We start from the raw sequence: 72,089 nt of genomic DNA on the forward strand, positions 1-72,089 counted from the left end.
CAACGATGACACGATTGAGTGGAAATCTTCCCCTTTTATCCTTTTAAAACTGATCTCTTCTCATGACTTGACATCACCCAGAACACCTTTACTTGTAAAAGAGTTCTACAATTGCAAAGGATCATTCTAGATTCTTTAGCGTGTTAAGACTAGGAAGAATTTTTTCTAGCCTTAATAGCTACTAGTCAAACACTTAGCGAACCAAGGATTGTTTCGACATATTTAAAACATTACTGAAAGATTCTCTATCCTTAGAGAACCTCGCAGAATAAGTCTCGGATTTATTTCCTTGACTACTTTGATCATCGTCTATTCTAGACTCGATCAAAGTGGAGGCTAACTGTAGACATCTACTTTTGGCCTCCTGTTCAACAGGAAGTGCAATGACAATAAAGAAAACCATCTTCGTGTTGGATCAAAGTGAAAAATACTTATGAATAACTGGTTAAGCCACAAAACACAAAAGACTAGCCCAAATTAAAGAAAAAGCCAAAACAAAGGTCCAAATAACTAAACCTGGTCATAATTAGGCTTAAGCCCGTGCTTAAACCCTAATAATGACGGATTTAGGAGCGCCTAGGTTAAATCTTAGTGTTATCGCTTAAAAAGCCGCGCGCATCTCAAAGAGTCGCGTTGGGCTACCGCGCGCAACTAATTCAGTTGTGCGAGACACCTACCGCAACCTCCAGATTTGCGCTGCGAAAGATTCAGAATTATTCATAATTATACAGAAAATATAAAATTAAATCTTACCATAAACCCGCGCGCAAGACAATTAGTCGCGCTGCACATAGCAGCGCAACTCAATCACTTGTGCAAGGGTGCCGCGCGCGACACCTTCTGCGGCAGAATGCTCGAAACCCTAAACCTAATCATTCCCTATAAATACGAGCTTAAACCGAGGCTTAAACAAATAGAAATTAACCAAAAACTCTGGCGAAATAATTTGTGAACTTGTGTAACCTAGCCCTCTTGTCCTAAACACTCACCCTTTCGATATCTTGTTACTACGGTGGAGGTTCCCCAACAAGAAGGAGTCCATAACGGAAATCTAGCAAAGAGAAGTGGTAAATTCCTGAGCACTTAGTTAAATCACCTTTATTTTCTTGTTTAAAAGGACTTTAATTAATTAATTAGTGTTGTTTGATCACCTTTAAAATAATTAATTAATCAATTCCACATAGTATCTTGCGTTAAATAAAGATTCAAATTGAATTAAATAGTTGTTGGTTGGTTGATCACTTAAGCCAAGGCGAATCTTGTTTATTTTCTTGTCCTTTTCAGAATTTAATTAAATAAGAATGACGACATTACGATGTAATTCCTACGTGAATTAATGCTTGTAAATAAAATCAACTAACATAGTTTTAGGTATCACGTAGCATATATTGTTTGGTGATGAAATTGTAAAAAAGGAAGAGCTAATAGAGGCCGCACTAGGGCTAAATAACGATTCCCCTCTAAAAGAAACGTTATTTTAGTACCCTCGCTCCCGAACTCATTTCTGGTTTATAGACCAATTTGGGCATGGGTAAACTTAAGATTCATGCTAATTATTCCATGAACTCCACATGGAAGAAAGGCATGAACTAAAACTCATTGGCGACTCCTACTTGTTTCTTACAAAAAAAAAGCGTAATGATAGAATCAATTCTAATTCAAGGTTCCCCAAACAGTCAGGAATTCAAATCCTAATACACCCTAACAAGTGTAAAGTCCTAGGCTTTTAAGTGGCCAAGGGCATTTAAGGAGAGTACCCTTTACGATGGGATTACCCTCCTTACACTAATTATTCAGTAAGTTCAAGTGATCGGAATGCCTAGGTGGAGGCCGCTTCCAATCAGTAACATTAATGTATAATTAATATTGCAGCTTAATCTTGACTGAAACCTTCGGGTCACACCCAAGCAACTAAAGATCTGACACGAAGAATTAATCCGAAAGGAATTAAAAAGTCACTCCAGTATTACGAACAAAGACGTCGGATTCCGAGCTTAGAGCGTGATGGGTGTCATAAATGGCACCCATCTGATGAGAATTTAGGTTGTTTTCACCTTCTTTTCATGGCTTTCATGCTTAATAAATGCTTAGTTTTATGCATTTGGTCTTGGTTTTACCTTTCCTCTCTTATTTTGTAGCTTTTATGCATTTTGTTGGTTTTTCTACTCTTTTCTCCTTCATTTGCTATATTTTTTTGGTTATAGGTATTGTACGAGGTTCGGGTCTTGATATTGGTGAATTACTAAGGTGGGAGATGCTTTTGCAGCAAGCTCATGGCAATTGGAAAGCTCAAGATGTAAGGAAGTGGATTCTCCAAGTTCTAGCTCTTGCGCTCTCAAGTCGTGCTCTCATGAAGATGGGATGTTGAACCCACAATCAAGTTCTTTTGGGACTGGCTCTCTTAGTGTTCATCGTCATTATGTTGTGCGTTCATTCGAAGACCTTAGCGAACGCACGAAGCCACGGGAAGAACCCAAGAAACCCAAAAAAGCACGGGCGCGCACTATTGCTGCGCAGGCGCTCCTCTGCGGGTTTTGGCTTCGCTCTTCTTTGTTTTGCGCCTCTTATAAATACCCTTTTGAACCTAATTTTTACAGCAAGTTTTTCATTTTAGATTTAGATCATATTCTTAGCTTAATTGAGAGCTTCTCTCTCTAGTTCTAGGGTTAGTTTAGGGGTAGATTTTAGAGAGAGAAAGTCAGGAATTTCAAAGGTGACAATTGTGTTGAAGATCTTCTCTATTATCAATGAGCATTCTTAACTCTATCTCATTTCATTGCTTTGTTTGATTTCATATTTGTTGGTTTGATTTTGATGTTTGATTGTTGATTAGTGTAGTTGTTCTTCATATATTTTTTATTCTTGATTTATTTAGTTGTTAGTTGATTAGATGATGATGTTAGAGTAGTTGTTTTCTAGGAATTGGGTGAAACTTGTATGATTGATTGATTGTGCTTAATTTGGGGATTGTGTTGATTAATTATTGAGATTAAAGTGATTAATGGAAGTTTGCATGTCTGTAATTCGATTTGGCCTTGAGAATTATGCTAAATTGCATTTTAGTTTCTAATGATACGGACTATTGATTTAGGAATTGCAGTTGTCGATTGAGCTTGATTAGTGATGCTCCTAGTTAGAGTCTCTCATAGTTGGCGCTAGTTTGACCTCTAGGAGATAGCTTGTTGACTCTTTTGATTAAGCTTGCCATTAGTCTTCACAACCATTGATTTGCATATTGTTCCCGAGTTGCTACAATTGTTATGATTACTTGTTGATCCTCGTTCCTAGTGTTTATTTGTTTGGTTCTTCATTTTGTTAGTTGGTTATAGTGTTTACCTTTTATCCTTAGACTTCGACCTAGCTTAGGCGCATAATTGAGAGCGCTTGAACATAACCGTTCCTTTGGGTTCGACCCTTGACTTGCCTCTATACTTGTATATAGGTTTCTTAAGTGTTTACAGATTTAGTTTGACCGAGGGAGGATTAGTTTCAACGACCTAGTTCCACCCCTCGTCAAAATGGCACCGTTGTTGGGGAACGGTGTCTATGTTTGAGTGTTTTTGATTGCTTGATTATAGGTCTTTGTATATACTTTTCTTTTATTTTATTATTGTTTGTTTTGTGAAAAAAAAAATGGCATGTCTATCTTTTCCTCAATTTGACAATGAGCTTTTTTGTGAATATTTCAATAGAATTGAGGGATTTCTTGACTATAATCGTTGGTTAATGATCATGTGCATGTGTGTGATTAATTAAAGAGTAGCTAACTTTGATTGTTGCACTAGATTGCATTGTAAGTTCACATTGATACGCACCATTGATTTGTGGCTTGCATTTACACGGTTGAGGTGTCTTGTGATGTTTTCTAGCTAGAGTTTATCATAGTTGACGCTAGTTAGACCTCTAGGAGAATAGCTTGATATGCTCTTTTGGTTGCATGATTGATTTTCCCTCACATTGCTTGACTTAGTCAATTTAACCTCCCAATTAGTTGAATCTGTTATGATTACATGTGGATCCTAGCCCTAGTGTTTATTACATTTGATTTCTTCTCATTTATTAGTCGTCTTTGTCCTAGCATAACATTCACACCCAATCATTACATTTCGGAATAGCTTGACCATAGACAATAGATAATCGCCCACCATTCCTTTGGGTTCGACCCTCAACTTACCATTATAATTGTGTAGGGGTGTGTTGAGTGTTTACAAATATTGTTTGGCCTCGGGTAGTGGTTAGTTTCAACGACCTAGCTTCAACCCGCGCCACAGGCCTGCTGCGCGGGCGCGCACTGTTGCTGCGCGGGCGCTCCTCTGCGGGTTTTTGCTTCGCTCTTCTTCGTTTCGCGCCTCTTATAATACCCTTTTGAACCCAATTTTTGCAGCAAGTTTTTCATTTTAGATTTAGATCATATTCTTAGCTTAATTGCGAGCTTCTCTTTCTAGTTCTAGGGTTAGTTTAGGAGTAGATTTTAGAGAGAGAAAGTGAGGAATTTTAATGATGATTGAGAGATTGAATATTCAATGGTGACAATTGTGTTGAAGATCAGATCTTCTCTATTATCAATGAGCATTTTTAACTCTATCTCATTTTATTGCGTTGTTTGATTTCATATTTGTTGGTTTGATTTTGATGTTTAATTGTTGATTAGTGTAGTTGTTCTTCATATATTGTTGATTCTTGATTTCTTTAGTTGTTAGTTGATTAGATGATGATGTTAGAGTAGTTGTTTGCTAGGAATTGGGTGAAACTTGTATGATTCATTGATAGTGCTTAATTTGGGGATTGTGTTGATTAATTGTTGAGATTAAAGTGATTAATGGAAGTTTTCATGTGTGTAATTCGATTAGGCCTTGAGAATTATGCTAGATTGCATTGTAGTTTCTAATGATAAGGACCATTGATTTAGGAATTGCAATTGTCGATTGAGCTTGATTAGTGATGCTCCTTGTTAGAGTCTCTCGTAGTTGGCTCTAGTTTGACCTCTAGGAGATAGCTTGTTGACTCTTTTGATTGAGCCTTCCATTAGTCTTCATAACATGGATTTGCATATTGTTCCCGAGTTGCTACAATTGTCATGATTACTTGTTGATCCTCGTTCCTAGTGTTTATTTGTTTGGTTCTGCTTTTTGTTAGTTGGTTATAGTGTTTACCTTTTATCCTTAGACTTCGACCTAGCTTAGGCGCATAATTGAGAGCGCTTGAACATTACCGTTCCTTTGGGTTCGACCCTTGACTTGCCTCTATACTTGTATATAAGTTTGTTAAGTATTTACAAATTTAGTTTGACCGAGGGAGGATTAGTTTCAACGACCTAGTTCCACCCCTCGTCAAAGCGTCGGAACCGACTCTTAAAATTCAAGCCAAAATTTAGGAATTGGTGAGGCGGGAGAATGATTCAAGTAACAAGTAAAAACCCTAGCCGCGTGAAAGGCTGGGGAAGCGCGCCAAATAGAAGTGCGCCACGTGGCAGCACCATGTGGAAGCACAAGTTGACAGCCACCAAGTGGCAGCGCGCCACGTTCGAAGCGCCATGTGGCAAGGGCCGTGGACCCGGGTGATGGGTCATGGATGCGGTCCAAAAGGTGGCGGCCTAACCGAACCCATCTTGGGGCTCAAGTTTGGGTGCCACATGGTTAGCTCACAATGGATGAAAGTTACCTTGGGGAGTGTGAGAACGGTGCTCGAGGCTAATGTTGTTGCTAGGCAGTTGAGGCTGGTGGTTTTTGTGTTATTTGGTGGTAGTTAGGGTGGAAGGTGGTTGATGGTGAGAGGTGCAAGGGCTGCTGGGTAGTGGTAAGGTGGCCATTGCGGTGGTGAGATGGAGTTAATGTTGCGGTGAATTGGATTGTTCAGTGGATAATTGAGGTGGTTGGTTTGGTTGCTGCTGTTCGAATTGGAGTAGCTTCTAGGTGCGGTCGGAGAAGTGAGAAGGTGCGGGCTATTATCTACGAAGTGGTGGCTAAATTGGTAGGTACTGTATGGGAGAGATGTGGTCTGGTTATGATCATGTGAGGTGGTGAGATTGTGCTTAGTAGGGATGTGCGTGCTGCTGTTGGGGTTTAAGTGAGAAGAGGGAACAGGGGAGGTTGGCTTGCTTCCTTGCGGCTACTGCTTGGTGTAGGGGTTGGCTTGGTGTGGTGAAAGATAAGGTTTTGACGGGGTGTAGGATAAGCTGACAGCATAGTAGCAACATAGGCATTGTTTCCTTTCTTAAATCGGCGCTCGAACTCACTTGACATGAAGCCCGAACACCTACACACAAAACCGAGGAAGGATTGGGACAAAGAATAAAATAAAATAAAATGGAAATAAATAAAATAAAATAAAATAGAAAATAAGAGAAATAAAATTAAAACTAATAAATTTAGAAAAAATAAAAAATAATAATCCTACCTTTGCTATTTCTTCTCAAAACAATCCCACCATTTCAAAATCTGGAAACAATCCCACCTTTACCCTCCATCTGCTCAAAACGATCCTCTTGTTTTGTAGTAGTGATTGATGAACAAATTTAATTTTGGGGTTTTTAATTATAATTATAATTTCAAATTTTGATTTATAATTATATATTTCTTTAAAAAAAATGTATAACTACGTTCGTTTCATATTTTTGGCAACTTTTGCCAAAAATGGATGCTCCACATTAATTTCAAGTAATACATACATACATTATGGACATTAAAAGTAATTCAAAATGAAAATAAAAATATTAAATATAGGCCAATCAAATTTTTCCACATCAACAAATTATGGTGCTTTTTTTAAAGAATGATATTGTATTATTTTCAATATTTTGCCACATAATTAGCTTAATTGAGAGTTTCTTTCTCTAGATCTGAGGTTAGATTAGGAGTAGTTTTAGAGAGAGAAAGTGAGAAAAATCAAAGAGAGATTTTAAATGTTCAAGATTCAAGGGTGACAACTGTATTGAAAATCTTTGATCCATAATCAATTAATGAACATTTCTCTCTCTCCACTTATTTCCTTTCTTTAATTTCATGTTGATTGAGTTTTATTGTTTAATACTTTATTTGATTAGTGTAGTTCTTCAATTTTGGTTAATTCATGCTTTTAATTGCTTGTTGGGTTAAATGACGATGATTAGAGAGTAGATCCTCTTGCTAGGGTTTGGGTAAAGCATGCTTGATTGACTATTGAGATTGATTTGGGAATTTAGGTTAATTAATTGTTTAGATTAAATTGATTAATGGATGTTTGCATGTTGTTTAGTTTAATTGGAGAAGGAGAGAGTAATGTTTTTACCAAGTGAGTGCATTTGGGGGTAGGGATTCCCTTACTCTCCCCTCTACTCCCAAGTGTCTAACCCGCAAATACTAAACCTAAAAAACCATGAGTATTAAAATATGGTTAGGGTCCTTCTTAACTTTGAAAATTAAAATCTTAGAATAATTAACACATTCAAACTAGAAACATATACCATTGTACTAGTTTAACTTTCTTTATGTATATCTAACAACATATTTCATAATAAAATTTATTTTAAATGCGTTAGTTAAAAACTTAGAGTAAAAAATAGTACTCCCTCCATTTATAAATATTTGTTTCATTTTTCTATGCCGAAATTTTTGGAGAAATTGGAAAAAGTAATGAATATGACGGTGGTAGGGTTAGTGGATGGTGTTTTGGGGTTTTCCTGATCCCTCGGGAGAGTTACGTCACTAAGCCTAGAATCGTCTGTCTGTACCTGCAAAACAACGGAGACTGCGGGTGGTAGGAGCTCCACCTCCGACGATCAAATAAGTAAATGTCGAAGAATATAAAAAGGTGCGAAAAAGGTAAAAGTAAGATCTTCTTGAATTCCGAGATCAGGTGTTTACTCTGATGTGAGTGAATTTAGGTGTTCGAAATAAATGAACGTGTCCCAAAATTGAGGGAGATCTCCCTATTTATAGGATCATTAGAACATGTGCCCCGCTTTGCGGCCTTCTTGGGAATTGGGTCCTGAATAGGGGTGTTCAAAACTACTAGACCTGATTAACCCGACCCGTTGACCCGCCGACCCGGTGTAAAATAGTCGGGTAATTTTTTAAAAAAAAATTAATTTATCGGGTCGAGTACCCAACCCGAAAAATATGTGTAACTCTCGGGTCGGGTCTAGGCAGGTATGTGTAGCTGGTGGATACCCAAAAAAACCCGAAGGCTTTTTTGTTATTTTTTTTTTATTTTTTCAGGAATCTTCCATAGGTGTTCATAGGTTTATTGGCTTTCATTTTTCCTCTTGTGTTGCAGCCGTTTACTCTCTCTCCTCCCTCATTTCTCCCCTCTCTCTCTCTCTCTCTCTCTCTATCTATCTTTCTCTGGTTTTCCTCTATTCTCTATATTCATCTTAGGTTCTTCCATTTCTTTCTCTCAACCTTGCCTGTGCTAGTAATATTTACTCCTTGAATTCGTGACTTGTGGTTTAAAGAAGAGAGAGAAAGTGTTGCGTTCTTCATCTTCTTCAAGGATTTTAACCAAGAACATCAGAAACATCGATAATTCAAATCCTAGAAGACGTGGATTCCTATTTCAATTCAGTGCAGCAGATTCTTCAATGGATCTTCTTATTCACACTATCGATTTATCCATTCAGCTTCAGAAATTTGGGCCACTTCAAATTAGCGCTTCACTTGAAATTAATTGTTGCATTTCGTTAATTATGATCTGCATTTTGCAGTACCAATGGCCTTCATTATTTTCTTATTTGTATGTATTATTAATGTGATATTATTCCTCCACTAATTTCTTATTCATTTGTTATGTACAATTGGGAAAAAAAAAAAAAATAAATAAAAAAATCCCGTAAATCCTTTAGTTTTTGTTCAATTATTTAATGCCTTGATGCCAATAGCAATTTGTAATTATAAGGAATATTTTCATTACTTAATTTCTAATTGTGAACTTTTGGCAGCTCTTGATTATCATTTATCACAATTTTGGCAGTAATATTATCATGACTTATTTAGGTACCCTATGACCCGACCCGAGAAAATCGGGTACCCAAAACCCGAGTACTCGGATTTTTCAGGTCAGGTCATGGGCCGAATTTTAAACTACCCGAAGATCTGGGTACCAAGGTTTTCGGGTACCCGAAAAAGCGAGTACCCGGATCTGAACCCCCCTAGTCCTGAATGCCACCACTTCCTTTGCTGATTAGGGAGGCCAAGTTGGAGCTATCCTAATTTGACACGTGTCTCTTTCTGATTGGACCACATGATAGGGATATTTTTACCCAAAATAGATGGTAAATTGAAGAAGAGGGAATCTAAAGGTAATAAAATATAGGGAAATTCTCATTGGTACACCCGTGGTTTTGACTTTTCCCATTGATACACTCCAAAAAAAATTCTTCCCATCAGTACACCCAAGGTTTAGTCTTTTTCCCAACCGTGACTAACACCGTTAAAAACTATTTCATTAAGTTAAAATAATTAAGGAAAAGACTATAATACCCCTTTTAAATATCTAATGTCTCGATTTGCGTGCCGAAAATTATTCGGTTAAAGTTTTGGAAGTCATGTTAGTCTTTAAAGATCTAAACCTCGAAATTAGCAAAAAAAAATAGCGCAGATGTCTCATGTGCGTGTCAAAAATGTCTCGGTTTGCGTGCCATTACTTTTTTGTGATAGTAATTGTTCGGTTAATGTTTTAGGGATCATTTTGATCCTTTTAGGATCTAAATCGAACTCGAAAGTGTAAAAAAAATTAACGAAAATGTCTCGTTTTGCGTGTCATGACAAAACAAAAAAGAAATATCATGACGTGCAAAAATGAGATATTTTTGTTGATTTTTTGACAATTTCGAGTTCGATTTAGATCCATAAAGGGTCAAAATGACTCCTAATACTTTAATCGAACAATTATTATCACAAAAAAGTAATGACACTCAAATCGAGACATTTTTTGACACGCATATGAGACATTTGTGGTTATTTTTTTTGCTAATTTCGAGATTAATTTGGATCCTTAATGACTAGGACTCCCAAAAATTTAACTGAACAATTTTCGACACGCAAATCAAGACATAAGATATTTAAAAGGGGTATTATAGTCTTTTCCTAATTATTTTAACTTAATGAAATACTTTTTAACGGTGTTAGTCACGGTTGGAAAAAAGACTAAATCATGGGTGTACCGATGGAAAGGCAAAAATTGTGTTGTGCATCAATGGGAAAATCAAAACCACGGGTGTACCAATGGGAATTTCCCTTAAAATATAATTATATTGGATGCCACTAGTTGAGAGAAATGAATTAAAAATTATAAAAGTTTTCCAAATAAAGGAGAAAAAAAAAACCTAAAATAAAAAGTAAAGCAGGCATTTAAAAACGAATGGAGTATAAAAAGTGAAATGAGGTCATCAAATACTCAAACATGTCAAAATCTAGACGGAGAGAATAACCTATAAGTTCACTATAGGTTTTTATAAGGGTTCACACAATTGAACAAGGTTTAGGTCCAAAGTTCAGTCTGATCTCTAAGTCTTAAATTATCAAATTCTTAAAGACAGCCTTAGTTAAGATAGTTAACACAGACAAGCATATAATGAGACAATAACCCTTAAACACGAAATAAGAGCAATAGAATTTACAAAAGCACTTCAAGTCTTCAATTGCAAATACCTGGCCTCTTTTCTCCTTTTTATAAATGAAGATTGACAAATTACATTACAATTACATTTTTTTTTTTTTCGTTAGGTGAAGTGAAAAGGATATAACCAAAAGTTCACGGATCAACCACCATAAAAATTGCCGATAATGCCCACCACCTTTCACACTCTGTTGCACGGTGATTTGCATCCAAAAAAAATTACACAAGCAATCGTGAAAACTCCACCCATTTACTCCAGAACAAATTTTCCTTCAAATGATTTATCCAGAGATTTTAACCCAATTCCAGAAATGAGGAGACTACTATGCAGTTATTCCGACTCATCCTCGTCAGGTAAAATAGGAGTAAGTAATGAGTATTTCACGCGAAGTGAGATTTTACCCTTTTCAACAACGAGTTTTGCACCAGAAACAACCCAATAGCCTGGAGTGTCTTGTGGTCCTCTTGTCATTTCTGTGGTGTCAACAAATCTCAGAAGTTTGGGTGCTTGAACTGGAACAGGAGGACCACCAGGATAAACAGCAGAATTGATATTCACATCAGCTGGCTGTGGCAGTGGTTTTGCCACAGTCGTGAAGTGTTGGCTAATTAAGGTTGATATGAGCCCTGACTTGCGGCCCAAACCTGGTGATCCATCCCACTCTGAGTTTTTTACTGGTGTGGCTCCCAGAACTGTGGAGAAACGGAGTCTAAGAAAGAGTACCTTTTTGAACCCATAATCACCAACTTGCAGCTGGGCTCCAGTTACAATTGAAAGATCTTCATCAGACTCAACCGGTGCTGTGCATACATGAGAAAAATTCTTCCATCCAACTTTCTCATAAAATCTCCGGTCATATTGTTCTTGCAAAAAATTTCCGGCAGAATCATTCTTCAATTGAAAAATCTTAGGAAGAGATGACAAATGCTGCAGGTGGATAGCCACACGATTGCTTTTCCTACCTTCAAGATAAAGCCGTAGGCCAGTCACGGGCCTCTTACCTACATCAACCTGCAACCAAATTCAGAAGCAAGACAAATTAAGATACACCTGCTTCCAAGGGAGCAAATTTCATAACACCTTGCTGAAGACTACAATTAAATAGTCCTGTTTTTAAGTGCATGTTTGCCAAGGCAAATCTTTGACCATTAATATCTTTATTAAATATTACTAAACTAAAATTTAATAATTATTTAAAACACTCATTGAGATAAATCATACAAGATCCCACACAATTATGTTTATCTTATTTGTTGGATATAATTTAAAGTTCCCTCAAATTGTGAATAGTTGCAAGATTCGAAACAAGTATGAAGTATATAAGACAGAAACAGAGTCTTATAGAATGCTTATATACGAGTGACAAAAGCTGGGTTTTGAACTTTTGATAATCAATAATCAAATACTAGATTCATTTGAACATAAAATTACATAAAATCAACTTATTATAGTTTTACTAATACACATTTAAAGATAGAAGTGGTCAAACTTGTTTTTAGGAGAATGAATAAGCAATTGATGCAAACAAAAAGGACGGGTGGAGTATAATATTAAATACTTAGTATCCTATCTTCTTAACATGAAATATTTGTTCGGTGCGTATTTGAATTGATGGTGAACCTTCGGTGATCCACAATTTATTTTAAGATCCTGTATCAAACTTGTTTGTTGATAAGTAAATTTTAGCTACCTCACCAGGTTTGTAAATGCAAAATTAAATAACCCTGATGGTTAAACAGCTATAACGCAAAGAATGTCTGCTTTCAAATCGCATAAAGATGAGGACTAAACGGTCAAGAAAAAGTACCGGTGTGGTATTCACATAAAGCTTTGGGCCCATGAAACTGAACTGTAAAGAAGCATAGTTTTGTTGCCGGCGTTGAGGACCCAAGGGAAGTTCACTGAACACAGGTGCCCATGTTCTTGGTAGTTGAAACTCCAGAAATTGATGAAGCTCTTCAAGCGGTGGTTTGTCTGCAAAAATACCAAACAAATTTAAAACAAAAAAAAAAAACTTTAACAACTTCATGAGCGACTGATATGATAAGCCTTGGTCTGCCCATCGGCAAATGGCAACCAACACAAGGTTAGATAGGTTTCTAATGGTATAATTTAACTTGGATTAAGCAAAGCATGATCTTCAACTGACCACATAAATTAACTTAAAAGTCATTTTTTCAGTTCCCGAATAAACAATGTATCTCGTAGAGAGCATACATGAAGAATTTTTTGAATCAAGCCAATAGCAAGACAACCTTTTCTGAGAGCAAGCACTCCTCAATATTTTAATTAGGGAGGGGGGAGTTCAACCAACAGCTGCAATAGAATTATACCTGGACCAACAGACTCCAACACAAATGCCCAAAAATAAGTGCAGGTATCTAGTACATCTTCCTCCCTGAACCACTTTTCCTTTTTCCTTTATGTGTGCTCAATTTACTCTATATATATATTTTTTTTTTTTTTGGAGGGGTGGGGGGGGGGGGGGGGGGGGGGGGGGGGGGGGGGGGGGGGGGGGGGAGGGCGGTGTTGAGAGGATTTATAAGGAAGGAGGGAGCTCAACTCAGTATATTGTCTCCTCAGGCATTAGACACCTTGAGTGATTAACCTAGTTCCTTTCAATTTATTGCATTTAAAATAGACAAATAAGAAAGCAAATAGCCATTTGGTGCACCAACTAGTTAACACCATCAAAGTAAATAAACCAGCTGAATCACTTCCCAGGTAATGGAAAGCAAGGGTTACCCACCTTGATCTGCTTAGACTAGGGCAGTGTTTCCCCTTGACTTAGCCTTGACAGGGCAATGATTGGGTTGGAAAATCATTATCATATTACTTCACATAAATCTATTTCGAACAAGTCAACCAACAGCATTAAAGTGATAAGATAAAATGCTACATGAACTTACAGCGTAAGTAAAGATTTATTGCATGGCTTAAGAACCCGCTTCCAGGGACACCATTCAATAGAGATGTGATAGGGATAAAGGACATGGAAATCACATCTGGCTCAGATTGTACAGTTTGTAACCACTCATGATGAGGAACATTCCTATTATCATTTCCTCCTCTCCTCTTGCAGATGTTAGTAATATCCTGGAACAAATGAAAAAGGTTGAAGAAAAGATAAATAGTGGATATTTTAAGATGTTCCAATATCAAAAAAAAAAAAATGTTCTAATATCAAAGAAACTTAGACCATAATACCAAGGCACATTGCACTACACAAATACCTCCTTGTGTGAATATGAACAAGAAGGACTCATATCAGCAAATCTCAGACGTTGTTCCCGAACATCAAACTGCGGAGATAAGACTAATCAGTTAGATAACTTTTTTCCAGCCAAATTATCACTTGGCTCAAATAATGGAAGAAACACATCAAAATGCAACCAAACAATAAAACATTTTAAGATAGAGAAGAAAACCTTTCCATCCTGAAAAATATGACCAGAGTTCATGTCGTACTGCCCATTTGCATCTAAAAACCTTTTGTCGGCTATCTCCTTTAACTTTTTCTGCACTTCAGCAGGTTGAAGGTGTGATGAGTGCTGTTGCTTTACGCATACAACATCCTTTCCTCCCATCTTTACCCCAACAATAATGTGTGTCCCAAATATTTCAATGAACCTGAAGTAGTTCAGAAGCACAAGTCAAAGGCTGATATCATGGAGTAGCAGAACACATCTTGAATAATATCAGACTTATACCAAGGAATGATTTTTTAAAAATCTTGCATAATTTGAAATCATATAAGCCCTTCAACCCAAAAATAGATGTTACCAATTAAAAGGTGGCCTTCATAAGATAAGGCCTTGATGAAAGCATGCCATGGGGGAAAAAACAGCTTAATGTAGCCACTGTATTTAAACTAACATCTTTAAACAAGATATTGTCAAGTAGAAAAAGGAATAACAACTTTAGAGAGAGATCTGTTTGGGACACTGTTTCAAACCTTTTGGCTTTCTAATGAATCGGAAATGAAGGGTTGAACGTATCTCTTCGATTCATATAAGTTGAGGTAAGGTAACCTCAAAATAATTCAAATTGAAGCAATAGATATCCAACATGGGCCAATGTGACCATTGAATAAAAACCTCCAATACCCTTTTCAGATATCAAATCATGGAATAAAAATCACTTTCAAGATGCCTTGGTAGTGACATGGTTTACACAAGACTCAAATATCTTAATAAGTGGAGGGCAGAATTAACTTCGATATTAAGTTTCATCATTTAAAAGAAAAGATAAGCAAGCAAATGTTGTTTTTGATTTAATTAAACCTACATAGCTTACTAAAAACCTTTTATCAGAAAGCATAGCAAATGCCTTTCTTGAGACTAGTCACTAAATATAGTAAAAAAGTGTTCTTGATCAAACAATTAACTCAAAGCATCATCCTCCCATCAATCCAAAATCATGAGCATACAATCGTTACACCAAATAAGCTTGCTTTAGTATGACTAATAATGACTAAACCATGCTCAAAAAGGACAGTGCACTTGCAAACGGTGGCAAAACAGACTTTTGTCCTGTTTTTGTATTCACCTTTGATAAAGAAAATAAGGGGTTTTCTACAACATACCCTTGGGGTTTATCATAAAGCATCGTTGTACCCTAGATTTATTAGAAGCCTCTAAGGAACCCTTATGAATTTAAAAGTATAATTTTAACCCCGCTGGGATATCACTCTGTTGATTAATTTCATTTGTAAATGTCTTGCAATTTTCCATATCTGGGAACAAAACAATAAAACTAGAAAGGTTTCTTGTGTAGGTTGGGAAAATGAGTTTAGATAAGAAGTGAGAACTGAGTTTCTACCACTTTAAACATGGACTCTAGCATAATTAAGTGAAATTTATTTCATAAAATGAGACCCACTAACAAAATTTATTACTAGAGAGAGACACTTTCACACACACAAGGATAATAGACTTTTAGAAAAATATACAAGGGTACACCTTAGAAGAACCCATATATCAAACTATCAAAGGGTTGATATTTTATATAGGTACATCCCCACTATTATAATCATACAACTTCACATTAAGGCTAAATAATACTTCGTATAATTCGAAACCTAATTTGCATGTATAGGCCATATGGTTATTGGTAATAAATGATAATCACGAAAAAAAGAAAATTTATATTGAATTTTGCAAAGAAAGTACCATTGCTATTTGCTAATGTCCATGATCATGCAATTTGTCCCAAAATGAGTTTATCTTACAAAAAAACTGTAACCCTCAATATCACCCCTGTAGATAGTAATGAATTTTTATGAAGAAAACCTAAATGCATCATGGCCATTGTTATACATATCCACCGAACAAATCTCAAGTTCAATATCAAGCTAAAAATAAATTTCAATTGAAGTATTATTAGGTGAAAAGGATGCACCTATCAAACTAGAGATAATAGCATAATAAATGAACATGACTTTACCTTGCCAGTGCAGCAGGCTCCCATGACGAGGGGACAGCTTGTTTAACATGGTCACGCAATACTAGCTGACTTTTCTCTAAAGCAACAGTATACAGGGTAATGAAAACCCCATCAAAAGCCAATGTTTTTGTGTAGGCTGCATCCTTTTGCCAGCATCCCGAAAAGTCAAACATAGAATTGAAGAGGCCAGAGGGTATTTTACCTGTTAATGATATCTCTTGGTTGAACTGTTCAGACATCTGCCAAGATAACCCGAAAATATGAAAAATCTAAACAAGGCCATAATATACATAGCAAGTCATACTTTTTTTTCTAGCACACAAAAAGGAGGGGAGGGGAGGGGAGGAGAAACAAATCATCCATAAAGATATGATAACTGGTCAGCATACATATCAACAGCGACAACAGGCAATGATGCTACAAGTTGGCAACCAAAAATGATTAAATATTTAGACAGAAAAACAATTGACATTTGATGGCCTTTCAACCTCTAAACACAAGTCCCTATGTTTAGGATCAAAAAATGTATCAACTGACTTTTTTTTCCTCTTTTATGCTATAAGGTCTCCAATCTCATTCTTCTCAACCAGTTTCTTTAGCACTGTTTGAGCCTAAATACCATAGAAACCATATTGGGAAGCACTTATTTCTGAAATAACAGGGATATGTTCAGAGTTTCTGAATTGAAAAGGAGAGTTTGAAGATGATAAGCATGCTTCTTCAATATATCTAATACAAATAATACTCCCAACATGCAAACAGAAGGGAAATTCAATTTGAAGTACTCCATTGCACACCTACCTTATTTTGAAGTAATTACTTCAATGTGAATCACACGAGCTGTTAGAATAGAAGCCTTGAGTAAAATGTGTGATCAATAAATGTCTTAACATTGTAGCTTGTGTGGGTTCTTTAGAATTTTCTGTCACAATTGAAGGGGTCATTTGGTTAATTAAATTGGAATGGATTGGTATGGAGTCACATACTAATGGAGAAAGGATTCTACATTCCTTATTAATCTGAAGTTGTTTGGTGTATAAGTTCAGTTTCAAAATCTCATTAAATAAATGCACTTTGAATCTTAGGGGTTGAGGTGAGTATGAGATTCCAGGAGGATGGGGTAGAATTAAAACCCTCTTGGTAGAAGTTTCATAGCTAAAATGATTAACCAAACAATAAAATGAATAAAATGGACATAACTCCATTCAAAAAAGTCCAACCAAACAACCCCTAATATTTCCTCCATTCTTATTTAGTTGACCCATTTTGACACTTGACACTATTCCTAAACTAATAAACTCTAATTTGACTAAATTTGTGATTTATAGTTATGATAAAATAAAGCTAGGTGGGACTTTGTTAAAACGGTCTCGATTATATATTCATATTATCAACTTATTATAATAATATTTACTAGTTGATAATTAGAGATATTTATAAATGATGGTTGAGCATTGGCAAACTTGATAAAAGAATTGAGTTAACTAAAAAAGAATCGTGTAAGTATGTTATTAGGTTTGAACATTATGTATTATTTTTCAATTAAATGTTTATTTGAAGCTCCATCATAGTTATACATCCTTGTTTGATAGATAAACATATTTATTATAGCCTCTGTTTCATGTTTGTTTGACAATGCTAATTAAAATGAAATAACTAAATACAATACTAAGAATTACAATGAGTTGTTGCAAAAAACAAATATCATTCTTTTATGAGAAACAAAGCGAACATGAAACTCATGTATCTCAAAAACAGTGTTTGAAGAAAAGGCGTTGTGGCACAAGGGGTCATGCGCATTTTGTGGTCTAGGTGAGGGGATTTTGATGAGGCGCAACTAAGGCTCATGGAGGCGCACGGCTAATGCCAATGTATAAAAAAACACAAGGTGCACTCAACTGATAAGGGTTATGCAGCGCCTAGGTGCGCCTCTTTGAAGTGAGGCGCACTATATAAACAGTAAAGAAAATTTGGCAGAAAGCTTTCAGGTGCGCCTCATGTGCTCCACAGGGCGCTTTTGGTGCACCTCGCCTTAACGAAAACGCCTCGGCCAAGCCGAAAAAAAGCACTTACCCCCTATAGCCTTGCGCCACAGGCGTGCCTTTAAAACACGGGCTAAGGCACATGGGCGATTTGGAGGCCACTAAGGCGCACCAAGGCACAACTAAAGGCTCACAATAGTTTTATTATCTTGCTCATTATATGCGTCTCACTGCAACATACCACACCGAGTCACGCCTTAGGCACAGGGAACTTTGAAAAGCCTTGGTGTACTTAAAGCTTTTTTATAACCGGCTCAAAGTGAAAGCAAAATAGCTGTCCAAGATTTCAGCAGCATACATGGACACTATATCTTTTTTGGCGAGAAGGGGGCAAGGGTTGTACAACAAAAATAAAGATAATATAAGTCTCATTTTTCACAAGAATTTAGGGTTGTGCAAAGCTAGCTTCGTTTAATCTTTGTTTCCAAGGTGCACTTATTTCAACCATAAATGTACATTTATATCTGGTAAACTCCTTCACAAGTTAATCATAATATTTGATTCAGTTCAATTAAGGTATATATACTACAAACCAAGGTCATGAAAATATCAAAGTAAAGAAGTTGTCGTAAGCAAATTCCAATAGCATCATCAAGTAGCAGTAGAAACCAGTTTAGTCCCGTGTGTTTCACGAGTTAATAGATATTATATGTTTAAAATAGTTGTCAATATTCTTTATTCAAAAAAGTAATCATAATCTCATTAATTAATTTTGAAAGAATTACTATATTTTTTCTCTTAGAACTTAGGAGGAAAAAAATATAAGAAAAAAAATGATGTCAAAAATAGTTTTGGCGGGAGAAATTTTCATATGAAGTTGACATGTGTCCTTTATGATGTACAACATATTTTGTTTTAGCAATAGAATAGAATGGATTAGGAAGATTATGGTCTGCTAGAGATACATAAGTTTGATGTATCCAACACCAATCAAGGAAATCATTCTACATCAGTACATCCCCTTTCAATTTCCAGCTTTTTTCCGCTGTTTTTTGCATTAAAGAAGATGGAGGTGGTGTCAAAGAAGAGATATGAGTTGAATGAATTAAGAAAACACTCAGATAATTAGACGCATATTTCTACAGAATTTTTTTTTAAAATAAAATAAAATAAATAAAAATTAAGTGTCATCAACTCAATGCCTGCAAAATATAAAAGATCTTACATGAACATCAATTCGAGCAATCATTAGTGCTACTACAGTAGTCGGTGTTTTTGTAAAAATATCCTACGCTTAGAAATTGACAACATGAACCCCATCATGTAAGGCAACTCGACTAGCTGCAAGGAAGCGCTATCGAGGAATTTCTTATTTTAGTAGGAGCTGCCCATAGGTGAGAGAGGGGAGGAGGGTACAATGAACATAGTCCTTTTAGGAAGTGGCTGACTGGCTAGACAATAGACGTATTCGCTATAGCTTAAGCAATACGGCAGCCACCTTTCATGCAGATCATCATGTGGTTACCGGCTGATAGGAAAAACAAAGCAAAAAATTTAAATGAGCACAAAATGTAATATATGAAATGTTCTGCTGGGGAAAGACGGAGCCGGCAGCTAATACTCAACTCTCATCTTTATGTCTTTAAATGAGGGGATTTTTTGGTGAACAAGCTTCTCCCTGGATTCTTTTAACATCGAGTAAATCATAATCTTAGCAGTCGATCTAATATTTAGTTAACTCTTAGATCTCAAGTTTGGCTGCTAACTGATTATTTTCCTTCGCTATAATTAATGGGTAATATTTGGTCATACTACGTCCATGAATCTCATCCAAAAGAATAAAAAATATATATATTTGGCCATACTACAATGACAGTCAAGTATTGTAGGACAAACTTCATGGTAAAACATGTGGTAGCAATTCTATAAACAAACACACTCTCTTAAAATACCACAGACATGAAAAGTATAATCCTCATTACTTTGTTAATTAGATTCATGCATAATGGGAACTAGCCCATCTTATTCTCATGAGTAATGTTCCTGTAATTGAGATATTTATATAAAAACACCGATTCTAGTGTAGTAGCTCTAATGAATATGTTTTTTAATAGAAATTGGTAATAACATATCGTAAGCACAACTGTCATGATTATAATCATAAGTACATTGTACTACAGATTTCTGCTTTGGTGCAAAACTAAAGCATGTGTTCGTTCTTAAACTCCTATACTAGCCTGACAGCAGTCGAAATAAAGGAAATAATGAGATTTCAAGGACAAGGAAAAAGCTCCACTAAGTTACTAATTCTTGTTCACTTTCATAATTTCACCAGATTCCTCCATCATTACCCATATTTAAACTTCGCGACAAGGTAGCGCAACTGCACAGATAACAAACTTCAAACCAATCCTAAGAATCCATACACTAGAAAGTCATAAATGATGAAAATTAATAAGGTTTACATATTAATTTAATTCCAGTAGAAATTAAATATACTTGGCCGACGTTTTCACTTCCAGTGTTCTATTGAAATATACCTACTGAGAAAGTGTCACTACTTCTTATACAACCAAATAATGGCAAGCGAGCAACAAAACAAGCTCAATCACTTTGAGGCGGGCAAATCAAAGAAAAACAATAAAATTAGCAGCAGTACCTGTTGAAAAGATAGAACATCAGACCTGAACCTCGTTCGTTCGCCTTTATCACATTTTATAGAATTAGGTACATTAGGTACACTAATTCCACCGGGCAAAGCAATTTCTTGACAATGATCTTCATCAATTACAATCAAATGAGAATCCAATGTTTCTCCTTTACAAAATTTAAGCCGAAGATCGGCCGAAATATCATATCCACGACCAATCGATCCAATCGCCACTTCAGCTGCTTTCGCAGCCGATAATTTCAATGCCATTTACACCAACATCACTCAAAAAATACTCCAATTTTATGCAAAAAAATAAAATAATTTAACAACTTCTTGAAGTTCAACCTTGAACCTTTCAAATGAATTTCAATACTCAAACCCTATGTAATATAGCCGAAAGTTGAGGATTGAAGCGGTAATACTGCGAAAATCTAAGCTCGAATATGAATTGGGAAAACGATAGAGGAGTAAAATTAGGGATTTGTAGGAGAATAGAGTCAATAAAGCTCGAATCCTGAGAATGGCGAAAAAGGAGAGAGAAAGATAAGAAACCCTAAATTAGCAATTAGGAAGAAATTAAGCAGGAAGAAAAAAGGGGATGAGAAAGGAAGAGGCTCCTAACTGCTGCATAGTAGCGTAATTGATGTGTTTCACCAAAGATTAAGAAGAGTTGGTGTTGTTTTCTTTACTTGGGTTTTGTTATTGATTTTTTGGGGGGAAAGAGTGAGAAAAGGGGAATAGATTGGTCAAATCTTGGAATGGTCAAATCTAGGATCAAGGATGAAAATATTGAAAAAGCATGAATATTGCGTGTTGGCAATTTCTACATACTCCTAAAGTACCATGCACACGGACACACGGTATTCCAGGTTTTATAAAACTCATGTTATTTTTTATGTTAACTCTTTGTTACTTCAAATTATATACTCCGTATATGTTATTTTTAAATACATGTATGTTATTTCGCCATTTTTCTCATTCATGTTCCTCCCTCATTCACTATCTCTTCCTCTCGGTTACACCAACTCAAAATCATACACTTTCTCTCTCCTTTCTTCTTCCAATTTTCTGGGTTTTCTAGGAATCAACCTCACTCTCACTCTCTTCCTCTCACTACTCCAACTCTAAATCTAACACCCTTTCCCTCTCCCCTTTTTCTTCTTCTAGTTTTCTGTGTTTCTTAGAAATTAATTGATTTGAAGGTAATTTAAGGGTGTAAATGTGTTTATATCCATAAATTTAGTATCTTCTAAAATATTTGATTCTCTTCAAGATGACTTAAAACTCAACACTACTAATATTATTTTGATGTGAATTTATTATTATTTCAATTTATAAATATATATATATATGTTATTTTTAAATAAGTACATGTTATTTAAATGTATATTAAAAATAGCATGAGTTGGGTTGAAGTAATAAATAAGTAAATAACATATTGTTGTAACATATATATATATATATATGTATATATATATATGTATATATATATATGTATATATATATATATGTATATATATATAATATGTATATATATATATATATATATATATATGTATATGTTATTTTTAAATAAGTACATGTTATTTAAATGTATATTAAAAATAGCATGAGTTGGGTTGAAGTAATAAATAAGTAAATAACATATTGCTGTAACAAAATAACACAAAATTTAAACAAAATAACATAAAGTGTACGCAAAATAATTCAAATATATTGTGTAAGGAGTACCATGATCCATAGTACTCAAGGAGTATATAATACTAATTGTTACGTGTTTTGATTCATTTCTTTCTAGGGGTACCTGGGAACGATAAATGTCGCCCTCGAATCTCTAGATAACGTCCGTATATATAATTTGAAATTTCGGTCTTACCCTTGTTATAAAAAAAATTTAAATTTACCTCAACTTATCACTTTTACCATGCACAATAATAATAATAATAATAATAATAATAATAATAATAATAATAATAATAAAACACTAGTATTTTATGAAAGGACAGAATACAATGCCGATTGTATAACGATTGCTGGAAGTCTTGGCGCTAAAAAAAATTAAAAAATAAATAAAATAATAATAATAATAATAATAATAATAATAATAATAATAATAATAATAATAATAATAATAATAATAATAATAATAGCAACAAAACTAACAAAATAAGAACAAATGTAATGTTCTTTTAAAAAGAAACAGAACAACTATAATAATAATAATAATAATAATAATAATAATAATAATAATAATAATAATAATAATAATAATAATAATTGTTATTATAATAATAATAATAATAAAAATAATATAAATAATAATAATAATAAAAACAACTATAATAATAATAATAATAATAATAAGTAACAATAACAATTATTATGTATAATAATAATAACAACACATCAATAATAACAAAAATAAAAACAACAACAACAATAATAACTGCTTTGGGTGTTTTTGTGTCCCTTGGGAGAGTTACAACTCGGAAGACTTGGTGCAATGAAGCTGCATGTACTTGCAAAAGAACGGAGCTCCGGATGTTCGGAGGTCCGCCTCCGAATATTAAGTTAGTACGGATTTGGAGTAAAACGTGCAGAAAGTAAATATCTTCTCGGATTCCGAGATCATGTGTTCTTTGTTTTAGAGAGCAATAAATGATGTAATGATTAAGATGTGTCCCAATAAATGGGGAATCTCCCTATTTATAGGGTCCTAGAAAGGTATGCCTTCCCCTAGGGTTTGGTGACATAGGGATTTGGGCTCTGCCGTTTTGCTACTGCCTCGGGAATTGGGCCTTGAAGGGCGCCAATTCCTAAGGGGATATCTACTTAACACGTGTCGTCCCCTGAGAGGTCCATTTGGAGGCCTTCTCAGTTGACACGTGGAAAACTCTCATTATGTCAAGTGGCGGGATGGAAATACCCAAATCATTTGCCCCTCACGAGGGTCACGTGGGAGCCACGTGGCACTTGTGACAAGTGTCCTTCAGTCATTGGTTCGACATTTTACCGTTTACCATGGGTAGAATCTAGGGTTTTTACCCTAGACTTTTCACCCTTTCTATTAAATACGGGTTGACCCCTTCATTATGTTCAGAGAGAATCTTTCGAATCTTTGACTTTGAGAACTTTGTCTCCTTCTGTGAAAGCATGCGACGCTCGGCCACTAGTCCGCCTGTAAGCAGACGACCAGATGTTTGAATCGACTCATCGTACCTTCACTTAGTAAGGTAACCATCTGCTCTTCTTTTTTTTAATCTTTATTTCTTTTCTTTTTTCGAAAATGGTTTTCCAAACGTACCCGGCACGGCATAGGTTAGCGATTAGCCGGTCACCGGGGACGGCTGAATCTAGAACTAGGAGTGTCGAATGCTCATTCGAGGACTTGATAGGTTGTCGTACACCTGTCAAAAATAAATTCCTAACAAAACCAACTAACAATGTAGTATGGTAAGTAGGGTCGAATCCACAAAGAGATGGCTATTTAATTTAGCTTTCAAGGTATGGAGAAACTAAACTATGTCACGAAATTGAGATGAGAAAGTAGTCTAAATTAAAAGAGGGATAAAATAATTAATAAAAAGACCTAGGGTTATGGTTCACCATGCTTATAATTCTAAATCTATCAAACATCAATAACAATTCAATCAATCAATTATCTAGAGCAATTGCTAAGCCTACGGTCGGGTCTTAACGCTCTCAATTCAACATATATAGTTCGGTCGCTAACATAATTTAGAATTGCTAATTGTAGGTAAGACTCTAAAAGTAAGATCTTTCGATTCAAACTCTTATTAACAACAATTAATCAAACAATTGATCATGTTGCAAGATTAACAATAAAACGCTATCAGTTAGAGAAATCAATAATTAAAATATCAAAAACATCAATCAAGATTCATTTCATTGTATAAACATAGATTCCCAAACCCTAGAAATAAACTACTCAAACATTGAATAAATAATCAAAACTAAATCTAATAAAGAAAGCATAATTAAAAGAGAGAATAAAATACCTTAATGAATAAAAATAGTAAACTCAAGAACAATCCATTGAAAATCCATGGAGTTGCCCATGAGAAAACTAGGGCTAAGAAAATAAACGTAAAAACGGCCTAAGGGAAAAATAATAATCCCTAGAAGTATTTATAAACTTCCTAAATTCTAATCTCAAAATAAATAAAGAAAAGAAATAAGAAAATAAAGATTACATAAGTTGAATTATTATTAGATGATAGTGTAGGAGTTTATAGGTACTACGCAGCGGAAAAATATGAATCATATTCATACAATACCTAATCCCAAGATCTAATGCATAACACATAAAGAACATATAATCGTACCTTTGAAGCGTGATTCCACGTGCGATCGAGCAAGAACAATGTGTAGACATGTACTTTTGGCCTCCTGCTCGACAGGAAGTGCAATGACGATAAATAAATCCATCTTTGTGTTGGATCAAAGTGAAAAATACTTATGGATAACTGGTTAAGCCACAAAACACAAAAGACTAGCCCAAATTAAAGAAAAGCCAAAACAAAGGTCCAATTAACTAAACCCGATCATAATTAGGCTTAAGCTCGTGCTTAAACCCTAATAATGATGGATTTAGGAGCGCCTAGGTTAAAACATAGTGTTGCCGCAGAAAACGCCGCGCGCATCTCACAAAGTCGCGCTGGGCTGCCGCGCGCAACTATTTCAGTTGTGCGCGACACCCAGCGCAATTTCCAGAGTTGTGCTGCGGAAGATTTGTAATTATTCGGAAATTATACGGAAAATATAAATCGAATCTTACCATAAAGCCGCGCGCAAGACCAATAGTTGCGCTGCACATGGCAGCGCAACTCTATAACTTGCGCTGGGTTTCCGCGCGCAACTTCATCTGTTGCGCGCGACACCTGCTGCGGCAGAAAGCTCAAAACCCTAAACCTAATCCTTCTCTATAAATACGAGCTTAAACCGAGGCTTCAACAGACAGAAATTAACCTAAAGACTCTGGCGAAATAACTTGTGAACTTGTGCAACCTAGCCCTCTTGTCCTAAACACTCACCCTTTCGATTCTTTGTTATTACGGTGGAGGTTCCCTAACAAGAAGGTGTCCATAAGTGTTCTAAACGGAGATCTAGCAAAGAGAAGTGGTAAATTCCCGAGCACTTAGTTAAATCACCTTTATTTTCTTGTTTAAAAGGACTTTAATTAATTAATTAGTGTTGTTTGATCACTTTTAAAATAATTGATTAATCAATTCCACATAATATCTTGCGTTAAATAAGACTAGAATTGAATTAAATAATTGTTGGTTGATCACCTAAGCCAAGGCCAATCTTGTTTATTTATTGTTCTTCCATGAATTTAATTAATAAGAATGACGACTTTGCAATGTAATTCCTACGTGAATTAATTCTTGTAAATAAAATCAACTAACATAGTTTTAGGTATCACGTTGCATATATTTTTTGGTGATGAAATTGTGAAAAAGGAAGAGCTAGTAGAGGCTGTACTAGGGCTAGGATGACGATTCCCCTCTAAAAGGAACGTTATCTTAGGACCCGCGCTCTCTAACTCATTTCTGGTTTATAGACCAATTTGGGCATGGGTAAACTTATGATTTGTGCTAATTATTCCATGAACTCCACATGGAAGAAAGGCATGAACGAGGTTTATGAGTTTTTTCCTAAAACTCATTGGCGACTCCTACTTGTTTCTTATAAAAAAGCTACCCCTTAACAAGTGTAAAGTCCTAGGCTTTTAAGTGGCCAAGGGCATTTAAGGAGAGTACCCCTTACGATGGGATCACCCTCCTTACAGTTACGACTCCACTGGGGAACTTAGAGGTTACATGATTAATTCGTAGTTATGGTCCGAGGTATCCAACACTAGGTTGCCTATGGGTTGTAACGAGAATTAACTTGGATAATCTCTAGTTAGAGAGCGAGACTTGAACGCATAATATCTTCCTTTTGCACAAAAGTAAAAACCAAACAAGCAACATTGCATCATACATAAGCATAGCACACTTAAACCATTGGGGATTGGCTCATTGACTAGGGGTTAGGGGTGAAAGTAATTCGGATTAAAACCGAACCGAACCGAAAACCTAACCAAATTAGTACTTCGGTTTGGTTTTTTTTTGAATTCAGATTGGATCGGATTGGAAAAATTAAAAAAATATGGATTACGGATTGGATTCGGTTTGGGGTTTAAAGAAATCGAAAACCGAATTACAAACCGAATTTCGACCCAAAGGCCCATTTTCTTTTTCAAAGTATCCAACCACTTTTCCCTTTCATATATAAACTTTAAAAAAAACCTAATTCTCAATTCTCCTTTCTCAATATCTTAATCTCTCACAAAGAATGTAGTTAACAAGAAATGGTTATAGGAATTTTCTGGCTGAAGTTCGAGTTTCGAATTTGAGTGTTGCAAAAGAAGGGAACAAATTTCGGTTTGGATTGGATTCTAATTTGAAAAACCGAATTAATTCGGTTTGGATTGGATTGGATCAAATCTTAATTCGGTTTGGATTTGGATTGAAATTTTTGAAACCGAATTAATTCGGATTGGATTCGGTTTTGGCTATAATACAAACCGCAAACCGAACTTACATCCCTACTAGGGGTCGCCAACACTAGGCGTCTATCCCAAAATCAATAACAATCATCCCTCCCATATCACCAACAAAATGTTGGGAGGGCGATGTCATGGGTCAACACGTTGAGTGATTGATTTATGCATCGTTTCTTAAGGTATGATACCTTTGGACACCCAAGCCTTTTTTGACCTTAGAATGGCATTACGTGAATCTTGACTTATAACATGCTTATGTGATTATGTGCAAAGTGTTAGGATAATCTTATTTTTCTTTTTTTAGTTTGGTCTAGGTTTCCAATTACGAAGTTGTCTCTTCGTGATTTAGCGTCATATTCAAAGGATAACATTAAAAAAAAAGGGGGTCAAATAAAAAAATTGATTAAAAAAAACGCTCGGATTTAAAAAAAATATACTACGAGCAGGTGGCGCACGCAACTCAAGAAGTTGCGCGACCCCTCCCAGCGCAAGTTATTTTGTTGCGCGCGCCCACTAGACGAGTCAGTTTTGATTTCTCAAAAATTAAATTGACTCATCTGAACAATGTCTTCATTGAAGAATTGTTAAGGGAGATGTTATCCATTTGAGTATAATTTGCGCCTTTTTCTTTTTTTTTTCCTTTCGAAAGCAAGCGTATCGATTGTCTTATCCTTTCGTACTCCTTTAGGGCCGGTTTTCAAGCTTGGGAAAGAGGACCCCCGGGCACTCGCATTCTACGTTTACCACCCAAAGATCAACCCCTTTCAAACCACTTTCCTTCGACAACTAATCCTAGTCCAACAACAATGACAACCGTCGAAAAACTTCAACAAGAGATTCTTTGTATGAGAGAGGAAAAAGCTCAAGAAGTCGAGGAGAGAAGAATTAAGAAGATGGAAAATGTTGAAAAGAAAAAAGTTGAAGCGTTAGCCTTACAAGAAAAGATGGAGCAACTATCCATCAAAGAAAAGTCGTTAGAGAAGCTAGTTCTTCGTTCAACAATGGGGAACAAGTACTTTGACGCAGAAAAGTTTGCTCCTCCCCTAGGACTTACTTTACCAGAAAAGTTTGTAGCTAAGGACTTGCCAATATTTAAGGTGACCAATAATCCACAAAATCACTTAATGTGTTTTACTGGCACTATGGCACTAAAGGGAGTTGATCCTAAGCTTTATGCTTTGACTTTCCCTTTATCACTAGACCCAACTGCGAGAGAGTGGTACTATGGGCTAGATCCAAAATTTAAAGCAACATGGGAAGATGTAGTTTTGGCTTTCATCACCCAATACGAGAGTAACTTAGAGTTCAAGTCAACTTTACGTGAACCGAGATGCTTACGCAAGGCGACGATGAAGGTTTCCTTGCTTTATATGGTAGATGGCGAGAAAAGGCGGCCCACCTTGCCCAAAGGCCTCCTGAATTCGAGTTAGTACAAAAATTCATTGACAATTGTCATGAAAAGTACAACAAACATCTACGTTACCTTGGTCTAGACACTTTTCAAATGGTCTATTCTGTGGCTACTAGGATTGAAGATGATCTTGCTAAGGAAAAAGCAAACAAACCTCATTATCATCATCAACCTAAGAATAACTACAAGAAGGGGAATGATAATGCATCATCCTTTATTAACGTATTTGCGACTTCCACGCAATACAATAACACGAATCGATATGATGATCCTAGGAAAAGATGGACAAAAGAGAGAAAATTTACTCCATTTCCTATAAGCTATAAAGAATTGCTAGAAAAACTAAATGAAAAGGGCTTACTTGCCCCAACAGGACCAACACCACCCACTCCACCAGAAAAGAGGTTTCCTCAATGGAATGGTAGTGCTTATCATAGAGGCGTTGGACACGATACTGAACGTTGCTATGTTTTAAAGCACAAAATACTAGATTTAGTAGATGATGGGAGAATTCCCACGCCTAAACTTAACAATAATGCATCCCCCTTAGGGGTTTTTCACATCGAAGAAGACCATATGGGAAGTGACACGTTCAATCCTTTGGACTATATCACACCTATAGGAGAACCTCTATCCACAGTACTCATAGGGGCAACTAATGAAGTATGTGGACTATGGGACGACGACTTTAAAGACTTATATGTCTCTAAGTATGCCTCCATCCCACCTCCATCTTGTTTGCAAAATGAAACAAATGGAACGCTTGATTGGGATCATTTCTTGGGAGAATCGCAAGACTTATCGAATCTCTCCTTGGATGAACAATGGCATCATGCACAACTCATGGAGCATCTTGAAATGGAGGCACATCCAAAGCCTCTAGAAGAAAGTTGGTTTATGAGTCCTACGACTAACCCAAATGAGATAGATCATTTAACTAGTCTACCAACTACCACCACCAAATGGATCTTCGACCACACAAAATCAAACTCAAGGTCAAACACAAAATACAATACCACCTCCCCTTGAGGTGGAAGATCCATTGGTCAAACAACTTCGCCAATCCAAGGCGAATGTTAGCATTTGGGAACTCCTAAGTACTTCTAAAGAACATAGGATTTCTCTCATGAACGCTCTAACAACTTTGTCTGTAAGTACAGACACAACCCCTCAGGATCTCGTTAGCTTGCTTACTTGAGAGAAATCCGACAAGTCAATCGTTTTCACTAATGATGATTTGCCTCTAAAGGACATTACCCACAACAATGCGTTATACTTAACTGTGGGATGTAAGGGATACAATATCCCTCTAACTTTGGTAGACAATGGGTCGGTTGTAAACGTATGCCCATTACGAACGGCAAAATACTTAGGCCTAAATCCAGAAAAAGATTTCCAATAAACAAAACAAAGCATAAGGGCCTATGACAATTCGAGAAGATCGGTGTGTGGAACTGTTAAGCTACCAATTACCACAGGCCCAATTCAAAAGATGGTTGAATTCCATGTTATGGACATAAAACCTACATTCAACCTTTTACTTGGACGTCCTTGGATACACGAGCTTGGTGCAATACCATCCTCACTTCATCAAATGATTAGGTTGAACTATCAAGGGCTTCCTATGACTATACATGCTTCTCCACTCAAAATAGTAATAAATGATCAATCACTCTTAGAAATAAACCATGATAATGATGAAGAGGACATGTGGGGATTTGTCGTGGAGCCAATCTTCACAATCAAAATGGAAGAAGACTTGGAAGAACCATTCAAGCTTGATCCATATTCCACTCGGATAGTAAACAACATCTTGCTCAAGAGTAGTTACTTTCCTGGGATGCCTTTACGAATAGGAATGAAGAAATCTCTCTTACTTCCTATCCCAAAGAAAATCTTCTCCTTTGGATTGGAATATAAACCAACCAAAGAAGAATTAGAGTCTCACGATGCCAAAAACAAAGCACGTGAGACAATAATAAGAAAGGGATAATCACTTTACTCCCATCCTATCAACAAACCCTTAATGGACAATTCATTAGGGAGGGAGAAGATTACCCATGCTACGACTTTCCGGAACCCTTAGTTTTGGAAGGAATCAAGAAGCCTGGATTTGAGATATTTCATGATTGCTACTTCTTGGATGACGATTTTAGTATCGTTAAATCAAAACACCCAACTCTATGGTGCTATGATGGGCAAGCTTTTAACTTGATATTTAGACTAGAGAAAAATCATGTCGCAACAATGACTAATCAAATCGCCATTCAAGATGAAGCCTTTGACCCAACCTCATTGATCACCCCTTCAAACGAAACTTTTGAGCATGGATAGAGGAAATCTTTCAAATGGATCAATCATAAAGGCGATAAACTGGAGATCGTCACAGGCTAAGGTAAGATGTTTGAAGAATCAGACGATGAATCTATTGTAGACTCTAGGGAAGCTGAAAATCTAGGTCTTGTGGCCATTACTGAGTCTTTATTTTCTAGTTCTAAGGACAAAGATCCCAAAAAGGATTATTCTCTTGATGTACTCTCTTTTGATTTTAATAATATGAGCTCTATTTTCGAGTATATGCCTTTTCTTGAATCTTTCGAATGCTCTAACAATCAATCTAATGAAGATGATAACATTAATAAATTGGTTGAATTAATAAATGAACCAGAACAAAATAACCCTATTGTTGAAGAAACTGAAATAGTTAATATAGGAACTAACGAAAATAAGAGAGAAGTCAAAATTGGCTTAACTCTAAATCCGGAAGAGCGATCGACCCTCATATCGATGCTCAAAGAATTCGAAGACGTGTTCGCTTGGTCATACAAGGACATGCCTGGAATAGATAGGGAAATCGTGGAACATACCATTCCCTTGAATCTTACTTTTAAACCAGTAAAACAAAAACTTCGACGAATGAAACCTGACGTCGCTTTAAAAATAAAAGAAGAAGTACAAAAACAGTTGGACGCCGGTTTTATTCGCGTGTGTAATTACCTAGAATGGGTAGCGAACATCGTTCCAGTCCCTAAAGACGATTTTCCTATACCACATATTGATATATTGGTAGATAACACGGCTGAACATGCGATGTTATCCTTTATGGATGGATACGCAGGTTACAACCAAATTTTAATGGCAAAAGAAGATGAAGAAAAGACATGCTTTATTACCCCTTGGGGTACGTATTGCTACACGGTTATGCCATTTGGTTTAAAAAATGCAGGAGCTACGTACCAAAGATCGGCTACGACTCTCTTGCATGATATGATGCATAAAGAAATAGAAGTGTATGTGGATGATATGATAGTGAAGTCCAAAGATAGAATGGGACATATAAAAGCTTTACGCAAATTTTTCACTCGCATAAAAGAATATAAAATGCGATTGAATCCACAAAAATGCGCCTTCGGAGTCACTTCTGGTAAGTTACTCGGATACGTAGTAAGCACACGTGGCATCGAGATCGATCCCTCTAAAATAAAGGCAATTGTTGACATGCCTCCCCCTCAAACAGAAAAAGAAATTAGGGGATTCCTTGGCAAGTTACAATACATTAGTCGATTTATCAACAAATTGACTATGACTTGTGAACCAATATTAAAAAAACTGAAAAAAGAGGAGAAACATGAATGGGACGATCAATGCCAAAAGGCCTTTGAGAAAATCAAAGATTATCTCAAAAGTCCACCAATTTTAGCACCACCAGTACCCAAACTACCTCTTAGGCTATACATTACAGTTACAGACACATCCACAGGCGCCATGTTAGCACAAGAGGTAGAAAAAGTCGAACGTGCAATGTATTATATAAGCAAAAAATTCATCTAATACGAAACAAAATATAGCACTTTGGAAAAGACAAGCCTAGCATTAGTGTGGCAACCAAAAAGTTACGACATTATATGTTACCACACACTACTCATGTGATTTCTCAACAAAATCCGATAAAGTATTTGTTTGAACAACCACCCATACAAGGAAGGATATCTAAGTGGTTAGTGATGTTGGCTGAATTTGAGCTAAAATATATTCCTGAAAAATCAATGAAAGGAAAAGTAATTTCTGACTTCCTAGCACAACATCCAATTCAAACAAGTCATGCAGAAACTACTCATCTTCCGGATGAAGAGATTCTCATGACACAATATGACAAATGGGTAATGTACTTCGATGGTGCGTCCAATCAAAATGGATATGGCGTAGGAGTGTTACTCATAAGTCTAGAGGGAGCACATACTACAACCTCTGTTAAATTAGACTTTGAGGTTACTAATAATGCCGCAGAATGTGAAGCGTGCATGATTGGATTAGAAGCAACAACTAGCATAGGTGTGCAAAAATTAGAGGTATATGGAGACTCCAGTTTGATTATAAATCATATATTAAAAAAATGAAAAATAAAGAACTTGTAGACACCGAAATGTGTCTCCCCAAAACCAAAACCAGTGATGAATACCTTTCACTTCTTTGATTATCGAACAAAGAGAAAGTGTGAAAAGTTTAGTGATGAGGATGTTTTTATTAAAATATCTCTTCTTTCTATTTTTGAAAATATTTCTTTTCTTAACTTATTTATGAAAAATGTGCATTCAATTTTAGTTTGGTCCATGATAAGGGTCCAATAATAGTGTATTTGGATGAGGCTTGAAAATACCTTTCCAACGATATATTATAAGCCCAATTCCGATGAATAATGAGGAACTTATGGCAAAAATACTAAACTGGGCCCGATTTGGTTTTTATATGCGGCCCAATGATCTAGAGGAGGGCCTATTATTAATTATCATTTCTAAAGCTATTAGGATTGATTATAGTCTTCTAGAATATTCTAGAAGGTTCTTTTAAATCCTAATGGAGTTAGGATTGATAATTATGTTTCAAAGAGTTTAAAATTGAATAAAACTACTCCTTTTTAGAATCCTTGTTTTGTACGACGTGGAATATATTCAGATTTTATTTTTGGGTCTCATAATATTTATCCAAATTTTATATGGTTGGATATATCTTGAAATTATCTTTCCAATGATATATTATAATATTAATTCCAAGCTATAACGGAAAAGATATGAATGAGATACAAAACTCTATCCAAAACTGACATCGTTCCACTATTTAGGCCATATCTTTTTATCTACTAAAGAATTTAATCTGATTTTAATTGGGTTGGAAACTTCAAGAACTTTCCAACAACATATTATATGCCTTATTTGGACTATCGGATCAAAAGATATGATAAAATTAAAAAACGTGTGAAACTGATTATTAGCGCCTGATGACAAGCATTAGCGCCTGGCGCTAACCTTCAGCGCCCGGCGCTAATGACCAGCATCTTGCGCTAATCGAGTTTTATTCTCGTCAAAACTCTGATTTGTTTTTTTTATCCATCCGACAGATTTTCTCTATAAATAGCCTCCTAAACCTCTGTTTTTTATCATGAATTCTCACCAACTCTCATCAAGAAATTCTTGATTCTCTCCCTCTTTTCTAAACTAGCCTTTTACAAACACAATTTCTCATACATTAGCACTACACACACCTAGCCAAGTTCGAAGTTGCCTTCGCCCTAGATGTGAAAGGTTTGATATTTTTGAGGGTTTGGTCCCTAATCTCTCTTTCAATTATTTAATTTAATTCTTTGTTTTATTATTTTCCTTGAAGTTACTAACGTGTGTATTTTGTTATTAAAAAGTGGTACAAGGCATCCAAGTAAGTGCTTTAATTGTTTACATTGATATTATGATATAGAAATCATGCTAGGTTGTTATTATGATCCTAGTGTCATGTTAGGGTGTTTTGATCTTCCTAGTATCATGTTTAGGGTAACAACCATAATTTTTAATATCAAATATGTCAATTGCGATGCTTCCTATTTTCTTTCCTAATATTCATGTTAGTATCATGTTAGGGCTAGAGATTTGATCTTTATTGTTTAGTGACATGCTAGGGTTTGTTATTAATCTTGGTAGTATCATGCCTAGGATCTTGCTATTATTATTATGCTTTAACATGATAATTGATTATAATTTTTATTATGATTATAATTATGATTATGATTATGATTTATTATTTTGATTATTATGTTGCTTGATTATATTTTATTGTTATTGCTTGATCACGCCTGTTATGCATGTTTAAAGGGAATTTGTACTTGTAATCATGCTTAATAAGATAATTAATAATATAGTTTAGGGTTAATATGATTATAATTAAAGTAATCACTAATAATAGTTTTATTTGTGCATTAATATTCAACCAACATAGATAAACAGGTTTACGGTAAACCTATTGATGGCATGTTAGTCCGAAAGCGCACATGAATACGATCAGAATAAAGTAGAGGCCTATTATTAGGGCATGTTCAATCTCTTTTAGGTTGGATTTGTACCTTCATCCCCAAACTACCAGTCATGGTTCCAGACCTATTGGAGTTGATGATCTCCTAGATCGTTAAGGGGTGTAACCTTCATTCTGTGAACGGTTTACAAGTTCCTAAAACTTGTTGGCGATTCTTTTGCTCTATCTTCTTTCCCTTTGGACACCACTGTACTTTAGTGTATGATCACAGTGGGGTTCAAGTTTGGGGTAATGCTTGAAATATTCCCTACAGTTTTTGGCGACTCCGCTGGGGAGGATTTCTATTTTAATTCCTGAAATTTATTTCGGCAATGATTTAGAATGAGTGGATGAGACTCGAAAAGTTCTAAGTATTTCATGTGCGTAATTTTGATTAACATTATTGTCATATGCATAAAAAAGATCTCATTGGAAAGACCATCCGTAATGAGTTAAAACATAGGATTTTTACACGTAGGAAATTTGAGGAATATCTTTCACAACTAGGACCGAAATAATGCTGCGCGAAACTGGAAAATTTTATCGAGCACAGAAAGTTGCTGAGGCATGTAGGAACTAGCGTCAGGGAACAAAGTCTAGCGCCAAAAATTTGACATTAGCGCTAGGCGACAGCTTCTGTCGCCATGCGCTAAAGCCAAATTGTGGCGCTTGCCTCTGTTTGCGCTAAAGCCAAATTGTGGCGCTTGCCTCTGTTTGCTGGCGCCAAGCTCTTCCAATACCGAGCCAGAAATATGCGTTCTAATTTTGACCAGTTTTTAGCACTGTTTGCTCGATCCTACTTCCTGATTGAGTTTTTCTCACTTTTCTGAAACCCATATGTGTTCTACATATGGACATAACCCTCTGGGAATTCATGCTCCATCTACCTGATTGAACGCTCTGAGTAACAAAGGGTACATCCGAGAATGTTGAATTCACCAAACCATGGAAGCGAGTTTTTCTTAACTTGCAGTGTCCCATCCACTCGCGCCAACCCTTCACGATTAGGCTTCCGCGCGGTGCATCCGGACAATTAACCATGGACCCTCTATTGACTAAACCATATCATGAACTTTAGAGAACTAGAGCCATGGTTTGGTTGCAAACTCATTGCATCATGTCGTGCCTACTTGACTAACTGTGCATTATTGGTTGTGCATACTCTATGTGTTTTTCCTAACCGTTTGTTTGACTTGCGTTAAGGCTAAATAAACTAATTAATGAATAAAAGACTTATCTTAATTAATTAATTTGAGATAATAAATATGTCTAAAATCGAGTCATAGTTCCTTTGTGTCAACCCGGATTTTTTATTCCCGTATACTGCACAAGCGTCTACTTGTTTTGGTCATATCCGGTGTTCTAGGAAGAACTAAGAGTCGTACAACCTATGGATTTGTAGCCCCGAGTTTTATATTTAATTTGGAGTTGGTTTCATCCCAATCAGAGTCACAGATCAAAAGTTATGACTAAAATACCACAGCCTGTCCAGTTTAATACATATACGTGAGGTCTTAATTTAGTCTTTGCTTGAGTCTAGTCATATGGTCTAGCCACATGGTCATGACACGAGTCTTAACATGTCACTTACACTCACTAGTCTTAGCACACACTTTGTGTATATGTCACCATGACCATGTCTTAGGTTCATGCATCTACATCACCTTTCCATTCTACATGATCCCTTCATACCACAACCTTCATTCTTCTTGCCTTCTTCCATCTATGCAGGTTGAATAGAGTTGAGTCAAATAATTAACAATGAATATCCCTAATTTCCCTTTCCACAGTACTTGGTCAAGGAGAGAAGGGCGATTAATCAAGGACAACACCTTTGTTCAAGTCTTACTTTTTGATTCGTCAAAAGAGGAAAGATAAGAAGATAATGGCAATTCAAGAAGAATTCAACGAACTTAGGAATCAATTGACTACCGTGAATGAGGCGTTGAAGGCTTTAGCTCTCAAAATCAATGACCCTGTGAAGCAACAACAAATGGACCTACCTTATGCAAGAAAGCTTGAGCAAGCTATCTAGCGATTACAAGTTCTAGGGCATCAGTTCGCAAGGGGTCTTGGTGGACAAGGAACTTCTTCCGCATAAGTTCAATGCCAACGACATCCCAAAATTCAAGGCAACAAATAATCCTTACCTTCACTTAAGGGCCTTTGAAACTATAATGAACATTAAGGGGATTGATAAGAAAGTCTTTCATTCCTTGTTTTCTTTATCTCTTGAAACCGTTTGCCAACAATGGTTCTTCTCCCTTGACAAAGAGAAAACCCCTACTTGGGATGCTATTGTAAACGCTTTCATTAATATATATAAGTGTAATATTCAAGTCAAAACCGATTATAGACAGCTCGAGGTGCTAAGACAAAAAGAGAATGAAGGCGTTACTTCTTTCTTCAATAAGTGGAGGGAAACTTCCGCTAAGATGATTGAGGTGCCCACCGAAAAAGAGTTTGTGAGGATTTTTATCAAGAACTTACAAGAAAAGTATTCAAAGCACTTAAAATATTGATGAGTGTCATAAGTGCACCCATTTGATGAGCATTTAGGTCGTTTTTATCCTTTTTTCATAGCTTTCTTGCTCAATAAATGTTTAGTTTTATGCTTTCTCTCTCTATTTTACCTTTCTTCTCGTATTTTACGGCTTTTGTGCATTTCCATAGTTTTTCTAGTATTTTCTCCTTTATTTGTTCTATTTTCGTTATTTTAGTTGCTTTTCCTTTATTTTAGATTTTATAGATTTAGTTTTATTTTATTTCATTTTCATTTTCATTTCATTTTCTTTTCAATTTATTATATTTTCTTTCTTTTATTATTTTCATTTTCATTTTATTTCTTTTAATTTTATTTGTTGGTTTTAGTTTTATTTTACTCTATTTGCTCCTCGGTTCGTGTGTGTTTTGTAGGTAGGTGGTTGTTCCAAGTTCAAGTCCTTGCGCTCTCAAGTTGCGCTCTCAAGCCGGGGAGTGTTAAACCCACTAAAAAGGTGTTTTGCTACTGCATACTTTGGTGTTCATCAAGAGCATGTTGCGAGGGTGTTGCTCGTTCCCACCAACAACCTCACCACTCACCTATTTCCTTGTTTCCCCTGTTCCCTGCCTCCCACTCCAAGCAGTAGCCCCGCATTTCCCTTGCTCTAACAACAACCGCAATTGACACCAGCCAACCACCATCACACACCGACCACCACTCACGCACCATCTCCCATGTTCCCGTAATAACCACCAAACCAGCCCTTGCAACAACCAATTGCGCAACCCCTGCTCCACCTTCACATTCCAATTCCGCCACCAATTCAAACACCAACAGCAGCAACAATTCCGCAGCAAACCCACAACCAGAAGCGCAGCCCACTCATCTCCTTCCCCGCATTCACCACCACAATTAGCAGCGATTTCCGGCAGCAGCACCAAGTAGCAACCACCACAAACGCACTCAATTCAGACCTCACTCAACACGGCCGTGCTCGCAACCTTCGCGGCCGCGCTTGCTTCCTTCGCGGCCGCGCGTTTGTGGGTTTGAAGGAGGTGCGTGGCAGGGGATTCAGTTTCGGCCGTTGATCTTAATGAATTTTGTTGATCGGACCTTGACGATGATGATTTGAGGGTGCATGAGAAGCAAGGGATAATTCCCTTTGTTGGAGCAGCTAAAACTGACTCAAGGAGCCGTTTTTCTTTGGATTTTTCTTTGTTTTATTTCCTTTTTATTTCTTAGTTTTCTTTTCCATTTTCTTTTCTTATTTTATTTTATTTCTTTTCTTTTCTTTTTCTTTTCCTTTTCTTTTATTTTCTTTTCTATTGTATTTTCTTTTAATCTTTGTATTTATAAATACCCATTTTTGGGTAGAGAGGGAAACAAGTAGAATTAGAATTAGAATTACAATTAGATATATTTTCTTAGCTTAGTTGAGAGCTTCTCTCTCTAGTTTTTAGGGTTAGTTTTAGGAGTAGATTTTAGAGAGAGAAAGTGAGGAATTTCAATGGTGATTTGAGTGATTGAAGATTCAAGGTGACAATTGTATTGAAGATCATCAAATCAATCAATGAGGATTTCTAACTCAATCTCATTTTATTGCTTTTCTTAGTTAATTCATGTTTGTTTGGTTTGATATTGATATTTGATCTTTGATTAGTGTAATTGTTCTTCATATTTTGTTGATTCTTATTTTCTTTAGTTGTTTGTTGATAGATGATGATGTTTGAGTAGTTGTTTGGCTAGGGATAGGGTGAAGTTTGTATGATTGATTGATTGTGCTCAATTGAGGGAATTGTGTTGATTGATTGTTGAGATTAAAGTGATTAATGGAAGCTTGCATGTGTGTAATTCGATTAGGCCTTGAGAATTATGCTAGATTGCATTGTAGGTTCACATTGATATGGACAATTGATTTGTGGCTTGCATTTACACGATTGAGGTGTCTTGTGACGTTCCTAGCTAGAGTTTATCGTACGTAGTTGACGCTAGTTAGACCTCTAGGAAAATAGCTTGATATGCTCTTTTGGTTGAGCTTACCGTTGGTCTTCACAACCGTTGGTTTGCGCATGTTTCCGGGTTGGTATAATTGTCATGATACTTGTTAATCCTAGTCCCTAGCACTTTATTTCACTACTAGAAAAACAGGAATACACATCGCCTCAAATAGGGTATATAGAGCGCCTCTAAGGCGCTTCTCTGAGGGGGTGCCCTATAAAGTCTACAGAACGCCTGTTTGAGGCGATCTATATCTAATACAATATAGAGCGCCTATCTAAGATAACAACTCTCTATTCCATAAGTAAATCAAATTAAAAACAAGGGAAAGAGAGCGTTCTTGTAAGGATAGGCGCTCTGTAGTTACGTATAAAGAGAACGCCTATCATAGATAGGCGATCTCTTTCCTTACTTTTTTTTTTTTTTTTAAAAAACACATTAATAATAATGATAATAATAACAATAATAATTCATACACAATTACTTAATAAAACAACATAATGAATTACTAATAACAATTTATTAATAAAAAAATTATATACAAGATTACAAGTATTATGATTACAGTAACTAATTTAGGGATAAAAAATTTATATTTCTAGTACAAGTTTAGACAACCACCAAATTAAAAACAGCCACCACTGTCATCAACACCAAACGTCCAAACAATAGCAACACCTTCAAGCACCCCACCACAACAATCGGCGATACAATTACCTCCTTTGCTACTCGTGTTCTAATTTCTTCAATTTAGACAACCACCACTGCAATAACAAGCCGCTAGCATGCAACCAACACCCCTGCTCACCAACGCTCCCACATCAACCACCCCACAAATCAATTCAACACTACAACAACAGCCAACACTGCCAAAAAAAGATGCATAATTATTGTTATTGTTAGTACTCCAATATAATTAGAAAAAAAATTAGAATTACATTAGATCTAAAGATGAAAAATCAGATATTTGAGATTTAAAATTAATTATTGAGAATTAAAATGGAATGTTAAAACGAAAATCTGAAAATTGAATTAGAAAATTATCTAAAACTTTGGATAAAAAATTGAGAAATCGGAAATTATAACATGAAACTTGATTGATAAAAGATGAAAAATCATAAATTATAACATGAAATCAAATACCCACATAGCAACCGCACCAAACACCCACAAATCTAAAATAATTGAGTAGTAAAACAAAATTTTAAAATGAAAATTAAAAAAGGAAAAAAAAAATTATATCAAAACAACCAAAAAATGAATCTGAACAATGAAAGCTTGAATCAAAAAACGAATTTCGACATTGAAATTCGAACACAAATGAAATTAATCTTCATATACCTCGTTTGACGGCTATAGTTCGTAGAAAGATTCAGATCAACCCACCACTAAAAAATCGAGACAATGTGTGCGTTATTAATCTTGATCAAAGCAGAGACAAATGAGGGGGTGATTCAAGGGTTATTGGGGTGATTCAAGAGGCTGCCTTGGTGGTGAACAAGTGTTTTTGGGTTGCCTTTAATTTATTATTGCAGGTTGAAGCCTTAGAGGTGGTATAATTGAGGGATGAAGTTAAAATTAGAGAGTGGAGTTAGGGTTAGTGGAGGAAGATGAGGAATGAAGTAAGAGATTTAGAGAGTGACGGCTAGCTCTCTCAAAGGAGTTAGGGTTAGTGCGGGGCGTGTCTTAGCAGTACATGAAGGGTTTTCTTTTTGTTTTTTTTAAAATTTTTTTTTTAATAATACTTATAGATCGGTTATCTACGAGAGGCGCTCTATAATGTATGGTGTAATTTTTGGGATGTGAAACGGAGCGGTTAACCTTGGTAGGCGAACTATAGGTTCTAACATACAAAACGCTTATCTTACATAGGCGCTCTGTAAAATTCTAGAGATCGCCTATGTAACTTGACAGTTGTGTATTGTGTGTTATTCTCGTTTTTGTGGTAGTGTTTGTTTGGTTTCTTTGTCTTAGTAGTTGTTAGTGTCCTCTTTTATCCTTAGACTTCGACCTAGCTTAGGCACATAATTGAAAGCACTTAGACATTACCGTTCCTTTGGGTTCGACCCTTGACTTACCTCTATACTTGTATTTAGGTTAGTTAAGTGTTTATAAATTTTGTTTGGCTTAGGGAGGATTAGTCCAACGACCTAGTTCACCCCACGTCAAATATCAACACAACTTGAATACTTTCAAGGCCGTTTATGACATCAGAATTGAGATTGAAGACGACCTCGCAAAGCAAAAAGCTACTAACAATAGTAACCACGGTGGCTGGAAAGGAAAGAAGAACAACAATCCTTCTTCTTCCGAAAACGCCCACTCTAGTAACAATGTTAGTACCTTTGACTCAGTGAAGTTTTATCCATGGATAACCAAGGATCTAAGAAGCAACTAAGGAAAGACTTCACCCCCATTGGGATGAGCTACGATACTGCCTTCGATCGACTCCATGCCAAAGGACTCATTACTCCAATTGACCTATTCAAGATCCCGCACCTGAAAAGAGATTGCCTAGTTGGAATCCAGATGAACACTGCAAGTACCATCAAGGTAGGGGTCATGCTACTGAGAGCTGTTGGAAGCTAAAGGAGGCTATCCAACATTTCATTGATAATAACAAGCTTCCCATGCCTCCAGTTAACAAGAAGAGCGAGTGATGATAAAGCAAACAACACAAGACAAGAGGCAAGCTTCAACGACAAGATTTCGTGACCTCTTTTTCTATTTCTTTTCTTATTTACCCTTTCCCCAATAACTCTAGCATAGGCACCTTTTTATTCCCCTTGGATTAATTTTGTAGATTCTTTCTTTTTCCTTTTAATAAAATGAGCATTTATTTTCTTGCATATGATCATTTCATTACATTGCATTAAAAAAATAAATAAATAAAAATCCATGTCAAACTAAGCACAAGGTATACTAATGATTTGAGGCACCCCTTGTAGCCATATCATATTACCTTTAACCCTTCAAATATACAATCCTTTTTTGATAAACCACTTTTAGCCTCGTCTAACGATAGACCTTTCTTCTTCAACCCATATCTACCTAACCTTGGGATGGGATGGTGTGTAACTTATGCAATTCCAAAAGCTTGAGTGATTTCAAAAGATCAAAATAAATAAAATAAGCAAAAAATAAATAAAAGTGTACAAAAAGGGCAAGTGTTCCAATGTCTTTGACATGAATATGTCTTCGATATGAACACGTCTCAGATTGCGTCTCTTATCAAGTGCTCGGTACCGTGCCTGAGAAACATGAATGCCAAGTGAGTGATAGACCGCATGATCGGGATTGCCCACACTTATCAAAAAGGTTCAAAATAAAAAAATGTAAAAGAAAAAAAAAGAAGAGAGCAAAAATAAATAAAGCAAAAAAAAAAAAAAAAAAAAAAAAAACAAAAGATAAAAAGAGAGTTGAACCTCAAGCATGAAAATACAAATATTCCAAAAGCAAAGTTGCACACCTTGGGGGCTTATCTAGAGTCTTGAGCCTTTTATCCCTTTCTTCTTCAACCTTTGGCCTAACCACGTTATAACCCTTAAAAAGACCTTTTTGAGGTATACACACACTTGTGCGAGGTTCGGCTAGAGCTACGTTCGGTCTGATTCCTAACGGATACGTAGGCAACCTCACATCGAGGTGCGGCCGTAATAAAAATGCATTCATATTCACATTCACATTCACACATCATGATCATATCAAGGGATCTCCTATGCTCATCCCTATTCATTTAGAGCTAGACTTGGGGGCTTGATCCCTATATTGTTGGTCTACCTAGCCTAAGAGTCACCATTATTTGACTCTTCTAAAAATAATATCTTTCCACACACTTAGCCTTTACGGCCTAACTTTAGTGTCACTATCACACACTGCACATATACATGACCAAATATACTTTCCCTTAGGAACCCTTTGTCATGAAATCTTAACGTAATGCTGAAGCATGCCTTGTCATGTCAAAATTGCTCATCAATCATCATTGCATCACAAAGTATGAAGTGCTTAGCCTCCGTGCCTAAGTTACCTAAATGCTTCATTATCGAGTCAACTAGGATAGTCTAAGATGTTACAATCCTTGTAGTGTGAGAGACAACATTTGATTAAGCTCATTCAACATGCATCTTCAAAAAACTTCACTTCGATTCTTTTTCGTGTCTTTCTTTTTCGGGAGAAAGTCGGTACCCTCCACAAAAATGAAGGAAAATTTTTGCTTTTTTGCATTTTTGAGTCACTTGATCACAATACAATGCACACACGGTTCATGAGTCACATGTGTCATAACACTTTGAGTCGAGTCAACCTCGAGTCAATCACAGCGAGTCAAGTTCATACCTTGAGTCACGACAAGTCAATGAGTCAAGCAACACTAAGTCTTAGGTCAACCCTAAAGAAAGATAAGCAAAGTCCTATAGTCAAAGATATAAATGCAGGTGCATCCTAGCAAGTGAGGACATTCCCGGATTTTTTTCGAAAAAAACCGCGAATATGACACAGGAGATTCCTCCAAGATAAGAGGAGTTACATGGATCAGTAAATTAGAGATGAAGAACTTTAATTTACAAAAGATTTGAGCGGATTTGGTTGAAAGGAAACGACTAAGTTCAAAGTTCGGAGCAAAATCGAGCAACAACGGTAGCAAGAGCAGAATAGGGAAGACCCGACTCCAGCGCCGGACAACGACATCCAGCGTCTAGCAGTAGATTATAGCGCCTGGCGCTAGATCCCAGCGTCTGGCGATAGAGCCAATTCTTGGCGCCAGAAGAATTTCCGTGGCGATAGAGATCGAAGCCTCATACAACAATTTTGGATTCCTTGGTACGCAAGTTAGCCCCTATAAGCAATTTGACATGATTAAGTAGTCGGCTTGATTACAATCCCAACAAGTGATCAACCTGATGTATGATCGTCTCACTTAGCTTAAAGCTCCTAAGCATTGGCTCAGCAAAGACACCAACACAATGGTTCATACAATTCAAAACATCGACATATTGGTTTAGAAGACACCGACATACCGGTTCAGAAGCACCAACATACTGGTTCATAAACAGCAGAGACACCGACATAATGGTTCACAAGCAGCAAAAGCGCCAACGTACTGGCATAGTGGAAGCAAATTTCAAGCGAGCTTTAATAATCTACAAGCGTTGGTCTTAGGTAGATTTCTTTGGAATATTATTGCAACAACTGAGGTGACTTCAAGAGAGGTTATTTTAGACAGCATTCGCTAAGATTGTGGAGGTTGTCACCAAGATTTGAGAAGATAGCACGAGATGGGCGGTCTTCGACAGCGTTCGCTAAGATTGTGGAGGTTGTCACCAAGATTTGAGAAGATAGCACGAGATGGGCGGTCTTTGACAGCATTCGCTAAGATTGTGAGGTTGTCACCAAGATTTGAGAAGATAGCACGAGATGGGCGGTCTTCGGCGGTATTCGCTAAGATTGTGGAGGTTGTCACCAAGATTCGAGAAGATAGCACGAGATGGGCAGTCTTCGACAGCATTCGCTAAGATTGTGAGGTTGTCACCAAGATTTGAGAAGATAGCACGAGATGGGCGGTCTTCGGCGGTATTCACTAAGATTGTGGAGGTTGTCACAGAGATTTGAGAAGGGCGGTTCGTGATGAGGCGGTCTTCGGCGACTTTTGCTATGATTGGGAAGGTTGTCTATATGATTCAAGAAAAATAAGCTCTTCGTTCAGAGACGCGTGGACATATAAAAAAAAATCTCTATTGTTCAAAGACGAGAGAACATCAAAACAACAAGATGGCGTTCCATAGATTATGGAAGGTTGTCAACCACAACAATGCAACAACAATAAATCGGTTACTTTCAGAGACGTGTGCTCGACGGTGCAAGATACACATTTCTTAACTCTTTTATCTGTTTAACTAATGCTAGTTTTGCAGGTATCGGCGTTACAAGAATGATTTAGGATTGCAGAACGTTCTGAATCATTCTCCGTCCCTATCGATACTTTGACTTTCGTTTTCGAAACTCACGTTTCTCCAAACTCAGTCAAAGTGGGGGCTTCTGTAGACATCCGAATGTGTCTCCCTAAAACCAAACCCAGTGATGAATACCTTTCACGTCATTTGATTATCGAACAAAGAGAAAGTGTGAAAAGTCTAGTGATGAGGATGTTTTTATTAAAATATCTTTTTTTTCTGTTTTTGAAAATATTTCTTTTCACAACTTATTTATGAAAACATGAATTCCAGTTTAGTTTGGTCCATGATAAGGGTTCAATAATAGTATATTTGGATGGGGCTTGAAAAGACCTTTCCAACGATGTATTATAAGCCCAATTCCGATGAATAATGAGGAAGTTATGGCCAAAATACTAAACTGGGCCTGATTTGGTTTTTATATGCGGCCCAATGATATAGAGGAGGGCCTATTATTAATTATCATTCCTAAAGCTATTAGGATTGATTATAGTCTTCTGGAATATTCTAGAAGGTTCTTTTAAATCCTAATGGAGTTAGGATTGATAATTATGTTTCAAAGAGTTTGAAATTGAATAAAACTACTCCTTTTTAGAATCCTTGTTTTGTACGAAGTGGAATATATTCAGATTTTATTTTCGTGTCTCATAATATTTATCCAAATTTTATATGGTTGGATAGATCTTGAAATTATCTTTCCAATGATATATTATAATATTAATTCTGAGCTATAACGGAAAAGATATGAATGAGATACAAAACTCTATCCAAAACTGACACCGTTCCACTATTTCGTCCATATCTTTTTATCTACAAAAGACTTTTTTATCTGATTTCAATTGGTTTGGAAAGTATACTTCAAGATCTTTCCAAAAACATATTACATGCCTTATTTGGACTACCGGATCTAAAGATATGATAAAAAACAAAAAACGCGTGAAACTGATTATTAGCGCCTGACGACAAGCATTAGCGCTTGGCGCTAAGGCTTGGCGCCTGGCGCTAACCTTCAGCGCCTGGCGCTAATGACCAGCGTCCTGCGCTAATCGAGTTTTATTCTCGTCGAAACTCTGATTCGTTTTTTAATCCATCCGACTGATTTTCTCTGTAAATAGCCTCCTAAACCTCTGTTTTTTTTATCATGAATTCTCACCAACTCTCATCAAGAAATTCTTGATTCTCTCCCTCTTTTCTAAACTAGCCTTTTACAAACACAATTCCTCATACATTAGCACTAGAGACATCTAGCCAAGTTCGAAGTTGCCTTCCCCCTAGACATGAAAGGTTTGATATTTCTGAGGGTTTGGTCCCTAATCTCTCTTTCAATTATTTAATTTAATTCTTTGTTTTATTATTTTCCTTGAAGTTATTAAGGTGTGTATTTTGTTATTAGAAAGAGATACGAGACATCCAAGTAAGTGCTTTAACTGTTTACATTGATATTATGATATAAAAATCATGCTAGGTTGTTATTATGATTCCTAGTGTCATGTTAGGGTGTTTTGATCTTCCTAGTATCATGTTTAGGGTAACAACCATAATTTCTAATATCAAATATGACAATTGCGATGCTTCCTATTTTCTTTCCTAATATTCATGTTAGTATCATGTTAGGGCTAAAGATTTGATCTTTATTGTTTAGTGACATGCTAGGGTTTGTTATTAATCTTGTTAATATCATGCCTAGGATCTTGCTATTATTATTATGCTTTAACATGATTATTGATTATAATTTTTATTATGATTATAATTATAATTATGATTATGATTTATTATTTTGATTATTATGTTGATTGATTATATTTTATTGTTATTGCTTGATCAAGCCTTTTATGCATGTTTAAAGGGAATTTGTACTTGTAATCACGCTTAATAAGATAATTAATAATCTTTTTTTTTTTGAAAAGAGATAATTAATAATCTAGTTTAGGGTTAATATGATTATAATTAAAGTAATCACTAATAATAGTTTTATTTGTGCATTAATATTCAACCAACATAGATAAACAGGTTTAGGGTTAACCTATTGATTGCATGTTAGTCAGAAAGTGCACATGAATACGATCAGAATAAAGTAGAGGCCTATTATTAGGGCATGTTCAATCTCTTTTAGGTTGGATTTGTACCTTCATCCCCGAACTACCAGTCATGGTTCCAGACCTATTAGAGTTGACGATCTCCTGGATCGTTAAGGGGTGTAACCTTCACCCTGTGAACGGTTTACAAGTTCCTAAAACTTGTTGGCGACTCTTTTTCTCTATCTTCTTTCCCTTTGGACGCCACTGTACTTTAGTGTATGATCACAGTGGGGTTGAAGTTTGGGGTAATGCTTGAAATATTCCCTACAGAACTCTACAATGATATTATACCAAGCACACCTAGAGTAACTCATCGAGCATTTTGATCATATTGATTTTTAAATATCTCCCAAGGGATGACAATCAATTTGCCGATGCGCTAGCAAAATAAGCCTCAATGATCAACATTCCAGATTGCTTAAATATGATGCCATTATGCGTTGATAGAAGAGAAGAACTAGCATATTGTAACGCAATAGAGGAAATAAATGACTTTGAAGGAGACAATCCTTGGTATGATCATATCCTCCAATATATTACTCATGGCACATATCCCGAAAATACTTTATCAAAAGACCAACGAGCCTTACGAACACTTGCGGCCCAATATGGTCTAATAAATGGTCAATTATGCAAAAAAGGACCTAATGGTCAAAGCTTACTATGTATAGGCCAACCGGAAGCCACACGCCTTATGGAAAATACTCACAAAGGTGTTTGCGGACCTCACATGAATTGAATGGTAAAATGCTTTCAAAAATAATTTCACGGCAAGGGTACTATTGGTCCACTATGGAACATGATTGCATACAATACGTTAAAAAATGTCCATAGTGCCAAATTTTCGCTAATTTACAACACCTTCCACCATCGGAACTATACAATCTCAGTTCCCCTTGGTCTTTTTCGACTTGGGGAATTGACATAATTGGAAAAGTCTCTCCAACAGGATCAGGAGGGCACGAGTACGTATTAGTTTCCATTGATTACTTTACTAAGTGGATTGAGGCTGCTTTTTACGTGAATATCACTTCTAAACATGTCGCAAAGTTTCTCGAACGAAACATATTTTGTAGATATGGAGTTCCACATGAACTAATTAGTGATCAGGGATCTCAATTCAAAGATGAAGTCGAGACCCTCTTAACTCGTTATAAAGTAAAATATCATCACTCATCCCCATATAGACCTGAAATGAATGGAGCTGTAGAGTTGGCAAATAAAAACATAGCAGTCATCATTAAGAAAATGGCAGAGAATTACAAAGACTGGCCGAATAAACTACACTTCGCATTATGGGGTTATAGAACGTCTATACGAACATCAATAGGGGTAACTCCATACTCCTTAGTTTTTGGAATGGACGAAGTTCAACCAGTCGAACTGGAAATACCATCCCTACGCATCGTACTTGAAAGTAAGCTACCGGAAGCTGAATGGGTAAGAGCGAGGTATGAAGAGCTTTTATTTCTCGATGAGCGACGATTAAGAGCTTTGCATCATGTATAAGTCTACCAAAGGTGCATTGCACGTCATTTTAATAAAAGGGTAAAACCTATAAATATAAAAGAAGGTGACTTTGTACTAAAGGAGGTTAAGGGTCCACCAACCGATCCAAGAGGGGAATTCAAACCTAATTGGATAGGTCCCTACCGCGTAATTGAAATCCTATCAGGAGGAGCAGTCAGATTAATGGATATTGGAGGAGATGAAATTCGCCAATTAATAAACATTGATCGCCTTAAGAAATATTACATATGAAATCCGGATAAAACTCGTTCACTCATACAACCAACTTTAATTAGCATTCAATTGAAAGATTCTAAGTGTTATGCATTTTACCGAATAACACGGTAAAATACATAACACTTGGGGGGGGGGTAATTTAGAAATAATAAACCGTTCTAAGTGTTCAAATTTTTTCGAACATTACGAAAAAATCTTCACACTTGGGGAGGAGGGGTAATAATACGAATTTTTAAAATAAATTTTTTTTCGAGACATTCGTAGCACAGGTGTCGCACGCAACTGGAATAGTTGCGCGCGGATGTCACACGCAACTAATTTTGTTGCGCGCGATAGGCTCGCGCAACTCCAGAAGTTGCGCGCACCACCTGATGACGAACTGCGAACCCGATTTTTTTTTTTTTTTGCGTTTGAATGAAGTTGCGATTTCTACTTACGATAAAAAGAGGGTGTTTCTTAAATATATACATATACTCGGAAAATAAAATTAAACTTTGATTTAATTCTGTTAAACAAGGTTTGATTAATTTTTTCATTTAATTTCTATCTAAGAGATTAGAGAAAAAAAAAAAAAAAACAAACACATAAAAATATAATAATATAAAAAAAATTAGAACTACGCAAAGATCTGATTTTGCAAAGCGAATATGTAGGCAATCTTTATGATTAGGTCACATCAAAATATAAAAATATGAAGCTCATTTTATTTCATTCAAAATTCAAAAGAGAGACATTATTGAACCAGATAGGAAATGAAAAAAAAAACATAGTAGTGATTACACTTTATTAGAAAAAAAAACTATTTGTAAAATTGTGTAACACTCTAAGGTTTTACTATGTCCTCGATTGTCACAGATGATGGAGGAGTAGTTTCCATCGCAACATTTTCAGCAACCTTGGAGATTTCCCCTACACTCTTCTTTTTCACCCAAACATCGTTTTTCAATTTTGGGAGTGGGGCCTTTGCAACCTGTTTTCCTTTCCCTTTGACTATTGGAGCTTGTTTGTGAGTATTTGGTGAAGGTTCTTTAATTTTCACACCTTGTTGCGTGGGTTTGGAGGGAGCCTTTCTTTTCTTTTTTTTTTTTTTCCTTCGAACGAGCCTTAGGGGATGAGAAGTCTAACTTTCTTCTCACTCCTTTGTATTGACCACTAGGAGGAGTAGTAGTGGTTGAATGCATCAAAGGCTTAGGTGGATTGCGAGCGGTGGCGGATTGAAGTTGAGATCGAGCCTTGTTTAATTCACCCTTATCCGCCGCATTCATCCAAGCCTTGTAAAAGGAAGATAATGTGATACTCGCAGGAGGATTTTGTATTACCCATTTAGGAAGACTTGACCAATATTCCATCCAACGAGCAATCCTTTCGGGTTTAAAAGTTACATCTTTAGGGGCATCACAATCTTGCAGAGGAATATATTGCCTCATCCCGTATTGTCTCATCACCCTACAAGGAAAAATATAAGTAGTACTAGATAGGCCTAAAAGCCTAATGTAAGGGCAATTGAGACTATTCCCAATCATAATATTTATGTTCCACCAAGGAATCACAAACTGTATGTTAGGAACTCCATGACAGAAAAACGACGTCCATTTCTCTTCATTCTTATGCTTATAAAGGATTCAAGGTCCAGGAAATGTCTTTACTCCCATCAACCACAAGGTTTTGAAGCGGATCAACAATTTGCAAACGCTCGATGAGCCAAATAAAAAAAAATTTATTTTGCGATTTATTACACGATTAGGTGGCGCGCGCAACTAAAGCAGTTGCGCGCACCATCCGCGCGCAACTTAGAAGATTGCGCTAGTCATGCCAGCGCATTTTCTTGACTTACGTTGATAAACGCCTAAAAAAAAATTTTGTGTAATAGGAGTGGACTTCCGGTGAAATTGTTTTTGTTAGGATCTCCTCTAAGGCGATTCAAGCACAGAACGGTTTCTGCCAAAACCAAAGGAGCGGGTGATCTCTATTTGCTCTACTATGGACACCATTGAATAATCTCCGTATTCTTTGCCTGTCCTAAGTAAACAATTTACAACAAGACAATAACATAAAGCACGAATTTTAAAGCGCTGTTTAGTCATGTTGTCACGAGGGGCGACGAAGTGTTCAATAAATTGAATTAAATTCACGCCTTCTTCAGTTCCTATGTTGGTCATATCATTGTCAGACAAACCAAAAAATCTTTGGAATATAGGTTTGGGGTCTGACAAGGTAGGCGAATAAGTCACAGGGAGCGTGTTTGTAGGGAAACCTAGCAAGGCCTCAAACTCACCAGGAAGGGGGACAATTTCATCCCCTCTAAACAAGAAAAGATGGTGGTTAGAGTCCTAATGATTGACTGCGGCATGAAGAAAATCAAAGTTAACCACTAATTGCTATAATTCAATAAAGGGTCCAAGTGATAAATTTTGAATGCTAGTTTGTCCTCGGTTGAAAGGGAAGTGACCCATTGCTTCAAACGTTGTTCAAAGGTCTTCACCATTGTTAAAAAAAAAGAGAGAGAGAATAATATTTTAGAGAGATTTATTCTTTTAATTTCTTATGTTACTAAGCGAATGAATGCGAGATGATCAAAAGCCTACACAAAACCACGTTTAAACACCCAAGAGTGGCAGATTTTCGGCAAAGTCGGCTTAAAGAAAAGTCCACTGACAGGTGGCGCGCGCGATACTCGCGCGCAACAAAATTACATGCGCGCGACAGCCGCGCGCAACTCACGAAGTTGCGCACGACTCGCCTAACACGACATGTAATTATGGTTAATTTCCGTATTTTGGCTCATATAAAGACGGAATCTTCACGAGATCTTGAGACGAATCATACGCTTGCCTTCTAACACTTTGTGTCCCTTTTCTTGCCTACTTTTTTATTTTCTTATTTTCTTGCTTTCTTTTTATTTTTCTTTTTTCCATTGTTTTCCTACTTTCTTTTTCTTTTTCTTTTTTTTTTTTTTTTATTATTTTCCTACTTTTTATTTTTCTTTTTTCTTTTTCCTTCTTTTTGCCTTCTTTTTTGGATTTTGTTTATTTTTTTCGAGGGGGCTAAGTCGGGAACCCTTTCCCTCCCTCGAAATTTTTTTCTCATTAATGTACACATGGAAACAAAATAATAATAATAATAATGACATATATACAAATGTGTCATATATACAAAAAAATAAATAAATAAAATATATATACATAAGTTTCCTAAAACAATATATATATAAATGTGTATAGGTGGAATCGGGGTGCTCGGCGACTACTAGACGGTTGCTGCACATCCTGCAAAAATCCAAAACAAAGATTAATACATGAAATGTAATAACTTCGTTGCAAAGAAAAAAAAAACACTTACCGCGATCATTCGATGATCACGGCATGACAAATTCACGAGGGCTCTCCGATAAGCAGCTCGGAAAGCGCGTAAAGTCCTCACCATGTCGTTCACGGTCTCTCACGGAACCTATTCCAAAGAATACAAGGACGGTTAGTAAACAAATGTATATGAAACAAAAAAATAAAATAGAAATATTTAAGTACATATACATAAAAGGCATACCGACTCAACCATGTCAGGTACGAACGGTATCCCCTCATCATCCTCGGCCGCTGGAAGGGTCTCACGAATTACCGATCCGACAACATCGGTATACGTGATCTCCGCTGTAGGAGGCACCCAACCACCTAGCTCGACCCGCTAAAAATACATGTGACCAAAAACGATAAAAGGGTTAAAATTTCGAAAAATAAATAGAAACACGAAAAAAGAGAGTTAGAAAACTGACCGGAACAAAGGCCGAAAAAGGAGTCAGCCTGAATGCTATAAAAGCCGGATAAGAAGCATCCGGCAGCACCAGCTGCTCCGCTGGATAACCAAGGATCGCCTGAGCTCGATCCTCAGTAGACAGCAGCTCCGGACGCAGCATCCGGATCGGAGGATCCGCAGGAACCAAAGGCTCCTTGGTCGAAAGCTGCCAGAGAACACGCTCACCTAAAAACCAAGCGTCGGTCCTCTAGAACACCGAAAGTCCCGTATAGAGGGCCCCGAAACGGCAACAAACCATGCTAGACCGGATAGCCTCAGGGACTTCGACGATCAAACTCCAAGGACGGAGATCGATCTAACACAACCACATGAAAAATCGTCAGAAAATGAATACAATAAATAAAAACGAAAAAGAAAACATGTAGTTGGAATACTCACCGACGCACGAGTCGCCGAAAAATCCTCTAGCGAAAGTCGCCGACAGAATTAGCTCGTCTCCTCTTAATATCAACAAATCGATGGCCGATAGGAAAACGAGTAGCCCCAAGCACCCTGGGGGCAAAGAAAGGCAGGTACGAGTATCCCAAGCCTGAAATCGAGAAAAGATAAGCCTCAAGGAAAAAACAAAAGTAATCACCGGAAAAGCTTAAAACACGTACCTCAAGGATACAACCATGCCATGTAAGCGAGATCCGAGGCACCTTAGTAGCTGCCGCGGAAACCATGACCCGAGTCGCCTTGCCATAGCCGTAAGCATACGGGCATACGACACCTCAGCCCAACTCAGGTTACCTACTTGCCCCAAATCGCCGAGGCAAATGAGTAACCCAATGGAAAAAACGCTCTCCTCGATCACTCAAGATGGTAACAGATAGAACGTGGGCAATGTATATCCGAGCCAGCTGTTCAGGTGTACACTGCCGGTCAAGCTCGTCAGCCTACAACTCGTCGGCAAGAACCGAGTACTGACAAGATTGCGCGTACACGTGAAGGGCCGACGCAAGACGGTCCCCCACAAGGTCGCACAATATCTCATCTGACCCCTTAACGAGATCTACAACTATAGGCTCGCCTTCGAAAGGAAAACCCGTAATCATAGAGAAATCGAAAGGGGTAACCGTCATCTCTCCCCATGGAAAGTGGAAAGTGTTGGTGGAATCCCACCAAAACTCCAGCAATCCACGGAGGAAAGCTAACGACGCAGTCTGGCTCGATAAATCCCGAAGAGCCGCCAACTGGGAGTCAATCCCAGAAAGTGCTACCATCTCCTTTTCCACCTCGGGCAAACTCTCAAAACGGGCTCCTAGGTCAACAGAGCCGTACAAACGCATGTCAGGCTCACTCTAAAAATAAAAAAAAAACGGTTATGGCTTAAAAAGGAGAAGAAACAAAGGAAAAGAAAAGAGATAAAGGCGCGGAAAACTCACGATGCCGCGCCACCCTTAGAAGGAAACGTGGTGGTTTGGGTCCCACTTAAGGACCCTAGGGTCCCCGTTGGGAGGAGCCTCCCAAACCACCTCCTCCTGGCGACGTCGATCGGCTGCGACGCGTCGCTCACAAACCTCCTCTCGAGGACGGGTAACCCTCTTCCGAGGGTTAACCGCCTCGTCCGGACCAACAAGAACCTCCTCGGCATCGACAAACGGAGGCAAGTCCATGCTCTGACGGATAAAATTTCTTTAATTAGTTTATTTTATTTCCTAAACTAGACTAATATACGTATTCTAGACCCATTTCGTCAGCATAACGGCTACCGATAGGGCAAAACACGAAAATCGAAAGCCACCCATACTTGGGGGCTACGATTCCTGCAATTAAACTCAGTAAATGGGGGCTTTTAACACCCACAAAAGCCATCCTATACCAGTTTCAACTAAGCATTCAAGGGATTATATTCTAAAATCTCAAAGAATCAACTAATTCCAGACGAATGACAGTAATATAAACATGATTATCGTCTACCAAACAATTTTAGAGTTCGAATATGGTGAAAATAGGCTAAGTATACACTTCGCGCCATTTTTTTGGATTCAAACTTTTCAAAATGTTAATTATGGAAGCAAAACAAGTTCCAATACTACAATTGTTGCATAATTAACAAGTATAACCAAAATGGGAAACAAAATAACAGAAAATCAAGCAAAAATTCGAAAAAAGAAGCAAGAACGAACTTGAAACAAGAAATGCTCATACAAGGTTCAATACTTAACCATTTTTCATGAAATTTGTTGCAAAACACTCCTTAAACATAGCATAATATCATAGAGCAAAAAATTTCAAGAAAAATAAGCCGAATTGAAAACCCCTAAATTCGAAATTTGGGGATTAACGATTCGAAAATCGTTCGAATTCAGCCAAAAAAGAGCAAATTTTAGCAAAAAACTTACATTAGATAACGGAAAATATGAATTGAGAATGAAATTAGCTTCCTTTAGCTTCAAAAATCACAAAAAACGAGCTTTTTAGAGAGAGAAAGGGTCGAAAATGGCAAAGGAAGGAAAAAATGGTGAAATTAAAATCGCGCCTGCGATCTTCATTTTACTGACATAAATGTCGCACGCAACTTTAGATGTTGCACGTGACATACCAGCGCAACTCAGAAAGATGCGCGCGCTTGGTTAGCGCGACCTTCTGAGTTGCGTGCGGATAATGGTCACTAAAAGACCGGATTTTTGATTTTAATCCATTTGATCATTTTTTTGAACGGTTTTTGCTCGTTATTAGACATAATGGCGCGCTAATTATCAAAGTCTTTTTAATTGCTTTACATATTGTAGTTTATTTTCTTTTTTGTTAGTTTTTTTTGCATCATATTGCATGCACACCGTGCTTTGTGCCTTCCCCAAGCATACGTTTTGAACATTTTTCGTAAGAGTGCCTTAAGACGTTCCGTGGTGGTGCTTTACGTAAAAGAACCCATAGACAGGTTTGTCATTTTACTATACTGACGTTACAAATGTCCGGGTTTTCTTCTTTTTTCACGTCCGAAGCAAAAAGGAAGGCGTTTTCATGCAGCGTAAAAATGCAAATGGCGTATCGTATGGCGCAAAATTGTACGGCGTAGGTGATGCGTAAAATTTCACTCAACCTAAGCTTTGTGAGATCTACCTCTCGGAACTAATAGATAGAGAATTACTGTAGGCGTTAGCTCAATGAGTCGACAGGCGCGTCGAACCTTCAGGAACAGGCACTTCTTGAACGGGAGCAAATACGGTGGTTAGTGTGCTTACTAACTTACCGGATAGTTAGGGTGTCGAATCCACCCCCTGTATAAAGAAGCGACGAGACGATGTCGCGTCTATGTTGTCACGTGCCCCTAGTCTTGAGACACATGTACTCATCTTGTGGACAAAACTGATGAGAGAGTTGCTGACTTTCTTCCCTCTCACTGAATTTGGATATATGCCTCCAGTCCTGAGACATGTATTTCTATCTTGTGGACGTCCGACTCGAATACCGGACTCGGCTCGAATACCGGACCATTTCGGCTCGAATACCGAAAATCCCCTTTTTTCATCTTTTACTTTGTTAAAGTCAGGCTAAAGTTTCAATGACATATCGAGGGACTTTATACCAACGATGACACAATTGAGAGGAAATTTTCCCCTTTTATTCTTTTAAAACCGATCTCTTCTCATGACCTGACATCACCCAGAATACTTTTACTTGTAAGAGCGTTCTACAATTGCAAAGAATCAATCTAGATTCTTTAGCATGTTAAGACTAGGAAGGACTTTTTCTAGCCTTATAAGCTACTTGTTTTAAATACTTAGCAAACCAAGGATTGTTTCGACATCCTTAAAACATTACTGAAAGATTCTCTATCCTTAGAGAACTTCGCAGAATGAGTCTCAGATCTATTTCCTTGACTACTTTGATCACCATCTCTTTTAGACTCGATTAAAGTGGGGGCTAACTGTAGACATCTACTTTTGGCCTCCTGTCTCGACAGGAAGTGCAATGACGATAAATAAAGCTATCTTCGTGTTGGATCAAAGTGAAGAATACTTATGGGTAACAGGTTAAGCCACAAAACACAAAAGACTAGCCCAAATCAAAGAAAAGCCAAAACAAAGGTCCAATTAACAAAACCCAATCATAATTAGGCTTAAGCCCGTGCTTAAACCTTAATAATGACGGATTTAGGAGCGCCTAGGTTAAAACATAGTGCTGCCATAGAAAAAGCCGCGCGCATCTCACAAAGTCGCGCTGGGCTGTCGCGCGCAACTATTTCAGTTGCGCGCGACACCCAGCGCAATTTCCAGAGTTGCGCTGCGGAAGATTTGTAATTATTCAAAAATTATACAGAAAATATAAATCGAATCTTACCATATAGCCGCGCGCAAGACCAATAGTTGCGCTGCACATAGCAGCGCAACTCTATAACTTGCGCTGGGTTGCCGCACGCAACTTCATCTGTTGCGCGCGACACCTGCTGCGGCAGAAAGCTCAAAACCCTAAACCTAATCATTCTCTATAAATACGACCTTAAATCGAGGCTTCAACAGACATAAATTAACCTAAAAACTCTGGCGAATTAACTTGTGCACTTGTGCAACCTAGCCCTCTTGTCCTAAACAGTCACCCTTTCGATACTTTGTTACTACGGTGGAGGTTCCCCAACAAGAAGGTGTCCATAAGTGTTCTAAACGGAGATCTAGTAAAGAGAAGTGGTAAATTCTCGAGCACTTAGTTAAATCACCTTTATTTTCTTGTTTAAAAGGACTTTAATTAATTAATTAGTGTTGTTTGGTCACTTTTAAAATAATTGATTAATCAATTCAACATAGTATCTTGCGTTAAATAAAGACTAGAATTGAATTAAATAATTGTTGGTTGATCACCTAAGCCAAGGCAAATCTTGTTTATTTATTGTTCTTCCACGAATTTAATTAAATAAGAATAACGATTTTGCAATGTAATTCCTACGTGAATTAATGCTTGTAAATAAAATCAACTAACATAGTTTTAGGTATCACATTGTATATATTGTTTGGTGATGAAATTGTGAAAAAGGAAGAGCTAGTAGAGGCCGTACTAGGGCTAGGATGACGATTCCCCTCTAAAAGGAACGTTATCTTAGTACCCTCGCTCCCGAACTCATTTTTGGTTGATAGACCAATTTGGGCATGGGTAAACTTATGATTTGTGCTAATTATTCCATGAGCTCCACATGGAAGAAAGGCATGAACGAGGTTTATGAGTTTTTTCCTAAAACTCATTGGCGACTCTTACTTGTTTCTTATAAAAAAGCTTGATGATAGAATCAATTCTAATTTAAGGTCCCCCAAACAGTCAGGAATTCAAATCCTACTACACCTTAACAAGTGTAAAGTCCTAGGATTTTAAGTGGCCAAGGGCATTTAAGGAGAGTACCCCTTACAATGGGATCACCCTCCTTACACAATGGGAGATAAAGAACCTCAAGTTTGATTCCTCTGCTTGGTCCATAGGCACAGATTAAGACCTCCACTAATGCTAGTTAGTTTCAATTAAACCCTTCAATTGACCTCATACGAAGAAGAGCGAGCAACAAACAACTATGAACCACCACGAACCACCACACGCGCCACCAAGAGTGGCCGGCCGTACGGACGAGGGGAGGAGAGAGATAGCCATGAGTTAGAGAGAGGAATTAGGGTTTTGGGATTGGTTGCCTTGATGTCAAAATACACTATGTGTGAATTATGACTTTTAGCAAGCAACCCTAGGCATGGATCTTATTTATAGATCTCATCTCTAAATAAGAGCCCATGTCAAAAGCCCAAAACCTAAGCTAATTCTCATCTAACTATGCTAGACCAATCAATTTCATGATTAGTTAATTGCTCATGAGGCCCATTAATGGGCCTCTTACTTGCTTAACCCAATACCCTTGTTGTGTGACCTCATAGGATCCATTCTAGTAGGCTTTGGACTATTTGACTAGCCCAAAGATCATTGATCATAGTCTAGCAACAGATAATGACGACCTAAAAGAACGAACTTATTAACTCCATAATAGTGATCCTTGATATATCTAGTAATTTCACTTATCGAAGACACAATTCCTTCAATCTCCCACATGTCTGAGATAAGTGCGCAATATTAAAATTCCTTAAGTCAATGTGTGCATCTCATGTCGTGATCATATTAATCTACAAATATTTCTTGAAAACTGAGTTAGAGTTACAAAACAAATGATTACTATGTAATCCATTTGAGCACGGCCATGCATTTTCTGAATTCTCCCTCTTCAAGGGGCCAAGACACATTCCTAATTAAATAGGTAGACTCAATCCAATCTTGTGGCAACCAAGGCTCCCACTCAAATCATGAGGTAACCAGGAAACACCCTTTATAATCTCCAGTTACGGGAAGACATTTGAATGTACACAGTTACATCAATCATTGAATGAAATCAATGTTCCACTCATGTAAAAGGAATCTACTAACATATCCGGAATTTATATACTTGAACTTCAAAGTAGGTCTATAGTTCGATCATGCATCATTCATGCATACCCAAGTGATTGACCGAGCTTCACTACTCTCCTATAGCCCATGAAACTGCGCTATCCAATCAATCTTACATGCTAGCCCAATTTATGAAATCATTTATGTCCACTTTAAGGATTTCCAACTAGGAACTTAAATAATGTATGAATTTAGTTCATCTGTGGGGTTTCATTGACCATATTATTTAAATAAATTAACCTGATGAGCCCATCAATCCATAGTTATTTTGGACATTTTATTTAATCTTGAAACCACGACTAAATAAGATTGAAACTTTGTTTCAATTAATAAACATAATTCTGCAAATGAATGTATTACACATGTAACTTGTTTTTCTCCAAAAACAAATACAACTTCTAATTACATCATTTGATTCAATCTAGTTTCATTAGCATGTTTCTCATGCTTTGGAAATGGAAGGGGTTTACTAATTAGAGTTCATGAGACATTTTCATAAACATGAATTTTGCAATTTCTAAATCTTATAATCATTTTCATCTCCATACACTAATAATTTTCCTTCGCCCTTTCGCAAGGAACTCTGGAATTTCTAATTTGTATTCAAACGTTATATTGGATTTCGATTGAAATCTATCATCACTTGTTCTAAAAACACGTGAATCAAATAGACGAGTATAGTCCATGGCATGCATGATGCATCCTTTGTGAATTGCATAAGGATCATCACTCAAAACCTTAATTTCATCAACCTTTCTCAAATCATTGAATCATTAAGCAACATGCCATGTTACATGGAATTGAAACTCCTTTCAATATAATGTTGAACCTTATAAGAATCTTATCAATATAAGTTTTTTAACCAAGCTCAAACATCCACGAGACCTGTCTCTATAGATCTCGAATCCCAAATGTACTCATCATCCTCTCCAAGGTTTTTCATACAAAATGCACTAACCTGACGCGGGTTGAAGCTAGGTCGTTGAAACTAACCCCTACCCGAGGCCAAACAAAATTTGTAAACACTCAACACACCCCTACACAAGTATAATGGTAAGTTGAGGGTAGAACCCAAAGGAATGGTGGGTGATTATCTATTGTCTATGGTTAAGCTATTCCGAAATATAATGATTGGGTGTGAATGTTATGCTAGGACAAAGACGACTAATAATCGAGAAGAAATCAAATGTAATAAACACTAGGGCTAGGATCCACATGAAATCATAACGGATTCAACTAATTAGGAGGTGAAATTGACTAAGTCAAGCTATGTAAGGGAAAATCAATCATGCAACCAAAAGAGCATATCAAGCTATTCTCCTAGAGGGCTAACTAGCGTAAACTACGATAAAATCTAGTTAGGAAACATCACAAAACACCTCAATCATGTAAATGCAAGCCACAAATCAATGGTCTATATCAATGTGAACTTACAATGCAATCTAGTGCAACAATCAAAGTTAGCTACTCTTTAATTAATCACACACATGCACATGATCATCAACCAATTTAATCACATAGTCAACTCCATTAATTTTCCCCAATTAGCTTTAATCCATTACTCATACATGCTTCACCATTACCCTAGCAAGTTATCTACTCACTAGCCATTGAAATCAAAATTAAAACAACACTAAACAACAAATTCATCATGATCAAATCAAACTAGCTAAAATCAAACACAAATCAATCAATCTTCAATCAAACTTGAACATTCAACAAACAATTGAAATCAAACTAAAGATCAAACTAAAGATTGAATTAAAGAAAAGGAAATCTTACAATCTTGATCAAAGATCAAAGGAATTAAAGAAAGCTTCAATCATCAACAACCCACCATGAATTTCTCTCAATAAAACTCAGAGTTTCTCTCTCTAAAAATCTCTCTAATTTGATCAAAAACTAATTCTAATTCTGTTCTAATTCTCTATCTTCCTATAATAAAAGGAAAAACTATATATAGGAAAGATACAAAAGAAGAGTTAGTTAGATCGTTCCAAAAGAAACCCCGGAAGGCGCGGTCGCATCAGAGGAGAGGCGCGACCGCGGGAAAAAGGGTACGGAACAGGGACCCTGGCAGGCGCGCCCGCGCCACCTAGGTGCGCGGCCGCACCTGGCAGCAGGGGAGCCCCCCTCTTCTTCTTCCAAGCTCATCCTCGTGGGCTCGACTTTATGATGATGATGAACACCAAGGTGGGCAGTCTTGAGAGGGCCTATTTTGGTGGGTTCATGGCAAAGATTACACCCCCACCGTATACGTGCACCGGTCTCTTGACTTGCTCTTTGCGTTCCTTTAAACTTGAAGCTCCGAAAGGCGAACATGAGGAATCCAAATTGATGAGAGGAAAGCTCGGGAATCCTTGGAGACACGATCATAATCTAAAAACAAAAGAATACAAACAAATAAAAGGGAAAAAGAACAAATAAACAAAGAAATGCACAAAACAAGGAAACTAACTATAGAAAGCACAAACTAACGAAATAAAGAACAAAACTAAGGAAAAAATAAGGAAAAGGGCTAATAAGAAGCATGAAAATCATCCTAAAAGAGGCCAAATGAGTACCATAAATGACACTCATCAAATTCCCCCAAGCTAAACTTTTGCTCGTCCTCGAGCAAAACAAAGCAAGAAAGAATAAGGATGAAAGACTTATTCAAAAAGAAAAAGAAAGACTTAAGATGAGAATATACACTAAGAATCACTGTCGTAGGTATCACGGTTGTTTTTAGCTACAACAAGCCATTTTAAACCCCTAGATCGCCCTAGAGGACGAGTAATGCTCTCGTAAGGGTATCCTAAGAGTTTACCCATAACTCTCCCCCAACATCCAAGAGGCAAAACCATAAAAAGAAAAGAAAAAGGGAAAAAGGGAAAACAAAACCTTTGCGAAATGGACTTACAAAGAGACTACAATGCAAATGAATGAAAATCTTTCTGAAGTAGTCAAGGTATGCACGTTCCAAGATATCCAAGGTTGATTGAAACATAAGGTATGCTAAGCATAGGAACTAGATATCACAATTCACGTTCATCCCAATCGATCTTACCGCGTTCTCCCCACTAGTCTCAAATCTCCCCTTAGCGAGCATCCCAATCATTCCTCGAAGGAACCGGAAAAAGAGATTTATTTAGGCTACTCGACAATCTTGACTATGCATCCCCTTTCCTTAGGCAATGACCCATGATTCCCTCCCCCGAATAGTGACTCAACTTCTAGGTCAAAAGGACTTTCCCAAAGGTTGTAACGTAAGGCATAAAGGGTGAAGGTAGGCTAAAATTTAAAATTTGGCGGTTTTCCTAAATAGTGAAGCAAAAGGGTGATCAATCCTCAACATCATAATCAAGAAATCACCAAACAAAAATGACAACACCCCCAAGCTTATTCAAAGCTATACTCACAAGAATATATACAAAAAGCGTAAACGCTTCCCCCCCAAGCTTAAAGGAAGCATTGTCCTCAATGCTTAGAAGGAGAAAAGAATACATCAAAATATTTTTAAAATTTTCACTTTTTTAATTTTTTGGTTATTTTTTGTTTTTGTTTTTTTTTTTGTTTTTATTTTTATTTGTAAAGCCATGCTTTGTCCTTGCCTTTTTTCTAAATTTGGACGGCTTCTTTTTTTTTATTTATAAATTGCACTTATTTGTCCATGCCTCTTTTAATGTAGGACGGCTTTTACTCGTACTCATTTGCCATTATTCACAAAGAAAACATAATCACAAGTTTGCATCAATGGAACCACATATCCCAACTATATCACCACAAACTCCTTCAAGAATGATCAATTGCTTCACAAAAACAAGAAAAGAAAGAAAATGAAACAAAAGGCCAAAGATCTAAAGATGTGGCTTGAAAAGAAGGAAATAGGCTCAAATGGTTGCAAGAAGGCAAATGTAAACCCAAAAACAAATATTAAACAAACTATCCTAAAAATGAAAAATACCACCCCGAAAAAGGTGCCTTTGTCCTCCCTAGATAGCTCGGTCCCGGGTTTAAGAATCATAAATCAAGATTTATAGATTAGGTTTGCAATAGTCAAGGATCCACGCCGCTCATACAAAATAGGTTGAAGGCTTGAAAAACGATGAACCTCACATGGATGTAGCAAAAACTCACTAGAGGTGTCAAATCGACTATAGGGAGCAACTACCAACATGCCACAATCAAGTAGAATCCGGCTTCATAATCCACCTAGTTTAAACCAACTACCCTAGCATACACCTATCCTAGAGTCAACCAAGCATAGTCTCAAACCGTGCATACCTTTACTACCTAGGAAGAAATTCATGCAAAATACAAAGTCTAATGTACAAAGTCCAATTCATAAGGAAAACAAAAATGAAAAATAAGCCTCAAAAGCATACCACAAACCAAAACAAGAACAAAGGAAAAATAAAAGAAAAGAAAAATAAAAGGAAAAGAAAAGAAAAGGAAAGCCATAGACAAAGGAAGAAAAGGAAAAATTGAGAAAGGAACTAGAAAGCGAGTCAAACAAATATATCCCAATCGACATACAAGTGATCGAATGATAACATCGTCAACGATCCCAAACACGTTACGTGTTAACAAGCAATCATCCTCGAACCGTTCAACTTCCCCTAAACTAAACCTAATCTATGCATCCAAAGAAAATAAAGAGAAAAATTATAAAGGTCTCACCGGGCTATCCATGCTTAGCATAATAAACAAAGGTGAAAGAAAGAACCACCATCGTTGCGCTCCAAAATCGTAAGCATCATCAAAAAGCCGTGTGAGAACAAGAAAAGTAAAAGAAGCTATAAACAAAGAAAAAGGTTAGTAACTTCAAAACAAAAGAAAAAGATACTAAAAAGTAAAACTAAACTAAGCTAACAAAAACATTCAACAACTGAGCAAAATTAGGCTAACAAAAACTAAAACGGAAAGTAAAGAAAAACTAAGTAAACAAATAAACAACTAACTAACTAAAAGGTACTAAACTACAAGTTTTGGATTCAAAGGGATTTAGATTCAAGGGTTTTGGATATAAGGGAGCAAGAAACAATCAACATCATCACAAGGAAATCATCACAACAACAATGGCAAAACAAACTCATGGGACTAGTAACAAACAACAACAAGACTAGAGACCAAGATAAGGAAACCATCATGCAAGAGGCAATTAAAATTCAAGGTATGCAACAACAACAAATATTGGCAACCGAGATACAAAGAATTTCCACCAAGCTAAACATGAATACATCTCAACATCCCAACAATACAAATCAAGCACATAAACATAAGGGATGGAGGTAAGAGGCACAAAAGAGAGGGACCTAAGACTCATCATTACCACCACCACTTGGCCCGGCCTCATTAGAATCATTGTTGCCCATGTAGTTATCGAAGGTTGGGGGTGAGTAAGGAGCCCAACCTCCGGTGAATCCCTCGGGCCAACCATAATGCCCCTTGAAGTTATCTTGTTGCCAAGGGGCAAGAGGTGTGAATTGCTCGGGCAAGGTGAGCTCAAATGGATGATTAGGGTGCACATAGGAGTAATTAGGGTCACCCCTATAGTCACACCCTCCGGGAGCACGGTAATCGTAGTTACCACGCTCGTCCGGGGTAAGAATGGGGCTCGGTACCTGGCTCTAAAGGCCCTTGCCAATAAGGATGCCCATGCGAAGGTATAGGACCTTGCTGGGGCGGAAAGTAAGGATAGTTAACCGGGGGAGTGATGCTCCCTCGGTTAACCTCCGCATCATAAAGTTGTTGTTGTTGAATGAACATACCTTGTTGCATTTCGGAAATACCTCGCATATGGGAGTAGAGGGCCTCAAAATCTTGGTCATACATGCCCTCCAAGTGGATTTGTAACCCACTCATTTGGTTACTAAGGGCCTCCAAGTCGAGGCTAGCAAATTGAGGTTGTTGCGTTTGCCCTTGATGTTGTTGTTTTTGTTGTTGTTGTTGACGTTGTTGTTGTTGTTGTTGATGATGCTGTTGTTGTTCTTCCTCAACTTCTTCTTCTTCTTCTTCTTCTTCTTCTTCTTCTTCTTCTTCTTCTTCTTCTTCTTCTTCTTCTTCTTCTTCTTCTTCTTCTTCTTCTTCTTCTTCTTCTTCTTCTTCTTCTTCTTCTTCTTCTTCTTCCTCATCGGAGTTAAAGAATGGGCAGCGGAAGCTCTTGGGACATGCCACACATTAAGGGTGTCCGTCCGGTGAAGAGATGTCAAAGATGGGTTGGGAAGGTAGCACCAATGCTTGTTATCCCGAAGCCACTCATAATTTCCCTCCTTATAATGTTTGGAGATAAATTGAATTTGCCCCGATTGTTTCATATCAAGGTACACGGAGTCGGCATCTCCAACCGGCTTGCAATAAGGCAAATGATGATCAAGGTGGAGGTTGGTCAAGAGCCTAGTGACCATTCCCCCACAAGGAATCTCCCCGGTGTCCCGGTCTTGCAAGGCTACACAATAGGTGGCAAAAATGTACCCCAAGTTCAACCGGCCACGATATTCTCCTCTAGTGGCCAACCAAAGAATTTTGAGCTTCAATTTGCTCATCTTGCCCAACTCTTGCTTGGGGAAAATCGAGTACCCCAAAAGACGGTGAACAACCCGAAGACAAGGTTGGTAGACATTGCTAATCTTGGCCCGCTTGGTGACAAACTCACCACATCCGGAGATATCGTCCCACCAAGAATCCTGATCATACTCCTAAAAAATATAAGGCTCTAGATCCAAAATGTCACCATGAGGATCAAAATCTAGAGCGGCATTGAATTGCTCTAAGGAGAGGTCGAAGAAGCTAAAATTTGGCATTGAACCCTATATTGACCCTCTACGGGAACTATCTCAACTGAAGCAAAGAATTCGAGAGTGGGCTCAACATAGGTGTAATAGCTACGGGAGATGAATGTGCCCATTTGTAGGTTGATCAACAACTCCCTTACATCCTCATCAATCCCCAATGCGGACATGTCGGATTGAAAGTAGTGTCTTGTGGATTTGAGGGAGCGGTTTTCTTTTAGTTTATGGTACCAGTTCTTGTGTTTTTGATCGTTGAGTTTTCTTTTGGGTGGTGGAGTAGGGTTACGTGTTTGGGAGGAGGATGTGCTTGGGGTAGGTTCATCAGTGGAAGCGTTTGTTTTGCGTTTCTTAACAAGGTTTTTAAGGACTCTCGACATGATGAATTTCAAGTGCAAGGATCACAGAAAACCAATCACAAAATTCCCACAACAATCCGCAAAATCTCCAACCAAGAACTTCAATATCCACAAATCACAATTCCAATCCAAATTACCAAACAACACCAAACATCCAACAATTTCTTCCCAAACAATCCACAATCACAAGAAGAACCACCAATACCACAATAGCACCTTACTACCCACATACCAAAATTCAAATTCCAAAATTCTCAACAAAATTGCTCACAAATGCTACAAAATCAACAAACAACACAATGTGAGGTAAAATCAAACAACAAACAACTCAAATAATCAACCAAAAACCAATATCAATTATCAAAATCATCAAAGTTGGTACTACCACTATTCATGCTCATGAACAAATCAAAACTTGCAAATATATGACATAACTGAGCAATTAAAAGCTAGAGAAGATGATTATACCATATATGAAGCAAGATTGAACCACTTTTAACCACCAATATCCACCAAATAGAAAAACCCCAAATTGTACCCAAGTATGGATGAGAGAGATTGGAGGTTTAATTTGATGAAAGTAGTATGAATTTGATGATTTGGATGGAAATGTAGAAGGTTTTAGTGAATTTGGAGTGAAAATTTGAGTGATTTGAGTTGAAATTTTGATGAGTTGTTGAAGGTAGTGGTGCGGTTTTGAGGGTTTGAGGATGATGGGGGTCAAAACTATGAAGGAGGAATAAGGGGAAATGAGAGAAGAAAGGAAGGAAGGAAGATAAAGAAGAGGCTCGGGCTAATGCGCGCCCGCACCAGCCAGGTGCGCGGCCGCACCAGCTGGATGCGCGCCCGCACCAGACAGGTGCGCGGCCGCACCAAATGCGTGCGCGCCCGCACCTGAGCCCAGCCTAGGTCTATATTCTTATTTTTTTAAGCTCTTGGTGCGTTCATTGGTGGGTACACGAATAATAATGATGATAAACACCAACATAGGAAGTAACAAAATCCCGTTTTAGTGGGTTTAAAACTAGGATTTCATGAACCCACCATAAGAACCCACCAAGTGCAAACTTCCTTCAACTTTAAAGCATAAAATCCCTAACTTACCTCACCAAGATTCTTACCCTTTTACCTCAAATTTCGATAAAATCGAGTATAATCACATCAAAAACCACAAAACACCTTCTCATTCTTCATGCTCACTTAATGAAATCCAATCCCAAAAATGCAACCTACAAATCCAATCAAGTAGAAAAGTGAAAGAAAAGAAAATAAAAGAAGGAAAAATAAGAGAAATTCAAAAATAAAAAAGAAAAGTTAGAAATCTCCGGGTTGCCTCCTGGGAAGCGCTTGCTTATGGTCCTAAGCTCGACCCTTCCTCCAAATCATGGAGGGTCAAAGAACACCACCTTCTTCAAGGTAGAAACCTCTTTTTGTTGCTTGATGAAACTTCCTTCAAATACTTTCCAATTGCAAATTTTTCTTTCCGTAACTTCTTTCTCTCTCTCTTCTTCTTAGAATCACGAGCTTTTTTCTTTGGCTTGTTGCTTATTGTAGATGGTTTCTCTCCATCCATAATCATGGAAACATCCTCTCCATATTGAGGATAGAGCTCAAACCAATGAGGGATTTCAACTTCCTCCTCCTCCGTTAGCTTGGGAATCATCATTTTCTCTTCACTTACCTTCTTGCCATCAAAACTTGAAAGAACATCATAACAATTCTCAAGAACATCGTTAGTTTAAGAATTAATCATGCACACATTATCAATAGAGCGAGGGGAATTAGCACACATAATTTCTTGCACAAGAGAAAAAGACTCATGCATTGGTTTCAACTCAAAGCTTTCCTCTTTCTTACCAATTCTCAAGGTAATACAGCCTCCTTTCACATCTATTAAGGCTCCCGAAGTGGCTAAGAAAGGTCTTCCTAAAATGATAGGGATATAATCATCTTCCGCAATCTCAAGAACAATGAAATCAACGGCAATAGCGAACCCTCCTATATTAAGAGGAACATCCTCAACTCTCCCCCTTGGAATCATAATAGTCCGATCGGCCAATTGAAGGGTTATGTTAGATGGGAGTAGCTCACCTAGCTTGAGTTTCTTAAAAATGGAATAAGGCATGACTCTTACACTAGCTCCAAGATCACAAAAAGCATTATTAAACATTTTCCTTTTGATCTCACATGGAATAGAGAAGTTTTCCGGATCCTCCATTTTCTTGGGCAACTCATTATGAATGAAAGCACTACAACAACTCCCAACTTCAACCGAATCAACTTCATTGCACATTCTCTTCCCACTCAAAATCTCCTTAAGGAACTTAGAGTACCTAGGCATTTGGGTAATTGCATCGGTGAAGGGGATAGATTGGTGAACTTCCTTGAGCATAGCAATAAACTTTCCAAATTGCTCATCAATTTTGTGCCTCAAGAATTTTTAAGGGTATGGAAGGTCGGGTCTCCGCACTTCCTCACGCTCTTTCTCACTACTCCTTTTTTTCTCTTGCACCTCCTCATAACTCACACTCTTAGACTCTACCTTCTCAACTTCCACTCTTGGTTCACTCCTCTCCTCATCCTCCTCAATGGACCTAGAAGCTCCCTCATTAAGAACTCTCCCACTCCTAGTGGTGATAGAACAAACGGGTTTCTTAGGTTCCACTCCTTGAGAAGGCAAAGAGGATGGACTAGCACAATCCTTTAGAGTGTTGGCTAGTTGGGTTATTTGTGTCTCAAGAATTTTGTTATGAGTCATCATCTCATTAAATTTCTTGTCACTCACCGCCATATATGTGTTGATGATCTTGGTTTGGTTATCAATCATTTCTTCCAAATTTGTCTTAAATGATGATGGTTGGGAATAAGAATTTTCACCATTGCCTTGAGGCTTTGGAGCAAAACCGGGTGGGGGTCCCCTTTGGTTGTTATTTTGAAAACTTCCTTGATTTTGGTTGTTGTTCCAATTGCCACGGCCTTGATTATTGCCACCATTATGGTAATGATTACCATAGCCTTGAGATTGACTTTGGTTACCATACCCATGGCTCGGGTTTTGATTACTATATCCTTGGTTGTTATAGTTACCTCGAAAACCTTGGTTTCCTTGGTTCCTATAGCCTCCATTGTTGTAGTTATCGAAACCACCTTGGGGGTGAGAATTCCTATTACTAAAATTCTTAGGTCCATCAAACCTTTGACCACCGTTGACATTAGACACAAAGTTCACATGTTCACATTCATTAATTTCAACATCATCACATCCATCAACAAAAGTTTGAGAACACATGGAAGAGTCATGATCATAAGATACACAAGAATCACAAAATAGACAACCACTTGGCATGTTATTGGAAGTAGAAGGACAAGAGTTAGAAAATGAACCTCTCCCTTTAGATTGGGAAGGAAGACTCAATGAATTCGTAGAAACACTCTCAAGCTTTGCTTTGATCGACGTCACTTCCTTCCCTAGATTTGAAATTTGGGAAGACAAGTTGTTAATTGCATTGAGATGATCCACCGAATAAACCGCCGAGTCACTCTTGCTCGTAGATTTCTCTCTCCTTCTTGCCAATCTCTATAGTATCTCACCACATCCTCAATTATGTCAACTACCTCTTCTTCCGTCCTATTCATTATAGGACCTCCGGCTCCTTCATCTAGGCATGACTTGCCTTGAGCACTCAAGCCTCCATAGAAAACTTGTATCACTTGATAGGTAGGAATTCCATGATGTGGACACTCTCTTTGGTACTCGTTGTACCTCTCCCATGCTTCATAGAGATTCTCATTAGGCCTTTGTTTGAATCCTTGGATCAAGGCTCTAGATAGCCTTCGCCGCCTTCTTTTGTGGGTAAAAGCGAGACAAGAAAGCTTTGGTGACTTCATTCCATGTCCTAAGGGAATTTGGCTTAACCTCCTTATCCAACCACTCTAAGCATGACCAATAAGAGAAAAGGGAAACAACTTTAGCCAAATAAACTCTTGAGAAATTCCGTTCACCTTGATAGTATTACAATACTTCTCAAATTCCTTTAGGTGATTCAACGGGCTCTCACTCTTGGCTCCACTAAATTGCCTCCATTCTATCAAAGTAATCATGGCCGGTCTAATTTCAAAATCGTTCGCCGGTGTTGTAGGTGGAGCAATGCCACTCTCAAACCTATAAGCACCGGGAATTCCCATGGCTTCTCTCTTAGATTCTCTCCCATTCTACTCTTGGATTCTCTTCCATGGCTTGCTCTTCTTCTTCCTCAAATTCTTCTTTACTTGAGGAACTTAGGCTCAAAGATCGGTTGGCTACCCTTCTTCGTGAAAGAGTTCTTTTAATTTCCGGATCCAAAGGAACTAAGGTCCTAACACGAGTTCTACTATGCATGCGAAAGCTCAAAAGAAATTGTTAGTAACACGGCTACAAGTTTAGCCTAAAAGAAAGAAGAAAAATATTTTTGTATTTTTTTTTGAATAAGATGGAATAGACTCAACAACAATAAAAAATCACAACGCCATTCCCCGGCAACGGCGCCATTTTGACGCGGGTTGAAGCTAGGTCGTTGAAACTAACCCCTACCCAAGGCCAAACAAAATTTGTAAACACTCAACACACCCCTACAGAAGTATAATGGTAAGTTGAGGGTCGAACCCAAAGGAATGGTGGGCGATTATCTATTGTCTATGGTCAAGCTATTCTAAAATGTAATGATTAGGTGTGAATGTTATGCTAGGACAAAGACGACAAATAAACGAGAAGAAATCAAATGTAATAAACACTAGGGATAGGATCCACATGTAATCATAACGGATTCAACTAATTGGGAGGTGAAATTGACTAAGTCAAGCTATGTAAGGAAAAATCAATCATGCAACCAAAACAACATATCAAGCTATTCTCCTAGAGGTCTAACTAGCGTCAACTACGATAAACTCTAGCTAGGAAACATCACAAAACACCTCAATCGTGTAAATGCAAGCCACAAATCAATGGTCCGTATCAATGTGAACTTACAATGCAATCTAGTGCAACAATCAAAGTTAGCTACTCTTTAATTAATCACACACATGCACATGATCATCAACCAATTTAATCACATAGTCAGCTCCATCAATTTTCCCCAATTAGCTTTAATCCATTACTCACACATGCTTCACCATTACCCTAGCAAGCTATCTACTCACTAGCCATTGAAATCAAAATCAAAACAACACTAAGCAACAAATTCATCATGATCAAATCAAACAAGCTAAAATCAAACACAAATCAATTAATCTTCACTCAAACTTGAACATTCAACAAACAATTGAAATCAAACTAAAGATTGAATTAAAGAAAAGGAAATATTACAATCTTGATCAAAGATCAAAGGAATTAAGGAAAGCTTCAATCATCAACAATCCACCATGAAATTCTCTTACTAAAACCTAGAGTTTCTCTCTCTAAAAATCTCTCTAATTTGATCAAAAACTAATTCTAATTCTGTTCTAATTCGCTCTCTTCCTAAAATAGAAGG

The 72,089-nt window shown here is 37.1% G+C and overlaps 2 protein-coding genes and 1 long non-coding RNA gene across 4 annotated transcripts; all 3 read right to left on the bottom strand.

Annotated features, from left to right (window-relative positions):
• Positions 1-10,546: 10,546 nt before the first annotated feature.
• On the bottom strand, positions 10,547-21,573 carry LOC110686845 (MACPF domain-containing protein At4g24290-like). Of its 2 annotated transcripts, XM_021863444.1 has the most exons (8): positions 20,681-21,573; positions 16,242-16,278; positions 16,040-16,115; positions 14,023-14,224; positions 13,828-13,896; positions 13,504-13,690; positions 12,402-12,568; positions 10,547-11,605 (listed from the first exon to the last, which is right to left on the bottom strand). In XM_021863444.1, exons 1-8 carry the CDS (start codon positions 20,939-20,941, stop codon positions 10,925-10,927), a joined length of 1,680 nt encoding a protein of 559 aa, XP_021719136.1. In that variant the 5' UTR covers positions 20,942-21,573; the 3' UTR covers positions 10,547-10,924. The 2 variants fall into 2 exon arrangements, with proteins under 2 accessions (XP_021719136.1, XP_021719135.1); XM_021863443.1 differs by having other exon boundaries at positions 16,040-16,278; positions 20,681-21,572.
• Positions 21,574-39,974: 18,401 nt separating this feature from the next.
• Positions 39,975-41,501, bottom strand: LOC110686789. The gene is made up of 2 exons (XR_002504299.1): positions 40,814-41,501; positions 39,975-40,338 (listed from the first exon to the last, which is right to left on the bottom strand). It is a non-coding gene; the product is annotated as an uncharacterized LOC110686789 (long non-coding RNA).
• A 27,521-nt stretch (positions 41,502-69,022) lies between these two features.
• LOC110686797 (uncharacterized protein DDB_G0287625-like) lies at positions 69,023-69,928 on the bottom strand. The gene has a single exon (XM_021863386.1). The coding sequence runs from the start codon at positions 69,926-69,928 to the stop codon at positions 69,023-69,025; it is 906 nt and encodes a 301-aa protein (XP_021719078.1).
• Between the last annotated feature and the right edge of the window lie 2,161 nt (positions 69,929-72,089).

Source organism: Chenopodium quinoa, unplaced genomic scaffold (assembly GCF_001683475.1).
Source record: "Chenopodium quinoa cultivar QQ74 unplaced genomic scaffold, ASM168347v1, whole genome shotgun sequence".
NCBI lineage: Eukaryota > Viridiplantae > Streptophyta > Magnoliopsida > Caryophyllales > Amaranthaceae > Chenopodium > Chenopodium quinoa.

Excerpts from the sequence above, each read along its gene's own strand:
- LOC110686845 (XM_021863443.1), bottom strand. The coding sequence starts at position 20,941 with ATGGCATTGAAATTATCGGCTGCGAAAGCAGCTGAAGTGGCGATTGGA. Across the intron at positions 14,225-16,039 it reads GAGCCTGCTGCACTGGCAAG|GTTCATTGAAATATTTGGGA; the intron begins GTAAAGTCATGT and ends GAACTACTTCAG. Across the intron at positions 13,691-13,827 it reads GTTCATATTCACACAAGGAG|GATATTACTAACATCTGCAA; the intron begins GTATTTGTGTAG and ends CATTTGTTCCAG.
- LOC110686797 (XM_021863386.1), bottom strand. The coding sequence starts at position 69,928 with ATGCCAAGTGGTTGTCTATTTTGTGATTCTTGTGTATCTTATGATCAT.